At 36.4% G+C, this 71,719-nt stretch overlaps 6 protein-coding genes and 1 long non-coding RNA gene across 10 annotated transcripts; 4 read left to right on the plus strand and 3 right to left on the minus strand.

Annotated features, from left to right (window-relative positions):
• Window positions 1–9,047: 9,047 nt before the first annotated feature.
• On the plus strand, window positions 9,048–9,729 carry LOC121809311. Its single transcript, XR_006052246.1, has 3 exons — window positions 9,048–9,170; window positions 9,272–9,500; window positions 9,594–9,729. It is a non-coding gene; the product is annotated as an uncharacterized LOC121809311 (long non-coding RNA).
• On the minus strand, window positions 9,297–12,052 carry LOC121809310 (serine/threonine receptor-like kinase NFP). Its single transcript, XM_042209872.1, has 2 exons — window positions 10,067–12,052; window positions 9,297–9,847 (listed from the first exon to the last, which is right to left on the minus strand). The coding sequence occupies exons 1-2, from the start codon at window positions 11,355–11,357 to the stop codon at window positions 9,297–9,299; spliced, it is 1,842 nt and encodes a 613-aa protein (XP_042065806.1). The 5' UTR covers window positions 11,358–12,052.
• LOC121809309 (pentatricopeptide repeat-containing protein At5g66631-like) lies at window positions 11,100–14,434 on the minus strand. 2 transcript variants are annotated; one of them, XM_042209870.1, is made up of 2 exons: window positions 12,059–14,434; window positions 11,100–11,236 (listed from the first exon to the last, which is right to left on the minus strand). In XM_042209870.1, the coding sequence occupies exon 1, from the start codon at window positions 14,089–14,091 to the stop codon at window positions 12,088–12,090; it is 2,004 nt and encodes a 667-aa protein (XP_042065804.1). In that variant the 5' UTR covers window positions 14,092–14,434; the 3' UTR covers window positions 11,100–11,236; window positions 12,059–12,087. The 2 variants fall into 2 exon arrangements, with proteins under 2 accessions (XP_042065804.1, XP_042065805.1); XM_042209871.1 differs by having other exon boundaries at window positions 11,122–11,247.
• A 255-nt stretch (window positions 14,435–14,689) lies between these two features.
• On the plus strand, window positions 14,690–17,390 carry LOC121809750 (50S ribosomal protein L25-like). The gene is made up of 3 exons (XM_042210525.1): window positions 14,690–15,139; window positions 15,422–15,548; window positions 16,805–17,390. The coding sequence occupies exons 1-3, from the start codon at window positions 14,756–14,758 to the stop codon at window positions 17,029–17,031; spliced, it is 738 nt and encodes a 245-aa protein (XP_042066459.1). The 5' UTR covers window positions 14,690–14,755; the 3' UTR covers window positions 17,032–17,390.
• Window positions 17,391–24,143: 6,753 nt separating this feature from the next.
• Window positions 24,144–27,371, plus strand: LOC121806224 (mitogen-activated protein kinase kinase kinase 5-like). Of its 3 annotated transcripts, none has more exons than XM_042206191.1 (9): window positions 24,144–24,381; window positions 24,569–25,177; window positions 25,257–25,344; window positions 25,882–25,944; window positions 26,037–26,200; window positions 26,605–26,680; window positions 26,811–26,870; window positions 26,956–27,072; window positions 27,144–27,371. In XM_042206191.1, the coding sequence occupies exons 1-9, from the start codon at window positions 24,158–24,160 to the stop codon at window positions 27,324–27,326; spliced, it is 1,584 nt and encodes a 527-aa protein (XP_042062125.1). In that variant the 5' UTR covers window positions 24,144–24,157; the 3' UTR covers window positions 27,327–27,371. The 3 variants fall into 3 exon arrangements, with proteins under 3 accessions (XP_042062125.1, XP_042062127.1, XP_042062126.1); XM_042206193.1 differs by having other exon boundaries at window positions 27,151–27,371; XM_042206192.1 differs by having other exon boundaries at window positions 24,572–25,177.
• A 19,774-nt stretch (window positions 27,372–47,145) lies between these two features.
• LOC121809286 (CDPK-related protein kinase-like) lies at window positions 47,146–51,119 on the plus strand. Its single transcript, XM_042209819.1, has 11 exons — window positions 47,146–47,964; window positions 48,255–48,385; window positions 48,475–48,516; window positions 48,642–48,750; window positions 48,938–49,016; window positions 49,102–49,398; window positions 49,485–49,597; window positions 50,056–50,163; window positions 50,238–50,300; window positions 50,376–50,543; window positions 50,640–51,119. Exons 1-11 carry the CDS (start codon window positions 47,386–47,388, stop codon window positions 50,778–50,780), a joined length of 1,830 nt encoding a protein of 609 aa, XP_042065753.1. The 5' UTR covers window positions 47,146–47,385; the 3' UTR covers window positions 50,781–51,119.
• A 1,633-nt stretch (window positions 51,120–52,752) lies between these two features.
• Window positions 52,753–58,266, minus strand: LOC121809284. Its single transcript, XM_042209818.1, has 3 exons — window positions 58,172–58,266; window positions 55,735–57,562; window positions 52,753–54,845 (listed from the first exon to the last, which is right to left on the minus strand). The coding sequence occupies exons 1-3, from the start codon at window positions 58,216–58,218 to the stop codon at window positions 52,773–52,775; spliced, it is 3,948 nt and encodes a 1,315-aa protein (XP_042065752.1). The 5' UTR covers window positions 58,219–58,266; the 3' UTR covers window positions 52,753–52,772.
• Window positions 58,267–71,719: the final 13,453 nt, after the last annotated feature.

Consider the following 71,719-nt stretch of genomic DNA (forward strand, 5'->3'; position numbering starts at 1 on the left):
ACACCGCAGATTGTCAGTTTCTGCTCCAACTTTCATGAAATAGTGCATGGATTTCCCCGGATGCTTGGCAGCGTCGATTGCATGCATTGGCAATGGAAGAATGACCCTGTGGCGTGGAGGGGATCATACACGAGCGGCCACAAAGGCACCCACCCAACCGTTATACTTGAGGCCGTTGCCGACTATCGGCTATGGATTTGACATGCGTTTTTCGGGGTCCCCGGATCGAACAATCCGACCTCTTCAACGATGTTTTGAATGGTAAAGCGCCGGCCATCAATTTCACCGCTAACAATTGCCAGTATAAAATGGGGTACTATCTTGCCGAAGACATCTATCCGAAGTGGCCAAACTTCGTGAAGACGATCAACAAGCCGATAAACGAAAAACAGGCTCTCTTTGCGCAGAAGCAAGAGGCTGCTCGCAAGGATGTGGAGAGAGCGTTCGGGGTTCTACAAGCTCGATTCCACATTATCAAATCTCCGGCTCGTACGTGGTTTATGGAGAATATGGTTGACATCATGTATACATGCATAATCTTGCACAACATGATTGTCACCAACGAAGGACCTGGAGTGGAAAATTGGTTCGACCTTGAAACCCAGGGAGGCTCTACCGCAAGTAGCCCGCCTCGCAGTGGAGTGCATCCTTCTTTGCAAGACCGAATGTGTGTTCGGACAAGGACAAGTGATTCTATCGCCTACGCCCAACTCAAGGAGGATCTAATGGAGCACATTTGGGCAAAATTTGGCAACCGTTAGACGATCACCGCATCACTTTCCATGATTATGTGGATTTCAATAAATTGTAGTATTAGGATTTCAATTATGTATTTTTTCGTATTTTCGGATGTTGTAATTTTCGTGGTTTTTAATGATTTTGTGAATGAATAGTATTAATTTAATATTTCAATGAAATATTAATTGAATGTGTTGGAAATAAAAAATTGAAATTGAATGAATAGTTAAAGTGTGAGATGGTTAAGAGATGGAGGGTTGTAAGTACTGTCTCTTAGTTAAGAGATAAGGTAAAAAGTGCAGTGGACCATGAATAGTTAAGGGATGAGATGGTATTGAGACAGAGAGGTGGATTGCCTAAAGCGCGTAAATTCACTATTAAATTTCATGGGATTCCAATTCCAGAGTAAAATAATTAGTTGGAAGTACTTATGTAAATCAAAATAGTCGGAATATATAAAGCATAAAAAATAATAATTTCAGATAATAACTTTAAAGGTTTTGAAAAAAACCAAAAGTATTTATTTCAAAAGACTAATATTTCAGAAGTTCTTATTTGGTCTTTAAATTAACGTCTACACGAGTTAATGAGAATTATAAATATTCATCTTCATTTATAATTCTAATCAAATACTCCCCATATATTATAAATATTGGGATTAAAAAAATAAATCAAAACAAATCCTAATAACTATGGAAAATAAATAGAATCCTAAAGCCAGCTAAGTATTAATACAGAGATTATGAGTTCACTTCCAGAACAAAATAAATGTATATGTCCATCAATCACTCTATCACTGTGAATATCCATATTATTTCAAACCAAATTCATATTGAATTATTTCACTGTGGGTACAGATCATGACCTGGAAATGCTTCAAGTGTCTGCAGTCATCTACTTAACTTGTGAAATTAAAGATCAAATAAAGAGTGGTGGGATTAAGTCATCTTAAGATGACTAAGGGTTGTTCTGTTTGCAAGATCGTATCCCGGGTCATGAGATTAAATACCACAACTCAATCCTAAATGGATAATCATAGGATAACTAGTCATAATTAACCCATAACTCAATCTAGATTATATATAGATACTATTATTTTATCTTGGAAACTGAAATTGAGCTAAACTTACCTGATAGATTGCAACTCTTGTCGGTTTGATCGAGAGAGAATCATCTGCTCAACTTATTTCAAGAGAGCGGTGAGGCAAAAGCATTGGTTGCTATGGGATTACTAAATTGTTTTAAATACTCTTAATGAAATAAATTACTCGTAAATTACAATAATCGAGTTTATACGTTAATGGAGCATTGGAGTGGTGAAGAAAAGCAGCGAATATGCGGCGCTGTGCTGACAATAGAGGGTTTCGGCATTTACATTTTTGGTATTTTTGATTTTGGAGTTAAGAGTGTCCACAATGGGGGAGCCGCGGCCCGCGGCTCGGTGCGCGGCCCCCCATTGCAGAGAGCCGAGAGCCGGGGAGCAGGGCCGAGAGCCGAGGGTGAGCCGCGGCCCTCCACTGCAGCGGGCAGCGGATTTTTTTTTTTTAAATTTTCGAAAATTATTTTATAAAACACTACACTTCCATTCCATTTTTCCAACTCCATTTTACTTCCATTTTCCTCCAATCTTTCCTTCCAATTTCAATTCAACCTTGGAACTATGGATTCCGACGATGAACAATTCCAACAAGCGGTAGATCTGGAGTTCCAAAACCTTGTTGCAGCGGTGCAACGTGAAGCCGACGAGGCAGAAGATGCGGCGGAGGCGGCGGTGGCAGTCCCTCGGCAGAGTGATGAATACTTGATCCAGCGGTACACCGATATGCGGAGCCAAATATCGCATTCATCACTGCAGGCTGATATGGTTGAAGAGGTCTGGAACCGTAGAAGGAGCGCCGCAGAGTGATTTGGGTTTTGGGTTTCCGGGTTGTTTTTTTAAACTAGGTCACTTTCGTTGTATAATTTTCCTACTTTAATATAATACAACGAAATTATTGTTACATTTTTTTAGGTTGTGAATTTTTTTTGTTTACAATTCAAATTATTTTATTTTAATTAAATTTATAAATATCATAAATTTAAAGACTAATAAAATTTATTAGACATAAATTAAAAATATTATTAAAAAAACAAACAAATTAATTTTGTTTTTTGGAGAGGGCCATATTTCGTGGCGCTATTGTTTTTATTCATTTTACCATTGTAAAGGCCACAAGAGAGCCACAAATGGTGGCCGGGCCATATTTGGTGGCCTTCAAGGGCCACCATTGTGGACACTCTAAGGATGAGGTTGTTATTATTATAAAGCCCAATATAGTTCACGATTTAAAATCTTTATTGGGCTGTTATTGGTTTACGTTGATTTTTTTTTTTTGATAATTTTGTTTGAGTTAATATGCCCAGTATAGTTCACGATTTAAGATCTTTATTTGGCTGTTATTAGCTATGGGTTACGTTAAATTTTTTGTTATTTGGATCATTTTTGTTTATGTGTTAATAAGTACTACTCCCTCCTTCTCCCAGGGACGGAACCACCAGCGGCCAAGCCACCGCTCCAGCGGGGGCTTGGCTGCAGTGACGAAGCTAGGATTTCTACGTTGGGGGGCCCAAATCGCCGTTAATAGTTGTAGGGTATTCAAGTCATTTTAACATATGTGGGATATTTTCTCGTCGGTGCACAATGATTATCGTTAAAAGTGACTACGATATCGGTAGATCACACTAAAATTCAATGTATATGACAAGAAATTGAATCAATGTAAAATGAACTTGCACAGTAAGAGTGTGTATAATAATAGAATAGATTTTTGTGAGTGTTTATGTGAAAAAACTTAATTAAAATGACATAGAAAATAGATAACAAGATAAAGCGCGTACTTTTTTGGAGCGAGATCATTTGTGATAAGGAAACAATTTTGAAATAACTAAAAAGTACTAGTACTAAACTTGACTATATAATTAAATTGAAATGAAGAAAATCGCATGATTTTTGAACGAAGACAACTTGGAATAAGGAAGTAAAACAAATAAAAGAATCAGCACATATTTTTTAGAGTAAGATAATTTATGATGAGAAAACAATTCTTAAATAATTATCAAGAACTATACTAAACTAAGATGAAATGGAGAAAAAATGCATGTCTTTTTGTACTAAGACAATTTGGAATTAACAAGTAAAACAGAAAATATTAAAAAGAACTAAACTAAAGTGAAATAAAAGTAAATTAACTAAATTAGAAGAACATGATGCATTTCAAAACAAAATGGGAGAGCCAAGGAATCAATCCTAGAGCTATTAGAGTGTAGAAATTGATGCAACAATACTTAGTGGAAAAATGAAATGGGAGAGCCAGGTTCGATCCAAGAACTACTGGAGGGTAGACCACCACACCAACCATCTAAGCTAGATAACTGGATATTAATGTATACAACATATATATAGTAATAGTTAGAATAGCTGAGGGGCCCATGGGCCCCCAGGCCCCAATGTGGCTTCGTCCCTGCTTGGCTGGTCCCGGAAACTTCCCACCCATGGTCTCCCTCTGCGCTGGCGCCCCGTCGCCGTTGCACTGAATCCAAAATGTTTACGGTTAGACGCTGCGGCGCACAAAAATTTGGGAAAGAAGATGATTATAATTGGGCTTCTAGTATTAGTAGTTCTGTTGGGCCTTAACTTTTATTGTGTTTGCTAGACTAGTATTAAATTTTGAACAAGCCCAAGTGTAAACAATTACACCGTTGTCGAGCCGAGAAATTCTTTTTCACCAATTTTGCTCTATTCTTTTAATTTACTTACTACTTTTTTTTCATCCCTTTTTTTCATTTTTTCCATGAAGAGTGGGACACTTGTCACCAAATCGTCCAAATTATAAGTCCTAAAAAAATATAAAGTTTGCAAGCACAATAATTTCAATCTCCTCATCTTAAAATTAATATTTCATGGATAAATTATTTCAAGTACAATACTATAGTTAGTTTGCACACAATCTTCATTAATTCATCGATTTCATAGATTTCATTATTTAAAATTATTTTTCATTATTTTAAAAAACACAGAATCAATTAAAAGATAAATAACTAATTTACAACAGTTATATTAGTTTTGATTCTAATACATATTTTTATAGATGTATTTTGATATTGATACATCATTTAACTTGATTTATTTCTCTATATCCATGCTCACTTGTTTTCAAATTTTAAATATAATATTAGTTCTTCTAAATTTGATTGATATATTATTTTAATTTTTCGTTCGGTTCGACTTTAAATAATTGAACGAAACAACAAATCGAATTATATATATTAATTATTTTTAAATCTTACTATTATTATTTTAAATAATTTAATAATACTATTATTTTATTACATTTCAGCACCGACTAATTTGTATTTCTGGTTCCATCCCTGCCTCTCCCTCCATCCATAAAATGTTATCCACCTTAGACTCAAGGTGGCTTTTAAGAAATGTAGAAAAAAAGTTAGTGGAAAAAGTTAATGGAATGTGACTTCCATATTTATATACTCCCTCCGTCCCATAAAAATATTTGTACTTTCCATTTTCGTTCGTCCTACAAAAATATGTGCATTCCATTTTTAGAAAGTTATATCAATTTAATAATGTAAGTCCAACTATTCACTGCCACTATTTTAACTACTCCTACCATTCACCTCATCTCTCTTGCTTTACCAATTTTTTCTTAATTCTCGTGCCATACATATTGCCCATATTTTTATGGGACGCATGGAGTATTAGTTTTATGATATAATGTGAGTGTACTGAGTTATGGAAAGTGAGCTCCATTCACAAAAAAAAAAAGAAAGTAAAATGGACAACATTTCAAGGAAAGACCGAAATGACAAAAGTGGACAACATTTCACGTTCGAAAGGAGTACTATTTTTGGTTGGTAATATGTCGTATTTGGTTGATTTATAATCACAGATTCAGGGAATCAAATTGTAGAAGATTAGAGCATCCGCAACGGTGCTCTTGCGGAAGAGCAGGCGTCGTGCCGACAGCGCGGCGAGTACCCTGCTCGCCGCTGTGCCCTTGTCGACAGCACAACCCTGCTCGATAGCAAGAGTACCACCGGGCCAAAAAGCAGGGTGACGTGGTGCTTTCTGATTCGCCAACGGTTCCAGACCGTCTTTTCATAAAATTCAATTAAAAACTGATTCATTTTCGGTCTTAATCCTTAAATCCGGCCAAGTAGGATTAATCAGTCCTAAAAAAGTAAAAGATTAAAATAATTTACCCTTAATGTAGTGACACTTTCTTTTGCGTTCAAATGATGATTATTTTGAAAATTTTCAAATGAGTTTCAATATGCTCTTAAAAGATATACTAGTAAATTTTTTGTATTGCGGTCGTTGTCCTAAAAGTATGTCGCACTAATATATATTGACATAGAAAATATAAATAAAGCAACCAACCATTAAATATTGGCAAAACATACTTAAAAGTTAAAACGGTTTTCGTACTCTGATTTTTAATTTTGTTTAAATAACATTGTCGTTATATTACGTCTTTATAGTTCGATATGTATCATTTTTTAATTGAGATATAGAGAAATGATATGCTACATGCCTTATGTTAGCTCCTTATGTGAGTGTCATTCTCGTTTAATGCAGGTTTAGCATTGTTTGTATCAATTTATATATTTAGTTTAATTCTAATACATTAAAAATATTATTACAATTTTTAATTACACAAAATTCATAAAAATCAAGCTCAATTTTTAATTACACAAAAATCAATTTATATATCCGCCTAACCATTGATTCTCTATGTCAACAATTTTTATAGTTGGCAGATGGGTTTGAATGCTTGAACAACTGCATACAGTTGGAGAAGAGTTAGAAATTAATTATGTTATGTGGCATATAAACTAGCTAAAATCTCTATAGAACTCAGCCTCAACTAGACATTGTGTTTGGATGTAAACCCATTAGAAAAAATTTATTTTATTAATTCATTATTTTTTGCGTTGAGAAACACAAATGTTCAAATTAATTTCATTCGCTTCAACTTACTAATATTATTATGGTATCGACACTTTGCAGTTAAATTGAGGTTCCGCACCCATGGCCATGATTGGAAGTATATTGAGTCATAGTTGCGTAAAATCAAATTCAGTTCGCTTGATATATGCATATTATTCTCTGCCCACTTCACTTCGCCTTCTTTTCTTTTTATGATATTCTTTTTTTTAATTCTCCATCCTCGCCTTTTTCTTCGGAAATTCATTTTAAAAATTCCCCACCTTCCCAAATTCTCACCATTTTCTGTTAAGTCCAACACAGAGTTAATATTAGTAATATTTGATGATGTGGAATCTATATAGTTTATGAAAAGTTTAACATATTTTATATATTCATTCAAAAAAGGATACATTAAAGTATACAATGGAGGATGATGAATCCGCGAATTTTTGATGTTAGTAAAAACTGGTAGAGAATGAAAACTACAACACACAGAATTTACGTGGTTCGATTTACTGAGGTAAATCTACGTCCACGGGGAGAAATGGGGGCAGGTTTGTATTGCTTGATCTGCGAATTACAGCTTACAACACAGACTTGCTATATGATTATTTCTCTAGAGGGATTCTAACTTCTTTCTATCAGATCTAAGTTCTATTTATACATTGAACTAAGATCGTGGCTTACATCATCACTCTAGGTCGTGGAGGTCGTGTAGGTCATGGCCTAAGATCGTGGCCTGAGTTGACGCCACGTGGTAGTGGGTGTGTTGGAAGTTGTGGAAATCCTGCATGGGTCCACTAACTCCTTGTTCGGTCGAAAACTGAGACCGAACTGCTTTGGTTGCCGATCTGAGAGTAGAGCTTGATGCCGACCTGAGAGCAGAGCTTGGTTGGCTTTTACCGAGCTGTAGGCTGAGGCCGAACTCTTTGGTAATGCCGAACTCGCAGAGCTTGATTGGTCGGCTTTTACCGAGCTGTAGGCTGAGGCCGAACTCTTTGGTAATGCCGAACTCATACTGAATTTTTGATGTTAGTAAAAACTGGTAGAGAATGAAAACTACAACACACAGAATTTACGTGGTTCGATTTACTGAGGTAAATCTACGTCCACGGGGAGAAATGGGGGCAGGTTTGTATTGCTTGATCTGCGAATTACAGCTTACAACACAGACTTGCTATATGATTATTTCTCTAGAGGGATTCTAACTTCTTTCTATCAGATCTAAGTTCTATTTATACATTGAACTAAGATCGTGGCTTACATCATCACTCTAGGTCGTGGAGGTCGTGTAGGTCATGGCCTAAGATCGTGGCCTGAGTTGACGCCACGTGGTAGTGGGTGTGTTGGAAGTTGTGGAAATCCTGCATGGGTCCACTAACTCCTTGTTCGGTCGAAAACTGAGACCGAACTGCTTTGGTTGCCGATCTGAGAGTAGAGCTTGATGCCGACCTGAGAGCAGAGCTTGGTTGGCTTTTACCGAGCTGTAGGCTGAGGCCGAACTCTTTGGTAATGCCGAACTCGCAGAGCTTGATTGGTCGGCTTTTACCGAGCTGTAGGCTGAGGCCGAACTCTTTGGTAATGCCGAACTCATACTCTTCCTTGGGCTTTGGGCTGATGGGCCGTCATTGCTGTCGGGCTTGTTTAGTACGCACCCCATCAGAGGACCCAAAGAAATGAGAGATTTTAGAAAAAAGGGTCTTAATTCGCAGGTCTTTCGAAATTTAGGATTAAATTCGCTGACATTTCGAAAAATGGGATCGTGACATGCGAATTTTTCGGAATAAGAGATTTTCAATTTTTTTATGTATTTTGTTTTCTTTTTCTTTTTATTAATGCTCTCACAATATTTATGAATGGTCTAAATTATCCCTAATATTTCACCACAATTTTAATTTTTACTCCAATTTTATTTTCACCAAAGTGTGCAGATCACAGCTAATCACCACTGCCTCCACCCTCATTCTCCTCCTTTCTTAGCTACCGTCTACCCCTTTCTCTCCCACTTCCGATCCATCTCAAATAATCAATTACAAAAACTCAAATTCGCCCACCCTCTTAACGCGATTGTGTCCTCTATCTAGCATACTAGATTCTCAACCTCCTTCTCTTGTCTTTTCCCTCTCGATCTCCTCTCTCAAAGGAAGATCTCGCCGCCTCTTCTTCTTCGCTACGGGTCACCTGGCAGCTGCTATTGCTAGACGCGGTCAAACTGTCGTCATCGAAGGTCAGCAGTCAGTTACAGTACCAAATCATCATATCTACTTCATTAGGAACACCAACTCTCATTTTCTCGTTTTCTTATTTTTGCAAATGTCTGTTTTAGACAAGTTTATATCTGTTGACTTACAATGCTTTTTTGCTTGCAATTGACGGAGGGTGTTCTCATAGATCAGACATGAAATCAAAATGTACAGAATAAGGTCAACTTCAAACGAAAATTTTCTTGGTAGCAATGATTTGTTCTTCATAGTAATAATAACACATAAAGAAGAGGCATCAGCCTTGATTCTGATAAGACTACTGCACCTATACACATAATAATGACAGGGAACCTTAAACCAACTTACAACTTTCAACGAGCTTTGACTGGAGTGACAACAGGGGAGACTTCCTCAGTTTCGAACTTGGATACCCAAGATTTTTCACTCATGTGAGGAGATGATTGACTGAGTACACTGAGGTTGAAGACAACCTCCCCCATCGTTGGTCTCTCCAAGGAATTCTCCGACGTACAAGCTGTAGCCAACATTGTCAAGCTTAGAGCGTCATCAATGGGGTAGGAGCTTTCCAAATTCGGATCCATCCATCTCCTTACCCTCTCTTTCCTTTGATCTTCAATATCCAATATTCCATTCACTTCTTTCCACAGCATCACAACTTCACCATCATCCTTCGTCTCCATGACTTTCTTTCCTGAGAGCAACTCCAGGAGCACGACTCCAAAAGAGAACACATCAATGTTTAACATGACAGATGAAGTAGCTGGTCTTGCTGCAGATAAATTTGCTATCTTTGCTCTAAAGTTGGAATCGAGGAGTATGTTGCTCGTCCTGATATCCTTGTGAACGATGCTTGGTTGAGTATGCTCATGCATGTAGTGAAGACCATTGGCAACATCCAGTGGCGGATCCAGGATCCGGAAATGGAGGGGGCGGAATATATAGTATTAGCTTGGTTTAGTGCGGACATGGCTATTTTTTTTATTGTTCGGGGCGACGCCGGAGGCAAACGGAGGGGGCGGACATGGTAAATTTACATCCCGATAAGGGAAAAATAGTCGCACGGAGGGGGCGACCGCCCCCTCCTGCCCCCCCCTAGATCCGCCACTGGCAACATCTAGAGCTATAACCAGCCGTTGACTCCAAACGAGGGATTTAACTGCGGAAGAAGAAGCTGAAACCTTCGGGGAGAGCCAATTGTCCAACGATCCGTTCTCGACATATTCATAGGCTATGAAGAAGTTACCATCATTATCAGAGGAGACTCCCATCAACTTCACCAAATTTGCATGATTCACTCTCTGTAGTATTTGGACTTCTTCCGTTGCATCACGTGTTGTCTTCACAGCAAGAACCTGGTCATTGATTGTGGCCTTGTAGACCGACCCTCCAATTCTGTACCGTTCACTCAGGTTCATAGTTTCCTTCAGAATCACATTTAGATCATATACTATCGGCTTGCCAAGGTAGCCCGATACTCCTGGAAGCAGCTTGTCCTGTATCGTCTTCACCTCTAATTTCCTGTCGTTAGAGGCTTTATACATTGCAAAAAGATCAGATGCATCCAGAGAAGAACCATTTCGGTCCAACAACTTCTTTTTCTTGCATGAGAGAAAGAAGAACGCCAGAAACCCTGACAAAACAATCAAAGCCAGAGCACTCGAACTAGCTATTAGAATCGATTGAAATTTGGATTTACCACGTGAGGCTGAAGATGGAAAAAACTGAACAAGAATCGGCGTCTTCTCTGGAATCAACACAGGAAGACAAACTGCAGCAGTGAAATTCCGGTAGTTGTTCGCCACCTCAATATCTGAAGCCGTCGTCTGGAACATAGCACTCACAAGCTCTGCGTTGTCTTCCGGCAGCCATACATAAGTAGTGAGGAACTGAATTCCCTTTTCTTTGTACGACTCTCCAGGGCACTTGCAGAACACCGGAAAGATGACTTCCTCCCCTATCGTCAAATTGAGAGGATCCAACACTGGGTTCATGTCTTCAATCACATGATAGTCGGTCATATTCTGGAAAACCTTCACTTGAACTGAGTATAAGTTGTCATCCTTCTTTATCTTATATGTAGCATTGGAGAAATAGTGTGTCCCGTTTGAAGTACAGGTGATTGGCACCAGCAATAGCTGATTCGGAATCAGTGGAGCATCCTCCGATGTTAGATTAGTGGCTGTTGCTATCTCTGCTCTGCTTTTTCCAAACAGATCAGATATACTTCCAAGGTCAGTATAAGGTGACCTAACACGATATGTAACATAAGCCTCACAGGATGACGGCGAGTCTGCAGATGATCTGAAGTCAGTGATAGCAGTATTATTAACAAATTCAGAAGCAGCAGGGGAAATCACAAAGATCAGAAACAGTGAAAAGATTATCAAAATTATATCAAAAGAGGTTGCCATCTCTTGAAGGGTAAGATTAACAGATGGCTAATAGGAGTAGTATACAATCGTATATGCTGTCTGTGCAGAATGAAACTTTTTACGATGTCATCATAGGTTCATATAAAAGCTGAAAAGGATCACTGGGATTGATGCACATAACTTAATTACTATAATAATCGGGTATTCCTTGATTTGTATATATTCAAATTTCAGAAATTTATTGTGGTAAAGGCAAATCAACTCGACAAGAATAAGGTTGCCCACCTTCTAATATTCTACGACAATATGTTGTTTCATATGTTGTCATCTCAAGATTTCAGGAATTGTTTAAAAAAGAAATCAAGTAAAGACGGCACTAACGCGTGTTTCTTCTGAATCTCAAAAACAAGACAGCAACTATAAGATTAAAAGAAAGGAGTTGATGGCTACGGTAACTATATTTTTTATATTGATTCTAAAGACTGTCAGCCTTGAGAAATAATTATTGTTTTTAAACATAGATGCAAACAACTATGTCAACTACATAGTAAATAGAAAAATTAGGTCTCCATCAATTTTGTCCTCTTGCAAGAGGATCTATAAGAACAGACAACTACATATTCCCTTGATTAAACTTCTATTTAAAGTTCATATATTCAAACAACAGTAAAAACGTTGCAAGCGATTAAAAGAGCTAAATCAAGAGGAGTAATAAACAAGATCCCACTGACTTAACAAACCTTTAAGTTGGTTCGCGAGACCCAGCATGTCATGCTGACACAACTGATTCTGTCTCACGAATTTCTTTTCCGGGACACTCTGTAAAACAACCGGAATATAATCTGTACACCATTATAAGATCTGCATTGCTAACAGTGTACAAGTGTCCGGGCAAAGCAAGTGGCAAGTTGTCCACGGCTTCCTCAGTCATCTCTTCCACTCGAGCTGCCTCTCGGATCTTACCTTCCTTCCACAAACTCTTCACAAGTGTTTGTTTAGTAGCAGCATCAGGCATCAATTGCGAGTTCCTCATATCCTCAAAAATCTTCAGGGCAAGAGAAGCTCTTTCACACTTGCAATAAGCACAGATGAGAATCTTGTACATGTAAGCATCCGGCTCCAAATCACACTGTCTCACCATGGCAAAGATTCTCTGCACAGTTTTGATATCTCCTTGAAGCGCATAATGATGCATCAACCCAGAAAATGTCTGTACATCTGGGCAAACACCGCGCAGCATCATCTCCTCGAGTATATCAAAGGCTTCACCATTCATCTGGCACTTTGCTAATGTCCTCAAGAGCGAAGAATACAGAATAAGCTGACTATTTTGTGACAGTGGACCACAAATTGTTCTGACATTTTGGAAAATCTCTAAAGCTGCATCACCCCTCCTCGAGAATCCATAAGAGTCAATAATCAATCTAATGGTGCTGAATGACAATAGCATGCCTTCTCGATTTATCTTAAACAGCAGCTGTTCAACCAGCTGCACGCATCCAAGGCGAGCCAACTTGGCAATCATCCTCGACACTGAGTAAATATCATGAACGAATCCAGGCTGATGAGCCACCCAGCAGAAGAACTCCCATGCAGTTTCAGGTGATTTGAAGTTCCTAATTAATTTGCAAACCAGGCGGCTTGTCCACATAATGTTTGCAGCTTCTAGCACAACCACTTCTTCATCTTCCCAATGTTTCAATGCACTCGCCAAAGCAGCTGGATCCAACCATGGTTTCAACTGTACTTCATCCTTGTCGACACCACAAAGACCAGAAGCTCCCTCATCCTCGTCATCAACATCATCCTCGTTGCTGACTAAGGAATAGCATATACTTTTTATCCTCTCATCAGGCATCATTTCCTTAATCAGTTCATCGGCCTCTTCGCCATAGCCAGCCTCTTTCATCACCTTTAGCGACATCAGCATTGCTCGACCGGGCAATATCCCATCAGCTCGCATCTCATTGAGCAAGATTTTCACAACTTCCAACTTGTTAGCACTAGTAAAAGCTTCAACCAACATAGAATACTGCATCGACGTACGCCTGATTCTCATAAGAGGCAGCATTTTAAAGAGTTTCAAGGCTGAATCTAGTTTCTCAAACTTCACGAGGTGCTGAATGATCACTGTATACGTTCTGCAGTTCGGAAGGGCACCTTCCTCAACCATCCTACAAAACACCTTGACAGCCTCTGCATCCATGCCCTTCTCCACAAAGAGCTTCATCACAACGTTGTATGACTCGGTGCAAGGATGCTTGTCCAACGTTCTTCGCCACTCATGCCAGACGCCACTGACTTCAGTCAGATCACCTGCAGCTGCATACCACCGCATTCTATCCATGAAACTTGCATAGGCCACGTTTGTGAACTTTCCAGTATTGATGGCGTCAATCAACGCTCCGAGTTTCCTCGTCTGTCCAGATTTAGCAAGAATCTTGGCCAATGCGTGAAGGGTCTCTTGCGTGTGAGAAAAAGTTTCGATCTTTTTAAGATTTTCGATCAAATGCAGAGCGGAAAGAGGCGAGGGAGCCGACCGGAGAGCATTGGCGACGACAAACGAGTCCAGAGAAGGACTCCTCAATATGGTAATGAGAGACGAATCCGGAGCATTGGAACGGAGACAGAGTCTTATCGAATCAATGAGTTTTGCCCTTTGGAGATATAGAGACATTTTGCTCATGTTTCTGGCGCCCCACGAAAAATAGCATGCTTGTAGAGTGAAATTCTTGCAGAAGGCTGATGCAGTGTATATTGAGGTGGAATACATTGGTAGATAATAGAAAGATTAAAAAATAAAAGAAAAAGTAATTAGGTCTAGAAACAGATAAACACGAGAATGGGGACACTAGTTCTCTGACCAGAAATGAGAGGAAAATGGAAACACTATTGTAGGACAAATATCAAGCAGCTGGCGTGCATAAATTTTGAGAAAGTGCAAACTGACTCGGGATAAACATCAACATAACGAAGTCTTCCACGATTACGATTCATTTCTGGAAGCTGTAAATATCTCAACACAATAGGTTTAAAGTAGAAAAAGAAAACCAATTGCTATGGCAGCGTAAACTCAGACAGAAAGGAGAGAATCAGAGAATTCGGGACGAGGAGGAAGAAAGCAGAAATTATTATTATTATTATTATTATTATTATTATTATTATTATTATTATTATTATTATTATTATTATTATTATTATTATTATTATTATTATTATTATCATCATCATCATCATCATCATCATCATCATCATCATCATCATCATCATCATCATCATCATCATCATCAAAATAAAAAACAAGAACTGGGCTTTGAAGTGTTGGGCCTAGGAATAATTTAGAGCCCAATATTTTAGAAGCGTTATACCCTGAAAACTGAGAACCTCTGCTTTTCATTTCTCCTCCACCTCTCCTCACCTATTTTCCGATCAATCAAATGTCCAAGTGTTGGCGCGCCGCCGCTGGCGTTCTCAGAAACGCCAATCAGACACCTGCACACCGCTCCTACCACACGATTCAAGCCGTTCCCAGAGAGCTCTCCGGCCACCGGATCTCCGCCCGCGAACGTGCTCAGGGACGCATCCCCGCCGTCGTTTTCTCCCAAAAATACGTCCAGAAGAACCCTAGTGACCCCACCTCCTTCGTCGCCTCCACCTCTGTCTCCCAGAAACTGCTCCTAACCACCGAGCGCAAGCAGATTAAGTCCATTCTCAAGGACATTGAGCTGCCCTTTTTCTGCTCCACCGCTTTCCCTCTCCAGATCCGCGCCGGTTCAGGTTCTTCCACCATACTTCAGAATGGAAAGGTTCTTCCCATCAAGGTTTGCTCATTTCTGCTCTCTCGATTAATTTATAGCCTGCTTTGATTCGCATGATTGCTTCAAGGAAAATGCTATTGGATTGAACATATTTTTATTAATAATCAAATGAGTTGGCGCTAATCAATAGAGTCGTTGTTGTTGTTATGGTTTGGAAGATTGGAACTATTATTGTTCTATCCAATCATCCAAATCTTCAATTTAGCTCCGCTCTTTAGTAGTACCATTGTGTAGTCTGAAGTTGTTTGCTTTTACATGATTATCGATGTCTTTTTGGTACCTAAGATACATAGGGATTATGATGGGAACATACTGAATTTGGTGTTTGCATGGGCGGAGCATGGTTCGGAGCTTAAGGTTGAGGTTCCGATTGTTTATACAGGAGAGGATGCTTGTCCCGGTGTGAAGAAAGGTTTGTATTCGACTCTCTTTTGTTTTACTGTTTTTTCATTTTGCCTCGAATTAGCTATTGAAGATTATAAGTGTAATTGGTAACAAGTTTATAGAACTCAGCAGCTAATTGTTTTAATTGATCAGTGCTTAGAGGCCTCTCTAATAAGTGTCATAACTTGTAGTGTACTTCAGATTCTGTGAGCTATAGTTCGTAACTATCATAACTAGTTGTGCACATTCCAATCCATGTTTTCTGGGCATCGGTTCTTATTATATGCTTGGGTGGTGATTGAATCATACATTCTCACCTTCTTGGTCTGTAGCAAGAATGTTGTCTAAGTTTCGTTGGATTGTAAACCCCTATGAGATCATTACTGTAAACCTATTTGTAATGCTTGGGTATAAGCAGTGCCGTCGTATTGCAGTCAATGTTATCAAATAGCTGATATGGCGGCGCCATGGCGCTATGGCATGGCGTTCAGTGGTGGAAACGCCATAGCACCATGTCGCCGCCATAGCACCACCATATCCGACATTTGACAACATTGCGTGTGTACTGCATTTAGGAATAGGGCATTATGCAAGAAACATGGTGGTTAGAGTGGCATATTATGCTTTATTAATTGTTTAAAGTGTTTAAGCTGTTATATTTTTAATTTTTGAATTATATATAAATATTATTTTATTTATTTAATTTTTGACCGTCATACTAATACGCCATATCCCTGTGGCGGTTTTTAGGCAAACCGCCATAAGCCGCCATACGAGATTGATAACATTGATTGCAGTACATGATAGCTATCTTTTTATACATTTAAGCTGAGGCATAGGGTTCAATTTTCAGTTAACGGAGTTTGTTGTTCGAATTTCGAAATAACCTAGCGTTCAATTAAATTAGTTATAAATCATGACCCATTTGGCAAAAAAGAGGAATCCATATTATTTCTTCATCAGATGGAGAAAAGGATTTCCTTCTAAATGAACCTTTCTCCCTGTTATTATCGGTATTGAAATGTTAATTTTGCTTCAAATTATTTGCATCATTCAATACCTCCATTGTATCTTTTTTATAAATGCTGGTGGCATTTGAGTTTTTCTTTTTACTGCTGCTGGTGCATTTATGTTCCATTTGATTGATCTTATCTTTTCCACATCAAAATAAGAATGACAGGATGCTTCTTTTAGCTTGTATCATTATTCATTATACAATCTGACGCTTGTTAATTACTGTCAAATTTGATTCTACTAACTTTGCTGGCTTATATAAAAATGCAGGTGGTACTTTAGTTAAGATAAGGAAATCCTTGAAGTACATGTGCCCATCCGAACACATTCCTCAAAAAATTGAAGTTGATGTGAGCAATCTGGACATCGAGGACAGAGTGTCCATACATGACCCGGTGGTTCATCCAAGCCTGAAGCTGTTGAGTAAGAATGAGACAATACCTATTTGTAAGGTCAAGGCAACATACATAGACATAGAAAACACAAAAGAGGCATAAATAAGCACAGACATTGCTGCTTAGGAATGTGCACAACTTTTTGGAGCCCAGTTGACTGGTGTTGTTCAAGCTGGCAGGCCACTCGGTGCTATTTTTCTTTGACACAAAGACAACATTTCAGGTACTGGCTTTTCATTAGTTGGGCCGTGTAATAAGATATGTGAAATTATTTTGTGATTCAAAGTTAGTGGTCTCTATGTATGCAAAGGAGTTTAGTCAACTACTTTAGTGCTATGCTTTCGACCTCATTTTCTTCATATGTATTCCACAAGGATTTTGTGGTATTGGTCTAATGAAAATATTGGGAGATCTGTGCCATCATAATGACGATTGAAGACGACCTGGAAATTTTGTCATGATTGAAGTGTGTTAATTCATTGTTTTGGAGTATAACATAATTTTAGTTATAGCTATAGTATTGTTCAACCAATTGAATATGTTCGATACTATTTTACATCGTGGCTTGGTAAACTGATGTATATTAGAAGTTCAACTAGAAAAGACATTAAGTTAAAATAAAACCATTTCTTTTACGTAGATGTCAATCAATTTCATGTTAAAAAATTTATAATACTTGTAATATTTAATGAAGCACATTCACAATTTCCTAAGCTTGTGTTCAAAAACCAAAGTTTAATTACCATATTCGTAAAAATATAATTATAAATTATTAGTTGTGCATATGTAGAGATATTGTGGAGATCGTTTTCAAAGTTATATGCCATATTAATAGCTAATCAGATGTGTATTATACTATATAGCCAATGGATCTAATGAATGCTATATTTATACTAGTATATAAATTGTGGTGGAGTGGTATAATTCTCTCATTTTTGGTATAAAAATGTTTCATTCTCTGTTCTCATTAAAAATATTTAATACTACTAATTTCTCTTTAATTTAATCATTTAATAACTATCACAAAACTCATGTCGTTATGAATAGGATGAATGGAACATATAACAACATAGTTTTTTGTTTTAAGTTATCATAATTGTTCACAAAACCAAAAGCATAGAGCTAATTTAGCCTACTGTTGAACGGGACGTTTGTTAAAAATTAGGAATTTCGGAAGCATTTTTTTGAGTATAACTTTATTTATATGGAGTATATTAAGGAAGTATTTAATCCACTTTAATGAAAATGGAGTATATTTTGGAAAGTTTATAAAATGAAGGAAAAACTATTGTCGGCGTCGCGGAGTATTATTTTCATGTAAAATTCATCGATGTTCTCAAACAACCTTCCATCACATTTTGAGGGATTATAAAATCATAATTTATTTGATTTTAGTAATTTAATTTATTGAATACTAGTAGCACATAACTCATGCTCGACTCATGTTCTGACTTCCGAGTCTTCTGATGTACTAAATTGTTATGAATTCCTTTAAATAAATTGGGAAACTACTTAGAAGCTCAAAAATTATATAACGTTGACTTGGTAATTGAAAAACGACTTCCGTGTACTGGTAAGTTACATAGCATGGACTTTTTTTTATATTATAAAGTCAAGTCGATTATGTGTTTTGGCAATATTGTGTGTGTGTGTGTGTGTGTGTGTGTGTGACTGTGTGTTACATATGAGTCCAGCAGCCCTAACAATTCGCATTCACATTACTCACATCTCGATTTGGTCATGCAACCTCATTTGACTTTTAACTCATTCTTGCTTACTAAAATAATTAGATGTATAACAAGTTCTTTGAATATTTAGTTCTAGGAACGAGTCTTTTTAGGGGAAAGATGACCACAGAACATACATAATTGGGTATTAAGATGTAGGATAATATTCAACAAAAGACTACATTTCAAATCACAATAAGAATAAATAATACTTGTTGATTTAAGGGTATGGTAATATTTTATAATTAATTGAAATACAAAATATATGATAGTCCATTATAACTAAAGTAAGGTATATCCTAAAATGTAAAATTACTCCAGGGTTTCAACTATAGTATAGTTAAAGGAAAAATATGATAGTCCATTAAAGCTAAAGTATGGTACCATCTAGACTATAAGTATGAAAATTGATTATTAACTACTAATATTGGAATAAAATATACTCCCTATGTCCCTTTGTAGTAGATGAGTTTCTTTTCAGCACATGATTTAAGAAAAGTTATGTTGAGTGAGTTATGTAATGAATAATAAAGTAGAAAAGGAAAAAGATAGAGAGATGAATGGAGAATAAAGTAAGAAAGTGTAAATGAGGAGAGAAGAAAAATCGTTGCTTTTTGCCAAAAAAAGAAACGACTAAGTTATAGTGGGACAACCCAAAAAGGAATATGATTGAGCTACAGAGAGACGGACGGAGTACTATAAATTAAAAAAAAACAAATAAATACTGAAGATGAGCAGAAGAATGTTAAGAGTAATGATTCTATCATCTCTTTTGCCATTATATATTAGTTCAATGTTCATTCGACTCAAATTATGCTAAGATGATCACTAATATAGCCTTGACATCCTCTTGGAATACCTAGACCATTGGTTACTCACTAGAACTAATATCAATGGCTAATTACTAGCACGCAACTCATAAAAATTCCTAAGATCTTTGTCCTTGTATTTAATCTCAACTTCTCTTTGCTATAATAACTAAACCTGATAATTATTCACATCATGTATCAATACTCCTCTTAAATCTTGTATCAACACATAAATACATCAATAAAAGTCATAATCAATCACTATTTAAAAGCACATGAATAATTAAAGCAAAACAAGTTCTGAACATTAAATAATAATAATAATACTAGTAAAAAGAAACATATGAGTCAATTATTTTCAATCCCCAACTTCCTAAAAATTTAACTATCCATAGATAGATAAACTAAATTAATAAAAACAAAGTGAAACATGTTCAATCTAATTTTTTTATAAACCCGGGGGAAATAATCTTGGCTCAGCTTGATCTCCCTTGAATTCTCTATTCTATGATTTCCTTCATCAGGAGTTAAATTACAAAATACCAGTACTTATAAAGCTATTCTATGTGGACAAAAATTGATTTTTCGATTTCCAAATGTAAACTCTCAAAATCCGACAAAGGCTGGAAATCCCACATGTGAGCATTGGACGGCCAAAGGCTGGAAAGTACATCCCTTGTTATGCAGGGTGCCTCAGTATCAACGCACGACTCACGCGGGAAGTTAGTGTCTTCGCGTGAGTCGTGCGGCCCCCAATGCCATTGCTCCTTCTCGTGTATGCTGCATAGGTCACGCAACACTACTTACTGCACGCTACTTGTTCGATCCTCTTGACCTTTTCCGAACTCAAATTTCACGTCTTTTCATCTTTTATCATTTTTAAGTCATTTTTACTTAAATCAACAATCTCGACGGCTTACTTAAATTATACTCCCTCCATCTCACAAGAATATACGCTTTCTAATTTTAGAAAGTCTTTTCTGGTGAGATTCATTCTTCACTAACAATATTTTTCTTACTTCTCTCTTACTTTACCAATTTTGTATTAAAACAAGTGTCGAACTTAAAAGTGCATATTCTTTGGGGACGGAGGGAGTAGTTCCAATACTCCAATAAAAATGTCTGGCGATAAAAGGGATAATTTAGTATGTTGGCGAGATTAAAACTTGTACTAATAACAATCCAAAGTCCAACAACTTTAACATGGAATTAGAGCTGTGTACTATTCACATATAAATGATAATCGTTCTCAAATATGAAACTTTGACACAACAATCCAAAGTCCAACTAGTTTTATCAAGTTAGTTAAGTGTGTAAATCAGTGGGAAAAAGTGCTAATATTTTATTTTGTGGTAATGTAATTTATTGCAGAAAATTTGGAGTCATACTTTATTTTTTAAAATAAATTGATATGGTGATGGAAAAAATATAAGTTGTTGCTGGCAAAGTAATTTATAAAAATAGAAAATGTGCAATGTTAAGAATGAATTAAAATGATAAAATAAGTACATTTATAAAAATGGAAAATTGCCAAAAAAATCTTGAAGATTAATTAAATTTAATTTGTTTGGATTTTTTTCTCAAAGTATCCCATGATGGTTTTTCGGAGAAATTGTATTTAACTTGGAAGCTGAAAAATCAAACATGGACATTATGGCTGATGAATTAAAACAATGTTGTCGGTTTAAAAAAAATGATACTCCCTTATACTATATGTAAACAATATACTGTACATATTTTACTTCAATTTTCACATCAGAATACTTGATTACAAATCAAAACTTCATCATTTTAAAGTCCGATTTTAAAATTATGGAACAAATCAAAATTTAACTAAATTTTAGTATGATTTTTTTGACAATTTAGCCCTTATAAAAACGGAAATGAAGGCATTAGTTTATAAGTTATGGGTTTAGATTTATGGCAATGTATTGTCAAATTATGCGACCACCGGAAATGGAGGAATATATTAGTCCTAGTTTATAAATTACGCCTTCAGATTCATGACAATATATTGTCAAATTATGCGACAACTGGCTAACCGATCAATCGTGCAATATTCATGGGTCCAAGTTGGAAGAAATGAAACATTTCGACAAAAGAAATAGATTTATTATATCCTTGTATTTTGGTTAGATTTTATTCTTGTATGTGTTGTTATAAGTCACAGGTAACAGATAAATTAGATGTGAAGTTTTAGTAAGGATGGAAATTGTATATAGTCTTACTCATTGGATCATTCCGCTTTGTGTTTACTATTACTCCCTCCCCTCCGTCACTTGGTTCCAAACCAAAATTGGAATATTAGCTTTTAACATCACGAATTTTTTTAAATATTTGTTTTTAGCTCATAAAATTTTAACTTAACATATAATATACAATTTTTTTTAGTTTTTCCCACTAAAAACAAAATCCGGCTACATTTCATTGTTACATGCATATAAGATATGATTATCACTTTAAAATGATAGGATGTGAATATAAAGTTTTTAGACCATCCATAATGGATGTCCTACTGGAAACCTTAGTGGGAGCCCAGTGGTTGCTACATCATCACGTCCCTTCTTTGAACAATGGTTTGGCCCTAGTGGGGTGTCCTATCAATTAAACTCAATTTCCTTTTAATTTTTAATATTATAATTTTTATTTTTATATTTAAGTAATAAAATACCAAAATATATTATATTAAACACTACAAATTTGAAAAAATAACTACATTACTTAATTAAAAAAAACTACATCATACTTAGCAAAAAAACATTACTAAACTAAATTACTTAAAAAAAAACTTTTTAAAAAAACTACATTGCTAAATTAATAAAAACCTAACTAGTCATCTAAGTTCAACTTCTGGCTCAGGTTCTTGATCATCCTCTCAGTCCTCCGTCGGGCATCCGGATCGGATTTGGTATGAAGGTTGTTTTGTGCGTCAAGTATAAACCTATACTCAACCACCTCGCGAAAACCACCGAACTCCTCGATCGCTGAGGACACGAGCTGAGTAGACGGAAGAGGTGCAGCCTGCGGGGGAGCTGATCCAGACGCGGCCACCTTTCCCTTCCTTTTAGCTTGGGCATTGGCAGTGATAGTGCCAATGGGAAGTCTAACAGTAGACGTAGGCGTGCTAGAACTCCCTTCCGGCTCAGCGTTCAGATCCACAGGAGATGGGCCGCTACTCGTGTAACCGCCAGTGGCGGTCTTCTTCGTCCGCTTCGCAACTGATGAGGATCCAACCAGTATCCCTCCGTTGAACTTCGCCTTGTCCTTCAAGATCAGCCAAACATTGTACAACTTGAACTGCCCGTACTCCGAATGGTACTCGACCATCGACTTCCGGATGACATCCTCCATGCTCTCACCGTTGGCCCTTGTGTCTCTGTTCCTGTTGTAGATATAGGAAAAGTTGTTGACGTGGAGCTTGATCCGATCCCAACACTTGCACAGCTGAACCTTGTAACGTTTGTACGTCCAACTCGGTTTCACCGCGTTGTATCTGATCTCAATGCGATCCCACGTCCTGGCCGAAGTCTGGTTGTTGGAGCATATCGAATCCTCTGATATATCGACCCAACACTGAGCCACCTTCACGTACTCCTCCAACTCGTAGTTAGTACGCCCTGTTGCGTACTCTTCGTTGGGCTCGTTGGATGGTATTGGGACGGATGACGCATTTTCCTTCCGCGCCATCTTCTTCTTCCGCCTCGGCGGCTCAGGGGCAGGAGGTTGCCCACAACTAGGCTCTATGTCCTCAACCCGATACGCGTCGGTGTCGAAGAACGGATCGAACTCAGAGTCCGAAATAAAAGTGGACCCTACAGATCCAGGCGTCTCGACCCGGTAGGATTCGTGGCTGGGCCACCGGACGCCGCCGCCAAACATCTGCATATCGTCGTCGACACCATGGAGGTTTGGGAACTGACTCGGATCCATTCTTGAAAGTGTGAAAATGAGAAAAGAGAACAGAATGTGAGAGGAGTAGAGAGTATTGGTGTGTGAAAAGTGAATGCTGATTGAGTATTTTATAGTGGTTTAATTAGGGTTTAAAGAATTTTAAAAAATTAAATAAAAAAAGCAAAAAAAACGCCCAATCGGGCTCGGGCGCCGCTGTAGTGGATGCCCGATCGGGCGCCCGATGGATCTGGCGTGAGATCGGGACAACCGATCTTTCGGTCGCGCCCGACGTCTGCAGTGGATGCCCGACGACGCCCGTGCCCGATCTCGGGCGATCGGGCGTGAGATCAGGCATCCATTGTGGATGCTCTCAGAAGTCAAATATGGTCATCCATGTAGTTAGATTTTGTCGTCGATAGAAAAAGTTTAACAACTACTCATTTAAATGCGTGATTTTATATGTCAAGTTTAAAGTTAATGCGAAAAAACAAATTTTTGAAAAAAAAGTTTTGTGATATTAAATCCCAATATTCCTAAATTTTAAAACTTTTTTCAATGTGTCCATAAAAATAGTTTTTCTATTTTTTGGTATCATCCTTCTTTGCTCTCTTTATTATATTTTCGTTCTATATCTTTCTTAAAATTCATGAAATTCCAAATATCTGTATTTTCGAGAGTGTATTATTAAAAAAATAAAAAGTGAGATACTGTAATTGAACGACAAGGACGTTTGACATAAGTAAGTCACGCCATACACATTATTTATATGTCCCCGATAATTATTCAACGGACCATCCAATCATGCATTGGTGGCAGCTGCCATTTTCGTCTTCCACCGTCGCCAAATTGCGGCAAAACGACGTCGATGCGAATAGCTGCTCTCAGCCGTTGCCCCTGCCAGAACTGCTGCCGCCTGAGCCTAAACTACTCCCCTCCGCCTCCCAGTCCCACAACGTTCCCCTTCCGTCGCCGCCCGATTGTCGGAGCCTCAGCCTCAATGAGGAGACAGATCACCACCTAAAAAGGTAACAATACTACTTCTTAATCCATCTAATTACAAAACTAATACAGTATTTACTAAAATCTGTCTACAATTTAGATCATAGCTAACCACAATGTATATAATAGCCAAGATTTGATTATTTGAATTTAGCTGTTGATGCATACATTAACCCTAGTGGAATGCTGATTCCCCTTTGTATCCTGAATCAGCAGATCAAGTGTAGAACAGCCTGAATTTCGGCTATCTAGAAAGTCAGCTGTTAAACAAGAGAGCCGTCGCAGTATTTTCATGAGTGCTCCAACTAGTCCTGTATGCAGTCCCTCGCCATCCTATCACAGGGTACCCCCTGCTATTTTCCGTGCTCGGTCCGAGCCAAGGAATCCCCATTGCAATGGAAATACAGGACTAAGTTGTAGTTATCAAATGCCTTTGGATAAAATTTCTGGTGCAAGTGCTGAGGATCCCCCTCTTATAACTCAAACAGTGAGTTCTCACTCCCATGTCGAAAGTGCACCCGGGGCCGGATTGCCAGAACCTTTCAAGATAACGTTGGACTGGAGGGAAAGTTTTTCTCATGCCAATGTACATACTCTGCCTCTCCCTCCAGGGGCTGACATGCCCACTCCACTCTCCTCAAGCTCTTCTACATCTCATCTTTCGGGAGCTACCAACTTCTTTTCGCCTGCTACAATTCCCACTCTTGTCGCAAGGTCTGAACATCCCGGAGCTAAACAGTCCTCTCCTATTAGATCTCAATGGCAGAAAGGGAAGCTCATTGGGAGGGGTACATTTGGAAGTGTGTATGTTGGTTCCAACAGGTATGCATGCTGAATATGTTTGCTGATTTTTCAATCACACGTTTTTAACTAACTAACTTTCTTTCTTTTGTGTAAATAGGGAGACTGGAGCTTTATGTGCAATGAAGGAGGTTGAGATTTTACCAGAGGATGTAAAATCTCAAGAAAGCATCAGGCAGCTAGAGCAGGTTATTTCCAATTTAGCTGCTTCTTTATTCTCAGCATACTTAAATCTTTGGTTTGAGTAAAATAAATCTGAATTATCTTTCACCTCCCTTGTTTATGGTCTGGAAATTTTTAATAATTTGATTTTCTGGAAATGAACTTGTTTAGCTAGAACAAGAGTTTAAGTGGTGGAAACTATAAAGGAGTGTCACAGTCACATTTTACAGTTTATGGATGGCCACCATGGCTTGAAAATGACATATTATATGAGAGAGTGGTGGTAAGATTTGAACTTTAGGACATTTTCTTCGGTGTAAATTTGATAGCGTATCAAATGAATACCTCATCTTAGAGTTTAGTTGGTAAAGAAGAGTATAATTTTTCATTTTATCAATATCATGAACAATATTTAGTTCATCGCAACTAAATTTTCAGTGGTTTATATGGATATTAGGCTTTCACTCTTCTGTTACTCCTCTCAAAAGCTTCCCTTGATACTTTTTGTGGCTATTTATGAACAAAAATTAGAACCTTTGGCTGATGTTTCTTTATCTATTCAGGAAATTAAGGTTCTTAGCAAGCTAAAGCATCCAAACATTGTGCAGTATTATGGCAGTGAAATTGTACGTACTTTTCCTTCACGAAGCTCTACTGTGAGCTTGACACCTTTCTTCATGGAGGGCCATTTGGAATCTCACTTTCTCTGATCATGCAGGTTGGAGACAAGTTCTATATATACCTGGAATATGTTCATCCTGGCTCAATCAATAAATTCATCTATGACCATAGTGCAGCTATTACGGAGTCTGTAGTTCGTAATTTCACACGTCATATTCTATGTGGATTGGCTTATTTGCATAGCACAAAAACCATACACAGGTAATCTTTTTAGTTAGAAATGTCAAAGCCTAATCTTTTTTAGATCCCAAATGCATCCCTCTTTCACTGACTTTTTGTTAAGGTGTTTCTTACTTATTGTTGTACATATGTGATTCTTTGTTCAGCTAGATACTATATTACTAAGATTGTTTTTCTTCTATTTTAAAGGACAATGACGAAACCATTCTCGAACTTGTATCATATTTCTCTTAATATGTCCTTGGGATGACCTAGAATGACCACAGCCTGTGTAGATGTAGGAAGTTTTGCTCATGTAGAAATTTTTATCATGGATGAATTGTTGCCTGGAGCCAAGAAACAATGGTATCCATACATGATAGAATATCTTTCAAACTCAACGATTTGGAGTGTAAAATTGGTCTAATGATGATCGATTTTTCTAGGGACATCAAGGGTGCAAATTTACTTGTAGATGCACATGGTGTTGTCAAGCTTGCTGACTTTGGGATGGCTAAACATGTGAGTTTTTCTTTTTTCCAATTCACACAAATATATGTGGGAAAGAAAGGTACTCTAAATAAAATGTTTAGCATAGGCTTATATCAAACATGAGACGCTGTAAATGATTATAATGGGCTATTAATTGCAGATAAACGGGGAAGCAGTAAATCTATCGTTGAAGGGTAGTCCATATTGGCTGGCTCCAGAGGTGCATGCAAGCTGAGTTTAATACTAGTATACTAGTAGGAAACTGTGGCCTTAATATACTAACATCACTGTGTTCCTTCATGCAGCTTTTGCAGTGTGTGGTGCCAAGTTCTGATATTGGTTTAGCAATAGATATATGGAGTTTGGGGTGCACCATAATTCAAATGATCAACGGAAAGCCCCCATGGAGCGGCTACGAAGGGGTGAGTAACATTTTGTGGGGTTCTAGTTTAGTGTGATGAACTGATTTGTGAAACTGAATTGTGTATTTAAGGCTGCAGCATTGTTCAAGGTGTTGAAGGAGAGTCCACCCATACCTGAAACGCTGTCGCCAGAGGGCAAGGATTTCTTGCAGTGCTGCTTCCGTCGAAATCCTGCTGATAGACCTACAGCTAGCAAATTACTAGAGCATCCATTTGTGGATTGTAGCCGCATCAGTTCGACTCACCTAAACTGATAAAATTAATGGTATTATGCAATGTCCAATCTCTTTTGATGATCATGCTTCTCTTTCTCTACAATTCAAAATACTGCAGTCATGTTAGAGCCGTCTTGCTAACTTAAAAGTTGAAAACATTTTCTTAGCTATGTCAGTTTGGTATTCCTCTAAATGTAAATCCATTTAATTTGCAGCGTATAGTCTAGTGTGAATGATGTAAACTCATTATAACGTATTTAGACATTTTTTGGTGGTGCTTCCCATCGTTGGAAACTTGGAATTTTGTAGTATAATCCAATTACATGCTTTTCTTGTACATGTGTTATTATTTTTGGAATAATGCTTATTTATATAGTACCCCAATTTTCAGAATGATTACAACCCAAAAGTAGCCCATTTAGTTTTCAATCAAGAGCCCGAATCTCCTCTAAATGGCAATGCATTTTGGAGCTGGTCCATATCTTCGGATCCAGATCTATATTTCTAGAAATGAATAAAAAGTCCAGACTGTAGCCCATGTAGGTTGTCCACAAAATAAAACAATAATGTCACCAAAATTAATAAAGTTGTTTGGCACTGTTGAATATAAATCTTCTCCTTTCGCAAGTTCAATCTATTGAAAAGAATCCAATCCTGCCATGGAAGACGACCAAGATAAAGAAGCTATTGACCAGTGGTAACCACTTTTCTCTATACAGCACTATCTTTCTTCGAAATTTAGCGCTAATATATTAATTACTACTAATTTTGAGATTTGCGATTGCTTTGCACTTTGCACTTGCTCTTGCTTTGACTACTTATTCTGTGACCTCTGCTACAACAAGACTACATCAATGAGTTTTCAATTTCCATTTTCTCCATTAACCTCTATTCTTGTTTCATTTTCTATCACATTTCATCTTCCCTTTTTTAGGTCTTATCTAGTTCAACGATCATGTCTATGTTTATGAATCATAGGCTCATAAAATTAGGAACCAATTTCACCCCTCTATGCTAAATCATGCCAGTTATGTAATGAATCATAGGCTCAAACCACCCTTGTTGGTGGCCTCTCATTGGGCCTGTTTCCATGTCTTTAGACAAATTATTGATTGACTTAGTATATATTAATCAAAGATATAGTCCTAAGTAACAGCCAAGGAAAAAGATATAAGTCGATTATATCCTATCTTATGCTGCATTTTTTGTTGACTGGGCGCATCGCATCATCAGTGGCAGATCCATAACATAATTGTTTTCTAATAAGTCACCGCCGATCATGCTGTTTCCAGCTACTATGTCAAAGTAATATGCAATTCTTTCATATGTTCCATCTAGACATCTACCTCTTCTGATATATGTAGTATTTTTCTACTTGTTTAATACCAAGAAAAAAGAAAAACTTGATTCTTGGATTCAAGAACTGCAACATTTGTTAATATTTTTTAAGGTATTTAGTAGTATAGTTCTTTGAGTCTTAGTCTTGCCCCTCACTTGGTTTTACACACGGCTCAATTTTTATAGTTCGATATTTGTGTTTTTAGGGGGCCCTCCAGGCTTGGAGTGCCCGACCCCAACTTGAATTGCCCCAAGGTGGATAGGGCGATCGATAATCAAGAGGCAATTGTGAGGCGGCGGCATTCGATTCGTGGGTTGTGCGCCTCATCGTCCCGTGCGCCCCAATTTTTTTACCTTATCGTTGCAATGTGCCTCACACCCATAACAATGTTCTACATATGATACTCCCTCCGTCCCATGTTACTTGCACTGTTGCTTTTCGGCTCGTCACAAACTCCTAACACTATTTCTAGTTGAAGTTAGAATTAATGTATTTAATTAATATGTTAGATTAAGTTAAGAGGCCCTTTATTAAGTGGTGTCTCGTTACACTTCAAATTCTACTTTAATTACATAAAAAAACCAATCCCAAATTTACTGCCTAAAATGAAAATTGCAAGTAACATGGAACGGGACGGAGGGAGTACATTGGACGGAAGAAATGGGTGATATCATTTTATATACATGAATGTATTGAGATTAGGAATTTAATACTACTATTAATTATAATGAATGATAGCTGTGGCTGGAAAATATATGGTCGGCTAGCTACAATTGAAACAATTCTACTTTGGTCGAGTCTTCCTTTAATATGAGAGGAATGTTTTGTTGGCATATAAATCATTCTATCATGATTCAGTTAGGATGCCCAAATATTGCAAGTTGCAACTCCCTTCTTGCAATTGATCAGTTTTAGAGCATCCACAACCGTGCTCTTGCCAGCGGCACGGTTGTGGGCCCGGGCGGTACTATTCATGCCTGCTCTCTGGCAAAAGCACAACACCCACAACTGTGCTCTTCCGCAAGGACGAGCACAATTAATATAAAATTCAATTACACAACAACATTTTCATAATACTAAAATTCATTAAAAAAACCACAATAAAAATTACAAATTACAAATAAAATAAAAAGACATAATTAAAATCCTAAAAATTAAAAATTACATAATTAAAATACTAAAAATTAAAAATTACATAATTAAACTCCTAAAAATTAAAAATTACATAATTATTGGCTAATATAACCCGAGGAAGACTACGCATCCGGCGGCACCAACCCCAATTGTTTTTGGAGACCCAATATCATGGACTCGTGCGTTTGAAGTTGCGTGGGGGTCATAGTTGACCTATCGGCCATATTGAGTTGGGCCAAAAGGGCCCACAACGAGTTGTTCGGGGGTGGAGGTGGAACATAGGGTGCGGGTTCGGGAGCAGGGGCAGATGGAGTCGCGGCGCGACGTCGTTCGGCCGCCGCCTTCTTCCTACCTTGCGGTCGGCGTCGGGAACCGCTTGGTCCGGCATCGGGGCTACCCAAGTTAGCTCCGGCGAGTTGGCTAGCCACTTCTTCCGAGCCGGAGTCGGATAGTGCTACCGACCGTGAGCGTTTGGAGGAGCCGCTAGAGGAGGATGTTATGCCTCCCTTATACTTCGGGTGCGTCCGCGTCTCCTGCCAAACGTTAAGATATTTGAACGACTTACCGTTCATGGATTGGTAGGTGCTCAGCGAGGCGGTGATGATGTCGACCTCGCTTTGGCCGCTCCCGGCATTCCGGGACTCCTGGATGAAATAGCCGTTGAACTTGCCAATTTCTTCGTTGGCTCGGCCGATGCAGTTGCGCACCATACTCTCGTTGCGCTCGATCGTTCCCGGCGGCCGGTGTGCATTGTACCGGCTAGAGACGCGCCACCAAAAGTGATCGCCGGATTGGTTCGTTCCAACCACCGCATCTTCTGAGATTTCCAAGTACGCCTTGAACAATCTTTCCATCTCCGCCGGTGAGTACGGTGTGCGGACACCGGCGCGAGATGGAGGATTCGGCATTTGGGAAGGGGCGCGAGGCCTAGGCTCCGGTGTCCACCCGTAGCGCCCATCGGAGGCACCTTGATCGTCGATTGGGTATGGCCGGTAGCCACTCGGAACGCCCGAATCTTGGGTGAGAGGAGGGGCCGAATATTCCGTTTCCGGACTAGGAAACGGTTGCGAACCGAACCATTCGGGGTTCCAACCGTGAGAGCCGCTTGGGTTGTCGTCGTTACCGGACATAGTGGTGTTGTAGGGTGTGAGAGGAAGATGAAAATGGATATGAGAGATTGAAGATGAGAATGGAGATGAGAGAATGATGATGAGAATTGTGTAGTGAAAGTGTGAATTTTTGGGAGTGAAATTGGGGGTATTTATAGATGAAAGTGTGTATTTTTGGGGTAAAAAAAATAAAAAAAAAATTAAAAAGTGGGGAAAAACGGTTATAAACGGATATAATTTTTTGGGGAAGTGAAATTTTTTTTTTTTATTTTTTATCGGTTTTTTTAATAAAAAACCGATTTTTTTTAAAAAAAAATAAAAAATTGTTTGAAACCAACGGCTATGCCGTTGGCGAATGGGAGAGTGACACGTGTGCGTCCGCTGGCACGGACGTGCTCGATACATCGAGCAGCGCCGTGCCAGCGGCGCGGTTGCAGCGGCGGCGGTTCTTCGCCTTGCCGCTGGCACGGACGGCGGTGGCGCCAACCGCCACCGCTGCGGATGCTCTTAGTATTTGCATGCCTTGCAAGAATAATCTTTGGTATTTCAGTTCTTGAGGCTTAGCATTGATATTTCTAGAAAATCTGTTTTATCTCTCAACCTTAGGATTGTTCACATGGAAATGAAACATATATAAATAATAAACTGTCTGATATACGTAAACTCTCTCACTTTCCTAAGTATAATTCGCGTGCAAGTACCATTAGACAATATGGAATTGGAGAATATTTAAAAAGGGATTAGATAACAATATTAAGTTGTAGTAATATTATGATTTGTTGTTTGAGTGAAATGCAGATACGGCATCTGAAAAAAATAGTTGTAGTTTAGTTAAATCTTGAAATGAGGTTGTGTTATCGATGGTCTAACAGAAGTAAAGCTAGTGTGGATAACACATCTAATTCTATTTTTCATTGTATCCTAATTCCTAAGTGACAAATATTTGTGTTACCTCTACTATACTGTTAAGGAGAAAGTTATTAATTTGGTATTAAGATATTATTATGTTAAAAGTTATTGTTTTTATGATAAAAATAATTTTATAAAAAGTAAATAATGTTATGATTAACAATAATTATTTTTATAAATAAAAGTTATGGGAAATTCCAAATAAAAAATGACATTTGTCATAATTATTAGTTATTATTACAAGAATAATAATTATAGTAAATAATAATATTATAATGTATAAAAAATAGTAGTACTACTAGGAGTAGTTTTTAGTGAGATAAATGCGGCCCATTCTTGATTAAAAACATATGGCATTGGATTGCTAACTTAAAATGGGTAAAAAGTAAAAACTGCCTAGCACAGGCTTAAAATGGGTCAGCCCAATATAATTTTATTTACTCCTATATAGTATGGAGTATATCTATTTTTATTAACGTGTACTTTTTCAACCTTAATATATCAACTTGTTTTTAATAATAGTTGTTAATTTGTTCTATTGCTATTCAATAGATTTTAATGAAATTGAATTGAATAAATTTAGTTTGCCATTTTCATTTCACATCATTACATAAGCTTTTAGACTTGTTTCAAATTTAACAGTAATTGAATGAATATATAACAATATAAAATGGCGTGGACTGCCAAGTGCTTATATTTGGAAAATCTCGTGTTGCACAATATTTATCTAATTGGAATAACTGCTTTATTACCATTCGTATTAATTCTTAATTGGCTCATATTTTTTTCTCAATAGTTTATTTGTATAGTGTATTTTAGTTTAGTGCACGCCAATTTTTAGAGAAAGTAGTAGTAATTATATATTTTCAAATTGTGAACGAAGCATCTCTCTTTTCATTTATCCAAAAACGAATATGTTGAGTGTAATGGATCGTTGTTGTAAGCATGCATGAAATGTATGTTTGTATGATTCTTGAGATTTGAGGCAACCTCTAAGTTGAGTTTCGTGTTTATTATGTCACAAGTATTACACTAATGTGGTCCTACCTCACCAACTTCAATTTTTCAATTTCACCCTCTCTTTTTTTACTCAAGATAACGACTGCACATGTCTACACTAAATAATTAAACCACCCAAAAATTGCATCATTGTGTTCATTTTACACCACAGTTAATTGAACAACTAAATTATACTTTTCCCTTTGCCAATAATGGGTTTACCGCTAGCCTACAACATGTCTGTGGGAGATGCAGTTAGTGATTGAGAGTGTGCACGGCCAACTATAATGTTTTCTAGGTGACAATGGAGATTCGAATAATTGCTTTTGAAGCTATAAAAAAAATAATCTTTTTATATGGAAGACATGAATCTAACAGTAATTGGTAAAGCATGGGAGAAAAAATAAAATAAATAGAAGCGAGAAACAAACAGAGAAAAAAATTATACTAATATAGTTTCCATAACTAGAACGAACTAAAAGAAAGTATAAAACTAATTTTGGTAGACGGAAGACGCAGTCTTGGCATCTAATGATCTTGATGGCAGAAAAAGTACAATCAGATATATTTTTACTTACGGTGATATAACTATATTTCATGGACTTCTATGTTGCAGAAGACTATCGCTTGTCTACTACAGAGGCTGAATATGTAGTTTGCAAAGAGATAATATTTCTTAGATGAGCTTAGGAAGGAGAACATAAATAACATACTTTTCACAAGGACAACCCGAGTGTTACTTTTTTTTTGGCAAAAAAGCCAAAATTTCATTTTAAACAAAGCATGTGTAGTTTAAATATCATTACATTCGACACCTGTTGGAGACGAAAATCCTGCAACTTGATAAGATATTTGGAGGTGAAAAATCTAACAAACAGGTTTACTAAGTTAGTGACCCAAGGGAAATTGAAGCTACGCATAACTTTCTTCAATTGGTCTTAGAATTTGAAGAAAATGTTAGGCGATACTTAACAGATGCAGTAAGGAGAATAGGAGATCATGAAGATATCGCTTTTTGGAAGTTGTCAGTATCCAAGCATAAGATTGTTAAATACTCCCTCCGTCCGTCATTAGGAGTCTCATTCCTTGGCGGCACGGGTTTTAAGAAAAGTGGGTAGAAAAGAGTTAGTAGAATATGAGTCACACTTATATATATTAGTTTTAAATGAAATGTGAGTGGAATGAGTTAATGGAATGCGGGACCCTATTACCATTTATGGTAAAAGTGAACCGAGACTCCTATTCATGAACGGACTAAAATGTAAAAACGAGACTCTTATTTGCGGACGGAGAGAGCATGTGGCATGAAGGAAGTAAGTCAGACCTAATATGTTTTCTACCATGCTTACGATTTGTTTTTCATGATATTATAGGATTTCTTTTTTTGTTATATCATTGTAAACTGCATCCAAAATTATAGAGTGGAATATCTAACTCTGAAAATTTTGACACAAACATAAAGAGTTCCCACCCTAATTATAGGCTTAAAATTTGGGCCGCATAGGGTAAAGTTAATGTCACGCGTATCAAATTGGGCCCGCCAACATTAATGGTACCACCGTTTAGGGTAGGTAGTTTTTGTTGGTCCACGACGAACTCACATTTTTATGTTTATTCTTTGTCTCCTCTTTTATTTACAACTATTTAATACTCATAGTTAAATCTTATGTGTATACCACTATTTTATATGGAAAAGGAGAAGGACGAACCCAATTTCCTAGGATTGTTTCTGTCCCATTACTGGATATTTGTAGGTGAAACGATTGAAAGATGTCTCTTTGTCGAATCACACGAAATTAATTACTCCCTCCATAGCAAGAATTGTATTTAGTTTTATACTAATAAAATGTGAATGGGTTAAGATGATTGAAAATGTGGGACCTACTTACCATTTATAATAAAAATAAAATATGACTATTATTGTGGGACAGACCGAAATGGAAAAACTAAATTCTTATTGTGGGACGGAGGTATAGTCAAATGATTTCGCTTCGAATTTTATCACCTAGACAGAAATTAATTCACAAATGCATCCAAATCAGGCAGATTCAATATATTAAATTATCAATTCAAAAATATATATTTTTCAGTAATTAAAATTATAACTGTTTCTTCATAATCATATGATCATATTCATGAATCAGGCATGTATTCATAATCAATTCATGGACTACTCCATTTGAACCACTAAAAACTGATCAAGGACTAACCCATCTCGATTTTATTGCTTTTCTTTAGTCGAATAAAGAAGTAAAGATGTTGGTAGTTTCATCTTCATGTAAATTTAAGGAGACACAAGGATAGATAAAAGAGATCTAGAGAGATTACATTGCACTATTGCATATAAAAAAAGATTAAAAGGTATAATGGGTGAGGGGTCCATGCTTTTGACTTTGAATTGCAACAAATCATTCTTCATCATTGTCACTCTCTCTTTTTTTGAAGTCAACACCAATATATATAAGACAGATTACCCTTCGGAGAATCTAAATAAGGTGAAGGAAATGGATTGATTAAGGATCTTTCTTTTTAATATATAGAGTACAATTATAAATAATACTATCATTTGCATTATTATTTTAATTGACTTTTTGACAAAGTTGAATGCATGTACAGAGCTCAATAGGTTTGATTGTTAAAGTTTTCTAGAATATCTTAATGAGGGAAGATTATTATTATTATTATTTCTTTAAATATATAGTGCATGATTTCCTCCTTGTAGGAATGCTTTCCACAGTGAAACACGGTATATACATACTTTATTTACACGGCACAATTTATTTTCAGTAATTAATTAGTGCATATAATCAAATCCATGCGTATATTTATTTAATTAATAGTAGTTTTTAATTGACATATGCTGATATATTAGCGTGTGTAACTATCACGGATAAACATTCAAGTTCATATAAATGTGCCGTGCTTCTATCTTAATTAATTAGTACTAATTTTTTAATGAGAGATTAATTAATACATTATAACTAAAAGATAAATAAATTCTAAGTATTTAATTAACTCTAATTTGGAATTTATAATCCCTAACCAAAAAACTAAATAATTCCTAACTAAATTTATAATTAGTTGCAACAATTGCACGAGAGTTTTTAGTGATCTCTCATTATGTGCCGGTTATACATTAAAACTCGAATTTTATAATACATAGATTATTGGCAGTGGACAAAGGGATTACAAGATTAATTAGTTATAGAAGACTCCATGCATAATTTTCATATTATTTTTCTCATACGTGCAGGGAATAAAGTCACGCGTCTTTATTTTCTAGACTATCCAGAGGAAAAAAAATGTTCAAACAAAAAACTAAGTAATTACTAATATAGCATCGTATTCATACCCTTGGCGTTTGAAAATCAAAAGGAGCATTTAATCTTATTTATTGTTAAGTAGACGTGAATTAATTTCGTGGCAATTAAGACAAAGAAAGTGGTGGTCAAGATTACCATTTTGGCACGCTTTTTTTTTATATATTTATTATAATAGGAAAAACATATGGTTAGAAGCCCTTTTCATAATCAACGACTGAAGCAAGTTTTTCCATGAAGTTGGGTTGGTGAAGTTGTTGAAAGTAATTTGAGTTGGGTATCATGCATATCTCATTACACGTACAAATGTCACCCCCAAATCAATACTAGTAATTCTATTTTTAGGGTGATAAAATTAATGTGAAATCTTAGTTATTCGCTCACCAAATATGAATGAATATGTGTTAGTGTAGATGATATGCCGGTATGAAATGAACCTAACAATTGTTAAAAAAATGTTGCATTGGTGTTCATATAGTGTGGTCGATTAGGGGGTAATAGAGATAGTAATTAGGATTAATATATTTGGTATAATTAAAAGAGGTATACATGTAAATAAGTGATTCAAGGAAGGGAGAAGTGATGGTGAAAGAAAAATGAGAGAAAAGGTTTCAAGATTGAATTGATGAGGTTTGCCACTTTAGAAGCGAAGCAGTTATTGCAAGTTGCAGACATGGTTATCACAATTAACACAAAAATGGGGTCAAATATTTATGGGACAAGGATTATGTGCCTGTCATATCTACCTTAAATATTATTCATCTACTATTTTTCTTTATTTTTATTTGTTTCTGGTGGGCGTGGATGTTTCACTCCTGTTTGGATTGTAGTGCAATTTGATTTGTCCAAGATGCTGTTGGTGATTCTCAATTGCTTTCTTTTTCTACTTTTCGTAAACAAAATAGTACTATCGGTAACGTAACTCACTTCATAAAAAAGTATGGATTGGGAGCTAGATAATGTAGTTGTCGAGTAGTATTATACAAGTAATAAATACTAGCATGTTAATTTGAATCTCTTATGTCGTATTTGGTATTATATAATCTGATTTGCATGTTAATTTGAATCTCTTATGTCGTATTTGGTATTATATAATCTGATTTGCAAGGCCAATAAGAGCATCCCCATCGCCACTCTCTGGGGCAGACGGCGTCCGTGCCAGCGGCGCGACACAGCTATGTCTGCCGCTATGCTCCCGCCAACGGCACGGTCCTGCTCGATAATAAGAGCATCCGCAGCGGTGGCGAAAGACGCCACCGCCGTCCGCGCCGTTGGCAAGGCGCAGGACCGCCGCCGCTGGCACGGCGCTGCTCGATGTATCGAGCACGTCCGTGCCAGCGGACGCACACGTGGCGCGCTCCCATTCGTCAACGGCATAGCCGTTGTGTTTAAACTTTTTTTTATTTTTTTTTTAAAAATCGGTATTTAATTATAAATAATGCTAAAAAATAAAAAAAAAATATTTTCCAAATCCCAAAAATATGGCCGTTTTTTCCCGTTTTTTCTGAAATTTTTTGATTTTTTTTTATTTTTTTTTCCCCAAAATCATCTATAAATACACACATTCATCATCCATTTATCACATCAAATCATCTCTCATTCATCTCTCATTCATAATTCTCATACAAACTATCAACACATTCATCACCCACTCAAAATCTCAAATGGATTTCACCCATATTATGGCGGAAGCGGAACGCGAAGAACAAGAATACTACGAACAACATCGTGCCGCTTACGAAGCATATGTCACGGCGAATACCCCTGCTCCTCCTCCTCAACGAACCAGATCAAATCGACGGTACATCCATCGTGACCGGGAGGGAGCCCACGAAAGGCTCGTTGCCGACTACTTTGCCGACCAGCCGCGGTTTCCGGCAGATTACTTCAGGCGCCGTTTTCGCATGTCAAAGCGCTTGTTCATGCGAATTGTCAACACATTGTCCGCACGTGTTGAATACTTTCAAACAGGTGTAGATGCAGCCGGCCGGCAAAGTATCACGGCGTTGCAGAAGTGTACGTGTGCCATCCGACAACTCGCTACTGGGCAAACGGCCGACATGTTCGACGAGTATTTGCATATCGGTGAGTCCACTGGAATCCTATGTTTAAAGAATTTTTGCGAGGGCGTTCGTTCTGCTTTTGGGGATGAATTCCTTCGAGCACCCACCACTGATGATTGCCAACGGTTGCTTCGTCTTCATGAATCAGTCCATGGCTTTCCCGGAATGCTTGGCAGCATTGACTGCATGCATTGGAGGTGGAAGAATTGTCCGACTGCTTGGAGGGGGCAACACTTGAGCGGTCACAAAGGCGGCGGCCCAACGCTTATCCTTGAGGCGGTCGCCGACTACCGCCTATGGATTTGGCATGCATATTTCGGCGTTGCTGGATCCAACAACGACTTGAATGTGCTATATTCGTCACCACTCTTCAATGATGTGATGAATGGTGTAGCACCGGCGATCGACTTCACCATCAACGGAAATATATACCCGCATGGGTTACTATCTCGCCGATGGTATCTACCCAAGGTGGTCGACGTTCGTGAAGACGCTCCACAACCCGCACGACCCGAGACGGGTTCTTTTTGCGCAGCGTCAAGAGTCAGCGCGGAAAGATGTCGAAAGAGCCTTCGGGGTCCTTCAAGCTCGATTCAACATTGTGAAGGCCCCGGCTCGGCTGTGGTACGTGAATAATATCGCCGACATCATGTTCACGTGTATTATATTACACAACATGATTATAGCCGACGAAGGGCCGAGGGCGGCTAGCTTCTACGACGAGGACGAAGCCGGAAGCTCAACAGCGAGGTCTCCCCTACGCCGAGGCGAGCATACGACGGTTGGCCAGAGGATCGAGACAAGACACACAATGCGCGATACTCGAATCCACAATCAACTACAAGAAGACCTAATCAACCACATGTGGGCGAAATTCGGCAACGAGTAGTGTCATTTTTAATTTTTAGGATTTTAATTATGTAATTTTTAATTTTTAGGATTTTAATTATGTAATTTTTAATTTTTAGGATTTTAATTATGCAATGTTTAATTTTATTTGTCATTTGTAATATTTATTGTGGGTTTTAAATGAATTTTAATATTATGGAAATGTTTTTGTGTAATTGAATTTTATATTAATTGTGCTCGTCCTTGCGGAAGAGCACAGTTGTGGGTGTTGTGCTCTTGCCAGAGAGCAGGCATGAATAGTACCGCCCGGGCCCACAACCGTGCCGCTGGCAAGAGCACGGTTGTGGATGCTCTAAGAGCACGTCCGTGCCGCTGAGCATGGCGACGTGGCAGCGTGCGATTGGCCGTTGTAATTTCATTTTTTTTAAACCAATCGAAAATAATACCAAATATTAAAAAAAATATTTTCGGATTCCCAAAAAATATAGCGGTTTATTACCGTTTTTTTGAATATTTTTTTTAATTTTTTTATTATGGAATTTTTAATTTTTAGGATTTGAATTATGTAATTTGTAATTTTTTAGTAATTTGTAATAGTATTCTGGATATTTTTAATGCATTCTAATATTGTGGAAATATTTTTATTTAAATTGAATAATAGAATGGTGGAACTCTTGAGCATGTCCTTACGGAAGAGTATGGATGTGGGTGTGTGTTGTGCTCTTAGGGAAGAGCATGTAGTAAAAAATGAATAAAAGTGGGTCCGGGCACACTTCCATATTCTTGCCTAAGAGCATGGACGTGGATGCTCTAGTAGTGATTGGTAAAATCCATTTCTAGTGATTGATATTCATTTATATTGAATATAATAGTTCTCCTACGACTTATTAAATAGCACATGAGTTTTCATAATTGTAGCAACGTGAAGTAAGTAATTAATGACCTGACCTAAAATTCATTGTTGGCTTTGAATTATTTTTTTAGGAAATTTTATTTTCAATTGTCTTTAACTATGTAATCCTACTATTGACTTTATTATCCGAAAATGATATTTCATGCAACAGGAATAAGTATGAATTATCTCAAAATTGATCAATTTTTTTTCGTGCAATTTTTCCAATTAGAATCACAATTGTATCAAAAATTGCTCCAAATATTTGGTGGTTTATCGAGTACGGTACTTGGCAATTCAACGACAAAACATTGCTTGGTACATACTTTGAAATTTTCGATACGATCTAAGCTTTCAATGTTACTTGCAAAATGCCCGATAAAGTTTTTGTTGCTCGATGTCCACTAGCAATGTGCTCGTAAATTATCAAATAAAGTTGTTAGTCTGTAAAATTTACTCAGGCTTTTTTTAGCGGTTACATAACACTTCCTGAATTTACGCGTATAACTTTTTAAGGTTAACATATTAATTTCTAATTTTTTTAATAACTTTCCTAACCCAATATTACAACTTCCCTACGTATAATTTTGCTTACCCTATTTTCCTTTGAAAAGATAGATACATGATTATGAGACTATTTGCATATACCTTAGTACATTGAATATCACGGACATGATTTAGGTAACTAATGAGGTTGGCTGCCTCTCTATCTCTATCACCAGAGAGCTAACAAAATGCAAATAAATTATATAAAGTGAATATAAGTATATAAATATCATCCCAATATGCCTCAATTATATTTGTACAAATTCTATGTTAAATTTGAAACTCCATTGGCTAACGAAACTGTTCGCCACTATCATTGAAACTCCCAAAGTTCCAATATAAAAGAATTGTTTTATTACAAATAATATTGACACTTTTTTTAATTAGATCAGACAATTTTTTTAATGGATATATAAATTTAAATTTAAATTTAAATTTAAAGGTCGTATTATGGAGGACTGAACTTGAGACCTGACTATAAACATTAACATCTTTATCGCAGGACCAACTCACACACATATCAACACCTTTTGTTGAAGGAAAATGATTACTACTTTTTATTTTGTGGCTATATATTCAACTAAAATTATATTGGAAGTTCAAACTTTAGATCCTACTATGAGTTATGGCGAACACAATATATATTCAGGCATGAACTTCAATATATTCAAACTATTCACACCCATGCAGATCGAGATATGCAGTAATACAATTCAAACACTGGATATCTTTTCAATTATTATTATTATTATTATTATTATTATTATTATTATTATAATAGTATCCAATTTTCGTTAAATTGAAAATTTACCAATTTTATTCTATTATTTCGAGCAAAAATATGTAAAAATAATTTAAGAGTTATATTTTGTTCGGTCGATTTAAAAAGGAATTACATATTCAATAAAGCAACTTAAATCTTTAGTTTTCAGTGATTATATTATTGTATAGTTTCATTCATTCACATATTTGAAAAAATCGTATATCTTATTATGTTATTCAAATTGTATTCGATTGAACTATTCTTAATGATTTGGCATCATGATTATTCAACTAAATTTATGTGTGAAATCATGATATAAAAAGGGCAACATTAATTTACAACAATGTGCGGATACAATCAAATATTATGCACAAGATAAATATAAAATAACCGCGTATTTAATAGTAGTAGTATTAAATAGCAAAATTGTAGACTTGAATAACTCGAAAGTCGAAACATTATGGAACATTGATTTTGTAAAATCATAGTCAAGCTTTTTAAAAAAGAATCGATTAAAGTTTCTATCACGATTTTTCCATTTTTTTTAAAATTTAGCAACTTTTGTAAAATATTAGTTACATATATGAGCTTTTAAAACATTACTCCAATCTATTATTGAATTAAATTTTAGGCGCCTGACAGGCTAGTTAATAGAGTTGTCAACTGGGCCGGGCTAGCCCAGCCCGGCCCAGTCCGGCGAGGCCCGAGGGTATTGAGGCCCAGCTCGGCCCAGGACCAGGGTCTAAAACGAGTTGTGCCGGGCCGGGCTTATTTTCATATATCTCAACCCAGCCCAGACCCACTTGGTCAGTGGGCCGAGCTGGGCCGGGCAGGGCTGAACTGGGCCGGGCTTTGACAATTTAATAATAATCAACATAAACAAAAAAATTCTTAAATGTAAATACTTCAATTGTAATTTTACAAAAAATATTACATGTTCGAAGAGTTAGTCCGGATAATTTTGCCAATCAAAAGTAAAGTTTGGATGGGTCATTAGTACTTGAATAGTAATAATCCATTATTGGAAAATAAAATCTCTCGATATCCGGCTCTTGATCTTCTTGTGCATTAATTACCAAATCCGGTTCGCCGTCTTCATCTTCTTGACCTTCTTTTATCATTTTTTACATTCTATATCTTTCAAGCCTCTTCAACTTGTTCAATCGAAATTCTTCATCCATCCAATTCTTCAAAAGCATGCAAAATTTGATAGATTTTGGCGTCAATCGAGTTCTTCTATCTGTCACTGTTCTTGCACCTGCACTAAAAGCACTTTCGGATGCTACACTAGACATTTGACATGTTAGTAGATCACGTGCAATCATAGATAAAATAGGATAATTATTTTGTTCCATTTTCTAGCAATGTAGAATATCAAAATCCTCAAGTTTTCCACTAAATCTAAGCTTAAATAATGTTTAAGCTCATTTGTTGATCTAGTACCAGAATCACTTTTTCTCTTTTTTATTTTATCTAGAAGTGCATAACTAGATGAACAACCACTGTTGTTTTTGTTGGAAGAAGATGGAATAGCAGTTGTAATGTATTTTTAAAACAAGAGGTATATGAACCAACTAACAAATTCAAACAATCCTCCATTTGATCATTTGTTATAGGATTTTCAATACCAAGACACGAGTAATATTCTTCAAGATAAACTTCACAACCATCCTTTTTGCATCTTGGATAAAAAAATATAAGAAAAATAGCACAAAAAGGAACATTTTGATAATACTTTTTCCATTTAATCTCCATCTTTCCAATATTGTCTTTCACATTTTCCATATTTCTATGCTCATCAAAATTTTTAACAATGTTAACCATTTCACGCAACATAATATTGGAAGTAGGATAACAACTACCGGACATAACATTAGTCATATCACTAAACGTTTGTAAAAGAGGTATTAATATCTCAACAATCTCCCAATTCTTCTCACTAATAACACTAATGATAGATTTTTCTTCTTCTTTCATATAGCGTATTATTATTGCAGAATAGGGTTTAGCTTCCATTAACATTCTATAAGTTGAAGACCACCTCGTTTTTACATCAATAGAAGGAATTTTAAATTTCATTTTCGTACTTTTAACCATCCTCCTATACTTTTGCTACCTAACCGAAGATGATGTAATGAATAACAAACAATCTCGTATAAGATCAATATGAGGTCTAATACTTTTCATTCCATCACATACACATAGATGTAGGACATGACAAACACAACGAACGTGAAAAAAAATCTCATCAAAATTTGGCTTCAAAAATTCAATAAAATACTCAATAGCTTTGCCATTATTTGATGCATTGTCTAATGTAATAGACATAATTTTATCACTTATTTCCCAATAATTCAAACAAGACATAACAACTTGATATATAGATATACCATCATGTGGATGCTCAAGTAAGGAAAAATCAATTATTCTTTTTTCCAACATGAAATTTTCATTTATCCAATGGGCTGTAACACATGAATAATGCAAACCTTTTCTACCAAGCCATAAGTCGGTAGTTAAAGAAATTTTAGAATTTAATTTAGAAAACAATGTTTTCAAAGCAATAATTTCAAATTCATATATTTTGTAACCATCTTTGTAAAATATAGAGTTTCCACAAAATTAAAAGGAAGTTCAACTCCTATAACAAGTTTAGCAAGTTCAATTCTCACTTCATCTTGTTTATATGCACAATTTATAACAGCACCACTAGATGAAATATCTAAATTTTGCTGTCTACTATCATCTAACAAGTCATTATCTTCCCAATTCTTGTGATGATTATTCAAATGTCTAGTTAAAGTACCAGTGCCATAATTAACTTTAAAAGCAAATTTGACCCTACAGAGCTTACAAGCTGCTTTTTCATCATTCAAGGTAAAATAATTCCACACTTTACTAGTCTTAGATCTAACTGGTGGTTTTTTAACTGCAATAGAAGTTTGAGTTTCAACAACAGTGGTTTGTTCCTCCTCTAACTTTACATGCTGTGGTTGTGATGCAGATTCTGAAAAAAGAGGAACAAACTCATTTTGTGGTGTTCTAGAAGATGAACTATGAGACATTCCCATAAATCTTTTCATTTTATGATATAAAATAGCCAAGAAATAAACAGGCAATGAAGCTATAACAAAATTAAACAAATAAATCACAACTGGAGCAAAATTAGCTATATAAAAAATCAACAGTAACAAATATTAAACCAGAACAGTTATATAAATCAAAAATTAAAACAAACCACGTGATTATTGGCAGTTCAGCAACACCAAATCAGACAAATGATACTTCGATTGGATGATTTTCGACAACACCAAATCCACCAGATGAACAGTTGGATGAAGATGGATGATTCTCGACAACAATGACTGAGGATACAGAGAATAAGAGTAAGAGAATTGGAGTAGGGATGAAGATGGAATGGAGAATACAATTACATGTATTTATAGGAAAATTAGAGAAGAACAATTAAGATTATACCGTTGAAAACTTGGAATTGGAGAATCGAAAATAGTGAAAGTTAACTCCTCTCCCCTCCATAACTGATTAAATAAGAATTTTGGGAAGAAGGATCGATTGAGATATAATTGTTCCTGAATTGTTACTCGTGTAGAGAGAGGTATAATATTAAAGCAAAGAGAGAGAAGAAGACCGATGGAATAAAAATTGAGAATGAAGGTTGGATCTGGAACGCCTCTTATATTTACTAATCATCAATCTCTTTTTAATTAAGCGGCTGGCACGCCACTTTTATTACTTATAAACTAGTAATTTATTAATAGTGCATTGCCATTTAATATATTAGTTTTAATTAAATCATAAACCTAACCATATTTAATTAAGTGAGTGGGTTGAAGCTAGGCTGGGCTGAGCTGGGCCTGGGCCAAGCTTGGATTGGGCTTGGGTTTACAAATAGGCCCAAATGGAGCCCGTTACACTAAAAAAGCCCAGCCCTAGCCCGATCCATTTCTCTGACGAGCCGGGCCTGGGCCAGCCCGACTCAGTTGACAACTCTACTAGTTAACATGGTGAAGGAGTATGTGTAAATTCTTTCAGCCCAGCCAGGCCCAGTTGACAACTCTACTAGTTAACATGGTGAAGGAGTATGTGTAAATTCTTTAGAAACGTAATCCGTTTCGAATATGATTAAACGTGTTATTTAACAAATAAAATTTGACCTCTTTTCTTTACTATCCCACCAATTTAAGCTTCTTTCTTTTTGTGTTCAAACATGAATAAATAATTACGCGAGTCAAAAAAGTTGTATAGAAGACATTACAAAAAATTAGCATATAAAATGAAAAAAAATAAGAGAACATTATTGGGCACAAATAGTTGGCTCGAAGACATTGAAGAAAAGGAGCATAAAAATAACAACGAGAATAAAAAGTAAGTGAAAAAGCAGAATAAGTTAAATTTGAATTGATTGATCCTTGCGGCACAACACCAAGACAAAGGATTTTTCGATTCCGCTATTCTTACTTCAAATTATTTGTCTTATTAAAACGGCGTCTCAATAAATTATAGGAGTATTTTCATAGGTTTTAGTATATGTTTGTTTATTTCTATTTTCTTCCTTTCCAAAGTAAGAGTATATCTAGAATTCCGGTACCGGAATTGAATATTTTGCATCACTTTTTGGCGTGCCGTTTGCGTACAAATTACAATTATCAAAGTTTACAATATTAGATTACACTTCTTTAGTTTTATTAATAAAATCGAGTTTCATATTTTAAAATGCAAAACAGTGAGAATTTACTCTCATATCATGTTCGTTTGATTTTTAATTTTTTACCATGTGCATTAGGTATTTCTTTCACAAATAAGTAGATGATGCCATGTTGGTACCTTATTTTTTAATTCTAGCATGTTTATTTGCAAAAAATATAATTTATAACATTTCGACGCAATCATTATAGTTGCAACCTCATTTTACAATTTCCGAAATGGCAGAAAATACAAAACTTGAATATCTTATAATAATAGAATGGACACTTTTTACGTTACTATAGTTATTATACTCAAATATTTTTATTAAGGAAAAATTTACTATCACTATTATTTATTCATTTTACTTAAATTTGACCTATAAAATATTAGTGTTCCTGTATTGTTCTATTCTACTTAATGTAACTTCTTGAATTGTTGAAATGGTTAATCATTATTGCTCATGGCATTCCAATCCATTTTAAAATAAAATTTTAATATTTTACACTTGATTACTGAATTAAAACTGGATGAAACCTTCTTATAAATGTAATACATGACCGAATTGTAAGTCGCACATATTGGTATGAATATAACACAAAAGTTGGAAATAATTTTTTTAGTAGAATAAAATTTTAAAAATAAAACTATTGACAAATACAATTGATATGGTGTACGGACGTAATCCCTACTATCAAACTATTGACAAATACAATTAAAAGTAGTTATTTATTTTACCTTTTTAGTTACCTTTTTATTTATTTTAAGGGCACCAAGATTTGTAGATTGAAGCTAATCTAAAAGTTCAAGAAACTTGTCTTAACTTCTGCTTGATTAACTATCAAGAATTCAACTAATCCTCTTTGGCATTTGGGGGTTGCAAAGCATTGCAGACAAACATACGCAGTAAAAAACAAAAAGAAATATCTTGACAATCAAAAGAAAACAAATTAGATAACTTAATCAAGAAATTCCTTGGTCACCCATCCCAAAATATTACTGTATTAATAAACCTCACTAGTTTCCAAAGAGAAAAACAAATTCTTATTCTCACTTGTTAATCAAGATTAAAACCTACCACGTCATGCCACGTGGACCTCAACTGTACACCCTGGACCACAGTCGTTACATTCATTATCTTTAATTATAATTCCTCATTACTGTTATTTTATTTTTTAAAATTATTTTAATTAAGCCTAAAACCCATTATTTTGAGTTTGGTTTTTCCTTTTTTATTACAAAGCACCCATCGTCGTTTACTTTTTATCACCTTCTACGCAGATCCCTCTCTCTCACCTCCACTTTCTTCTTTCACAGAGATTCAAAGCTGAAGTCCCTCTATAAAAATGTGTTCAAATCTTTGAAATTTTTGGGTTTTTCCTCGCTTCCTTTTTTGTATTGAAACAAGGTTTTCAGCTGCTGCGGAGCAATACAAGAAAAAGAAACAGAGATTTTGTGTGTTTAAACGGAAATGGGAGTTTGCACTTCTAAACCCAAACCCTGTCAAGAGCTCAATTTCCATTCATCAGATGAAATCAGCGATAATTATGCTCCGGGGCAGAATAACGATGAACAGCCAGTTCCGGCGAAGAATAGCGGCGAGAATGCGGGAAGTCCTGGAAACCTCGAGAAGAAAAAGGGCGAAGAAGCGGGAAAAAAGTCTCCGTTCTTCCCCTTCTACAGCCCGAGCCCAGCTCATTATCTCTTCTCCAAGAAGTCTCCGGCGAGATCTCCGGCGCCCGGGAGTGGGACGCCGAGGAGGTTTTTCAAGAGGCCGTTTCCGCCGCCGTCTCCGGCAAAGCACATCAAGGCGGTGCTGGCGCGGCGGCACGGCTCGGTGAAGCCGAATGAGGCGGCGATACCCGAGGGGAAGGAGGTGGAAGGGGCGGGTTTGGAAAAAAGCTTCGGCTTTTCGAAGAATTTCTATAGCAAATATGAGGTTGGGGAAGAAGTTGGGCGAGGGCATTTTGGGTTCACTTGTAAGGCCAAGTTCAAGAAGGGGGAGCTCAAGGGCCAGGAAGTTGCTGTTAAGGTCATACCTAAAGCCAAGGTGAGATTTTGTTTTGGTGATCTGGTGTTTTTTTAAATCTTGATGGGATTTTGTTTTGTGGAGATCTGTTGAATTCAGAAAGGGGTTATATTTTGTGAAAGAGGTTATGTTATGGAAGATGGTTGAAATAAATTAATTTTAATATTGGATGATGAGGTCTGGAAATAGTTTTATGGAGATGAAAGATAAATGTCCGGATCTTGCATGCCATTTTTCAAACTGTTTGAGATCCTAATGACAGTGTTTATTGACGAATTTGTCTGATGTTGGTTGCTGGTTTGTGTTTCTAGATGACCACAGCTATAGCTATAGAAGATGTGAGAAAGGAAGTGAAGATATTGAGAGCTTTGACAGGGCACATCAATCTCATCCAATTTTTTGATGCTTATGAAGATCATGACAATGTTTATGTAGTCATGGAGTAAGTTATGCTTGCCTTTGTGTTTGATTATTCTCTTATTTGCTTATAATGTGTAGAAGCATGATTTCGAGTTTTACTTAATTTCTCAGGTTATGCGAAGGAGGTGAACTTTTAGATAAAATACTTTCAAGGTATCAATTTGTACGAACTTATTTTGTTTTGAGAGGGCAATCTACTGTAACTCTGGCTGTTTTGAGCTTGAATATTCATGTGAGATGGCATCACCTATAATAGGTTATGTTTCCTATTGGTTCAGGGGTGGCAAGTATACCGAAGATGATGCAAAGTTGGTGATGATACAAATACTGAATGTTGTTTCGTTCTGCCATCTCCAGGGAGTGGTACATCGGGATCTTAAACCTGAGGTAGGAGCTTCAACCGTGTGTCTTGAGTTACAAATGGTTTATTGGAAGCCTAGATTGCCTTCTCGTGTTATTATAGTGTCTCAACAAACAGTTGGAGCTGAATGTTCTTTTTTAGCATGTTTGACTTACTAATGAAATACTACTATTTATAGTATTCTCTAACTGGTCCACCATGCCTCTTGACCAGAATTTCTTGTTTACATCTAAAGAAGAAGACTCAACATTGAAGGCCATTGATTTTGGATTATCAGATTTTGTGAAACCAGGTTTGTCCGAATTGTTCTTCTCATAAAATTTGTGGTGGAAGTGATGATTGACACGTTAGATTGACATTGATTCATTTCTTTATAGATGAAAGGCTTAATGATATCGTTGGCAGTGCATACTATGTAGCTCCTGAAGTTTTACATAGGGCATACAGTACTGAGGCTGATGTTTGGAGCATTGGTGTTATTGCTTATATATTGTTATGTGGGAGCCGGCCATTTTGGGCTCGAACTGAATCTGGCATCTTTCGTGCTGTTGTTAAAGCTGAACCAACTTATGAGGAACAACCTTGGCCAACTTTGTCCTCTGAGGCAACAGATTTTGTCAAACGTTTGCTTAATAAGGATCCGAGGAAACGAATGAGTGCAGCTCAAGCCATGTGTGAGTGTCCAATGCTAGTAATGAATAACCCTGCCCCCAACAAAATAAACCAATTTACTAACTTACGAAAATATCTGCTGCTTCAGGTCATCCGTGGCTCAGAAATACCAGTGACGTGAAAGCGCCATTGGATATATTGATATTTAAGCTCATGAAAACATATATGCGATCATCGCCCCTTAGAAAAGCTGCATTACAGGTGGGTAAAGTATATTCCTTCAGTTTCTTTTGTGCATTGCATTGAAAGACATCAAATGTATTTCGGCTTGAACTTGAATCTGCTATGGTGATGGAGTCTGGATGTGTAGATTATCTCTCCACTTGAAAGATCATAAATATTCTTCGGTTTCAGTGATTAGGTAATAGGCGCACACTGGATAGAGTAACCAACTTTAACTATGTTATTTCTTACTCTAAGGTAGATATCCTAAAATGGGCATTCCCTTCAGAGATATTGGATTGGAAGAGATGTCTAACATTAGGGTGCACTTCTCTACTGATATGGGTTCATAATTTGTTAGGAATACGCATGCGTAAGTGTCCGGTCATAGGGCCTAATGTGAGAGCTATCTCGTGACTATATGATTTGCTACCCGGTCATTTTAAACTTCTAATCTGCTGTTGTGATTCCAAAATTTCCTTCATCGATCTCTGCAGGCTTTATCGAAAACACTGACAGCGGACGAACTTTTCTACTTGAGGGAGCAGTTTGCCCTGCTCGAGCCAAATAAAAACGGCACCATATGTATAAACAATATTAAAACGGTTGGTAGTCGTCACATTGTTTTTGCTATTGTTTGTATCAAAACTTGGTCTAACAGTCCCTCTACTTTGGCCAGGCCTTGAAGAAAAATGCAACAGACGCAATGAATGAATCCCGCATCTTTGATTTTCTTGCTTCGGTGAGGCTTTGGATCAAATGTGTTATGAATTTGTCAGTCAACTGTGACTTACTCTGTCTTTTCTCCACACAACAGCTGAATGCACTACAATATAGAAGAATGGATTTTGAAGAATTCTGTGCTGCTGCTTTGAGTGTGTATCAGTTGGAAGCTCTCGATAGATGGGAGCAACATGCTCGTTGCGCCTATGAGCTCTTCGACAAGGATGGCAACAGGACTATCATGATCGAGGAACTAGCTTCGGTAACACATGCTACAATTTTCTTAGTCCTTATTTCATGTTAAGGTTCGATGAAAACGTGGAAACTTAAAGAATGTGGATGGAATTTTATGTTTCAGGAACTAGGCCTTAGCCCTTCTGTTCCTGTTCATGCTGTTCTACATGACTGGATCAGACACACTGATGGGAAGCTCAGTTTCCTTGGATTTGTGAAGCTATTGCACGGAGTCTCCAGCCGGGCTCTCGCCAAACCTCATTAGGATGCTACTCAGCTTGTTTTCGTTGTTGTTTTATAGAGCAATTCACCGCCAGATTCAAGATTCCGGTAGCCTACCGTCTTCTGAAGATTGAGACACGAGATTAAGGATTGCTGGAATTCAACAAAAGCAGTTCTGCAGCCACTGTAAAGCCATAGTTAACTTTGTCCCTCTTTTTTCTTTTCTTTTTTTAATTTATATTTTGATTGCAGCTGAGAGCATTTCTCAGCAGGTTGAAGTGGACATTTATACCCTCTCTTCTGACATACGATGCTGACTTAGTAACCTTCCTTGTATCTTTCACTCCATCTAATATATTCAATCTCTTTTTTTTCTTTTTAATTTGACGCATACAGTTGAATATATTGTAAATTACTACTAAAAATTAATAGCATATAAAAAGAAATCCAAAATCTAGGAAGTTTAGAGTCCCTAATCTTATGTACCAAACCAAGCAAAGTTGACATTGCCAAATGAAATCAAAACTAGAAGAGTATGCAATCAAGATTTCCATGACTGTCTCCTCTTGTTATGGACAACAACAGACCATGGTCTGTGTCACCAAGAGTGCAGAGCCCCAGGGACCGGAATCCCTTAACAAGTGCCCATAACCACAAATCGAGCACCCTTGCACCAATCTCCGATTATAACATGATTGTAGCAGAATCCCCAGTCATAAACGGACAACGTGAATAGCTGTTGTAGCAAGAATTCAAACATTGCACCTAACAAATCAGCTAATTTGCAAGGATCTTGATTATTGACCTCTAATAACTATGACTGTTCAGGACAACTACCTGGATCATTATCAGCTTCAACTTCACTTGGCCTCGACACAAACATCGGATCATTAACGTGTAGCCAATGAGAAGAGACACAACAGTAACAGACATTCTAATATATGTAGTAGGAGTAATATATAGGAAAAACTCTGAATGGTCGTCAAGCATTCATGATATCAAACATATACAAAATAAAGTTTTCTTTTCCCTGTTCAAGCACAAAAGATAAGATTTTGATGAGACTTGTATGCATAATTTTCATGGTTTCAAAAGGCAACACTTTATTCATATTACAGAAGTAGTTTGTGGTGGAAGCACATGAGATTAATTCAACTAAGCACATGAGGTAGGCATCTTATGGCTAAAAGAGACCATTTTCTGCATACAGTAAAAGAATTGCAAGGTCATCACCTGCAACTTTGATGCTTCAAGCAGAACCGCACCCCACAAAATCAGCAGAGGAAGCATATTACTGAAGAGAATACTATATATCATGCGAGTAAAAGAAGATTTCCGAAAACTGAAATTTTTCCTCAGAACTGAAGAATCTTGAGAACTTCCAGGTAGACTGATAGAGTGAATTGGCATGCTCATCTAATGTGAAGCAGATTTGGATCTAAATACTAGTAATAATAACTACAAAAAATTAGAAATAAGCAGATACAAAACAGTCAAGAGAGTACTTCCAGGGCCAGTTCGGAGCTAGGATGGAGGCATGGAGCTAGCTCAAAACAGGGACTAAAAATTGGATAACAGCAATTCAATTCTGAGTATGTCCAAATCTAAATTTTTACTTATATCCAGAATGAAATTTAATCAAACATATTTTTGTGTTTAATTCTGCTGCACTAAAATTGTCAAACAAAAATTCATGAGCTCTACTTGGTTAAAATAATGGAAACATTAGTATGACCTAAGCAAAAATCACATAAACACAAATCGAGTCTAATCAGTTTCTTCAAAGGTCCCAATGTCCAAAGAGAAACTGGTGATGCAGTTCTGAACTTCCCAAGGAATTAAGATTCATCTGGTGAATGAGGGCAACAATGACGAAACCAAACTAATTACTGTACACCTACCAACATTTTATCCATATGCCTGGAGAGAATGTTAAATTTATGTCTAACTTCATTAAGCAGAAACCAAATAACCTAAACAAAAAATCAACGACAAAGTAGAAACCAACAAACAAGTTTCAGATAGAAATATTCATTTATTTATTACCCTCCATGTCCAAACTTACAGGTTTTAGTAGAGAGTTTGTCATGAGGGTTTGTGGACCCTTCACAAAAAAGCTCTCAGAATTGTTTTCAGGAGGATGGAATGGCACATTTGAGGCCTGGTTCAACTGGTTAGCCACAGGAAGTCGAAAGATGTGATCACCCCATATGTCATAAGTAAATTTCTCCTCCACAGCAATCATAGCCCCTGGTTCACTAATTTTATGGTTATTCAGTTTGGTCCCAGGAGCTCGTGCCTGAGGAGAAATTGTCGATGTCGAAGCTAAAAATGGAGAATGACATTCCCAGGAAGGTGAAGGCCTCCCAGCACTAGGAAAAGTGGCAGAAGGTAACAGAATGGCTCTACCAGCAACTTTTCTAGTTGAATCTAGTTTCTCTCCAGCAGAGCAGCACCAGTTGCTCACATGCTCAGGTGAAGCCTCATTTTTCAACAGGTGGACCTTAGGAGGTTCAGAGTGCTCTCTTTTATCATGTTGCTGATCGGATGGCTCAGAGAAAGGGTTTCTAACTTCCACAGGTTGATTTATATCAAGAGAAACCAGCCATGAACGCTTAGGTGTTAAAGATGTTGCAGGTGATAAAGGTGATGTTGGGGTAGAATTGCTACTCTGACTACTTGATACTTCGAAAAATCCAGGTACCCTCATGCCAGAAGTCTTCTTCTTCCTCCGCCTTCTTCCCTTTTCTTTTCCAATTCTAACAGTAAGACACCGTGAATCCGATTCAGCTTGAATTTCGGAGTTCCCAACTGGTGAAAAGTTTGACACATGAGAGGATGCTAATCTGTTTTCTGGTGGATGATCATCTGTTAAAGAGTTCTCATGCTTCTGATGTTCAGAAGCATTTACATGTCCCTCTCCAGAGGCACAACCAACCAGACCTCCAGCAGCAGATCCCAAGAGCAATGCTTCTTCTCCTACTATTGATCCTTCATAACCATTCATGTTGGGAGGCATGGCAGCATTGGTTTTCTTTTTCAACCGCATACTCAAATAATTGACTACACTCCCTGCATATGATTTTTTCCCATTTTTCATGTTATGATATGTGAAGGCAGTTGAACGTGGAATCAAGAGATGCAATAGTAGAAACAACAATGATGCGGCAAAAAAGATTAGAACCATAATCTTCTTCAACCTCATCCAGAAAGTTGATCTTTTGCAGAAGTTAAGCAAGAGCATTGGTAAGCTTGCTCTCATGGGTATCACAAGGACGCCAGCTGCAAGCGACAGTTCAAGGTCCCTCTGTATGGTAGCCATGGAGAAATCACTTTGATAAAATATCTGAAGCATTACAGATTCTCCAGGTGTTAAAGTAAAACCTTTACAATTAAGCACGAGAAACCCATCTAAACCACAATCCGACCCTGAAACTCCAATGCGTACGACCTCCAGAGGAAAATCTCCCATATTCTTGGCGTACACTTCTTTAATCAAGGGATAAGAACACATTGACTTCTTACCCTCTGTGGGGTGCAAAGTTTCCGGGGAAGAAAAATTTAGTTGAGATGGGAAATTCATCTTAAATTCTAAACTTCGCACAGAATCAGACCCCTCTAGCAACACCAAGGAAACTGATCCTCCAAATCCTCGGAGAGGCAACCACTCCACCCCAGAGAGATTATTCCTGATGAGAGCCGAACTCCTCCATTCACAGCGAACAGAAGGTTGGAAGAGGACGGGACCAAAAGATGCGCTACCATAAGGATGAATCAGAGCTTCAGTCAGCCCATCCTTAGCTATCGAGAAACCATACTTTGTTGGAGCAATTGATTTATTACCCACTATAATGCTGGACGAAGATGGCTGTAAATGCATCTCATCTGTTCGGCAATTATCTATGACTTCTCCAGAATTTAGAATAAGCTGCACCAAAATTGGTTGATTACTCGGGTTTTTAACAGCTATCCACTCGGAACAATGATTTCCAACCTCAACCGTTGGGAACAGAAATTCATCATCATCAAGAACAGACATGAAACTTGCACTGGCCTGAGATTTCCAAATACTGAGCACCAAGTCATCTGCTTGTCTTCTATCCACTGCCTTCAGATAATAATTGACAGTCATTATTTTCATAAATTTGAACTTCTGACTTTGCAAATACATAAAAAGAATCTACAAGGATAGAAACTATATGGTTCACGGAAAAATATAGACTAACTACCAACTCTATACGCATGCTATTATCCACTATCGAGTATTTCCTGTTTAACCTCTACTGATCTTAGACTAAAGCTTAATGCCTAATCTAGCTTCAACAATGAATTAACGAACAGAAGCAGCTGCATTTCTTGACACCGACGCCATCAGTATATATTATGTACTATGACTTCATGATATGAGTCAATTTGTACAATTAGGGTTATGTTCTCTTTGATTGTAAATTTATCACAGGAAAAACAGGGAAACCAAAATTCTCTCTCTTTAAATCCCTCTATTCTTTTACATCCTTATCAATACATAAAAAGACATCACCTATTTTTATTCCTCTTACTCCAATGAGGTAAAATATTATGTACAGGTATGAGAATATTCTCATATTAGGGTGAAAAGGATGAACAACAAATGCTGAAATTCTTTTTATAGATAAAACTGAAAAAGAAAGGAGGGATTTAAAGGCAAGAAACTTTCTTTTATCCTTTTTTTCATGATAAATTTACAATCACAGAGACCACAGCCTAAATAGTGCAATCATTGCAAGAATCCAACTCTGGATGTTGAAAACTATAAATAAAAGCCCTTAAAAAATTTCTTGCTAGCATTGTTACAAATTCAGTTATAGTTTGAACTCAGCATGGTATAAGTCAAGGAACTTTTAGGACCCAAGTAAGTTATAGGCTTCAATATTTACAAAGTGAAGAACTTGCATACAAACACTTAACTAATCCAAGAGAATTAAATTGTATAAAGAAAATGAATCAGGGATGTATACCTTGACACCAGTAGGTAGATGCACGTCATTGTCAAAAGACTTTTTTCTGCCTTTGACACCAACAACATTAGTCATCTCCCGGGCATATATAGTAGTGGAATCCAACTTTTGTCCTGCAAAAACGTTGATTACATCTATGCAAGATATTTCAATCTGAGAACTTCTTGTGTCATTTATCTGTACAAGCAAATTACATGTCATGTGACTCATGTCTACTTCATGAATAGCCCGATAGCTTATGACAGCTACTTGTGTGACACACTTAGGAAAAAGTACAAGTCCTTCTACAAACTTAACTTGAAAATTGTCAGCACTGTCTCCTACTTCTCTGACCTTGATAACCCTCAAAACATGAGGACCATCATTTCTCACCGAGAGAGCAACAACAGGTGCACTTGTATCCGATGGAACGAATGCCTCTAGAGATACTGAAATATAGTCTGTATCTAAAGCTGGACTCAACATAAACTCCGCTTCAAAAGGTACTACAACAGTTTCAATCTCACTGGCTGAAGATTTCACCAACTGTAGACAGAAAGCACCAACAATTTTCCCCTCAAAAAGATCTGAAATCTCTAATTCCATAATGGACTCTGTTATCTGAGAAGGAACCTCCCAATTTTTGTGAGGCCTTATGGAAATTTCAGGTAGACGACTATCAGTGCTTCCAACATCCAACCACTCTTTACGTCTTAATATCCCTTGCTCACTGGAACCCAACATACTGCGTGCACTGCAAACAGCTTTTGACAAGCAGGAATTATTTCCTGAGGAAATGGATATCCAAGCAGTTATCTCTTCCACATAAAGAGCTTCACCGTAAGGATTGAACAGAGACAAGTTCTTCCTCCACCTTCCATTAGAAGAAATATTGAAACCATCGAGAGGCTTTACAAAATAAGGTGAATCAACAGCAAAGCCTTTAGCCTGAATCACAAACCCCCCGAAACTAGTCTGTAAAACAATTTGAGCTGTGGATTGGCCCAAATTTCTAGGGAAAAAAGTGAAACATATTGATTCAATTTCTCCAGGAGCCAAGAACATTTCATTAAAATTACATGGATAAAACTGTGAATTGCTGCTGTAAGGATAATGGACAGTTAGAACACTATCACTGTGTACATTCTTCACCATTAAAAAGGCTACAGAAGGATAATACAAATTCTTTTGTCCCCAATCAAGCAGAAAGGGTCTGACTTCCACAGGGGGTCTAGAAACACTATCCCAAATGACCGAGTTAACTCCCTCCGCATTGTCCCCTGATTTTGACATGTGAGTTCCATGGTCAAATAATGTGCTCATACAAGATGAAACATCCATGTTTTGGCCATTGTTGGTGCTATCCTCAGACTGGGATCCATGAAAATCATCTGGCTCATTCAACGAACACAAAATAACTCTACCAGCAAAAGTCTTGAAGATACTGTGCTTGGATGGCCAGCTGAGATTGCTCCTCTCTTGCTTCAGTCCAGGCAGAAAGCCTTCCGACTTAACATCATAAGCTTCATCTATTGCATCTTTTTCAATAGCAACTTCGTCAAACGAAGAGCCAGACAATGTTGAGAGGAAACAGAATGAATTTGGATCCGGACATATATTTTCAAGACTCTGTTGCTCAACAGCATTTCTAGATGCTAACGAACTAAAATCGCCATCAAAAATCCCAAGAAAACTTGTATGAGAATTGGCAGTATAGGGCTTGCACCTATCAATCTCTATCTGGCGTTCTGCTTCATTTAACGAGCATCTGTCGCACGAAGCCAGAAAGAAAGTAGCACACAAAAGAACCACCAGCACGTGCAAATCCTTGGCACAACCACAAAGCCCCCTAAAAACATGCACCAAACAGCTTCTATCACCAAGAGAATGCATGCAAAAACATTCAAACAACCACCACAACAAAATGGGAGCTTCAATGGGATAATCCAAATTAATTAAAGCCCTTATTTCATCATATTTAAATTCTAAAACATTAAAAAAACCACAGACCAATAATAACGCCATCGAATAAGTAACATACAACAAAAAAGTTACTATCTTTCTGAAAAATATAAAAGCGGGCGGCCATTTACAAAATTAACAAGAAGATATGTTTAAAGGAAAGGAAACCCAAAAATTTCCTTGCATAAACAGAATACTATAAAGTTACACAACTCTCTCTAACTCTCTATCCATCCATCACCACAAAAGCATCTGCGGAAACAAACCCAGAAAAGGAAACACCATAAAACAGTATATACCAGCTATAACTTCAAAAACAAAATTTTCCATTTCAAACTGGAACTGTCTCAAAAAACCGGAATAAAGCTTTTCAACTCTTATGTTGAAGAAGTACGAATAGATGCAACAAAAGGATTGAAAACATTTGAATAAGGAAACAGGAAGAAAAAAGAAAAGATTTTGAGGATAAAACGAGGAAGGTTGATGGAGTTATTACCGAAGATAGAACATGGAGGAAAGCTGCTGTCTGCGAGCTTCGATCATCAGGGCTTGCGAGACGATTTCTCGCAGCAGAAATATCTCATCACATATAGGAATAAATTTTTTTTCCTTTTTCCCTTTAAATTCTCTGGTTTTAATTTTCTTTTAGGCCATCCGCAATGGGCGGACGATGGCACGCCCGATGGCGCGCATCGTCCGCGCCATCGATCGTCCGCGCCCATTGCGGATACGGACGATAGGTCGCGGACGATCGTCGCGGCCGATACTAAGGGCGCGGAGGATGGCGCGCCCGATGCCTATCGTCCGCGCCATCGTCCGCCCCATTGTGGCGTACACGGACGATGGCTGCGGACGATAGGCATCGGGCGCGCCATCGTCCTCCCCATTGTGGCGTACACGGACGATAGGTCGCGGACGATGGCACGCGGTTTGGTTGTTTTATAAATAGAGTTCATTCGTTTTACATTTCATTTCACAATTTCACTTTCGAAACTTACATTTACATAATTACTACGAAATGGCTTCAAGTCCAAATAGTCCTATGTTTAGTGGAGATGCGCGTTGGCCGGGTACAGAACCCGGCCAATATCGTTCGTTCGACACCAACGCCCAATACGATCCCGATTTCAGTACGGACTCGTATGGGTTGTCGGACATGGAGCCGTCTCCAACCCGACCAGTCGCCCCCTCCCGACGTGACGCCGCAGCGGCCGATCCCGACCCCGCCGCGACCGCTTCCGCCCCAGCCAAAAAGAAGCGGAACCGGCAGCGGGCGCAGAAGTTGCCGCCTCCCGGTGATTGCGATGAGTACGCCCCCGGTCGTACAAACTACACCGACGAGGAAACTCTCATTTTGGCCCGGTGTTGGGTAGATATATCGGAAGATCCGATATTCGCGAACAACCAGAGGCAGTTCGCGTACTGGGAGCGCATCGCCGACCTCTACAATGCGGCCAAGCCGCCGAACGCGTACAAGCGCAAGCGTGAGCAACTCCGCAAGCACTGGGATCAAGTGAAGAAGCAAGTGAACTTGTACGCGGCGGAGTTCGAGAAGTGCGCGCGGGCACAGGGGAGCGGCGAGAGCTGGGAAGACGTGCGTGCTAAAGCGATATTGTCGTACCGGTCGATGTTCGGCGAGTTCAAGCACGAGGCCATCTGGACGCTTTTGAGGGACAAGCAGAAATTCCAAGGTGGAATTCTGCACACTAGTGCGCCAAAGAGGATGAAGACCACCGAAGTTGGTGGTTACACGAGCAGCGGCAGCGGCAATCAACCGGTTGACCTCAACCGGTTGTACGTGGACGACAGCGGTTCCGGCACACCGATGTCCTCCCGACGTCCTCCCGGAAATGCTCCCGCCCCAGGCAGCCGAAGTGTATTCGTCGTTGGCGACAGCGTCGATGGCGAGGACGTTGTTGGAGACGCACAAGGCCCTCAAGAAGTGTACCGACCCCGACGAAGCCGAATACCTCCGGGCATTGATAGATGAACTGCGTCGGAAGTTGGGAATTGCACCGACTTAGTTTTTTTTTTTGTAAGTTGAACGGTGTAACTTCTTTTTTTATTAATGTGTCCCCGTTTGTTATTTCGACCTTTTTATTTACTCGTTATTAATTGTTAGTTGAAAACATTTAAATCAATTAAACAAATAAATAAAATGATGATGTGGCGCGCCATAGGGCGCGCCTTAGGGCGCGCCTTAGGGCGCCCCACTGCAGGTGGGGAGGTAGGAGGATAAAACTGCTGACGTGGCGCGCCATAGGGCGCGCCTTAGGGCGCCCCATTGCTAATGCCCTTAAAAACTTACGACTTTTGGATTTCGGCAGAGCAGATATCGAAATACACGCACAACACACAATGAGACAATGAATGGCCTCGGAGAGCGTTTTCAATTAAAAGAAGAGAGAGTGAGATGGGGAATATACCATTTTGCCCCTTGGCAGATGTCGTATTTTGACTATTTTGGTTAATACCGATTGATGATGTAATAGCAAATTAATTAAGCATCTTTATTTAAGATGTGACAGAGCATTGAACAAAACAATAGCCTGAATCCTGGTGTAGAATTTTAAGTGTAGTGGAGTAGTTCTTATTAACTTGTGGTATAACTATTTTTATTTTTTACAGTGCGAGTAAAAGTTCAAGAATTCTTATATTAGTAATATAGAATGGATTATGAATAAATTATTTCATCGATAATTCTACGAGTTTGCACAATTGGTAAGCATGGTTGGGATAATAGTAGTAGTAAATTTTGTTAGAATTATTAATTGTATTTAAATATTAGTAATTCATTACTAAATCATAAATAAATTATTAAATGATTATTGACTTTTATAAAGACAATACAGGTCAATGCTGCTAGAATTAGTTAATTTTATCATAAACGCGGATTAGGTAATTTTTAAATAGATTTATTAAGAGCATTATCAATTCTAAAGCAGACAGGTCACTGCAAAGGAGCAAGCTACTGGCTCGGGCCGCAACCGTGGCTCTTGAGCCAAAATTGTTGCCACTCGCGATTGCAATAGTAGCGTGAGTGCAATGCATGCACTAGACTCGTGATTGGTGGAATTTGAGGCAATTTAAATTTATTTTAACATATTAAACTGAAAACTCAATTTTATTTAAAAAAAAGTTTTATACACTCAAATTTAATAATTATTTAAGAAAATATGAATTTCACTTCCCTTTTTTAACATCAAATCAAACTAATTTCTTTTATAATTTTAAACTAGATTGAACGATCGTATACTTTTTTTATGTGGAATGACCCAAATGGACATTAAATTGATATCAATTAATGTATCAACTAGCACAAAAAAGCTTGAGACCTAGTAATATACTGTAAGAGATTATTTGCATAATTTTGACCTTGGTTCAAAACAAACTTTTTCCAATATTATTATTTTGTCGTTTTCTATTCTTCTTTTCACTTTTTAGGTTTTTTGTGTTTTTCCAAAGTTTCTCGTGTTAATAATTTTAAGATAAAAATCATTAATGATAATAATTGATTTTTATTTAATTTATCTTTTAATCAAGTACTTAGAATTTTTAATTATGTACTACAGTAGTTTTATAAATTTAAGTGAGTGCCGGATTTTAGTTAAGTAATTACATTTATATGAAATAACAAAGAATAAAAATAAATAAGAAATGAAAATTTCAAAGGAAGACTCAAGGTTCAATCTTTATTGTGCATGGTGGAAAAAATTTAAGGGAAAAGCTTATGCGAGGTTCATGAATCTTAGTATAAGAGAAAAATGAGGTCATGGCTTTGTTTTTGTATTGCTTTTATACACCAATGCGGTCATGGTTTGCTTTGACAAATGAAATGAAGAATGGTTATATATAACTAATTAAATGGATTTCTAAAATTATGAACTCTAGCTTAAATTGATATGTTTATATAAAATTGAAGTGTTTAAAGATTGACAATTATCATTGAAAGTGACATGTGACATTAAAGATACGAAAACTCTATAACATTATATAACACTACACCAAGTTCATTATATATACATTACATTTACGATATTATAAAAATGTATTTACAACATCGTCGATTGTTCCATAACTACAAAAAGAATGATTTTCTAATCTACTGTTATTGCATAAAATAAATCTAGCAGATCTACCATTTAGTGTAATTTAAGCGATTGATCAATCTATTCTAAAAATATATAATTTTTAGTTTCAATATATAAGATTAATATTACAATATTCAAGCCCGACCTGTTATCAAACTAGTATGATAGGTTATAACCATAAATTGATTTTTTGTTATAAAATCATTATATATACCGGTCATATTTTAATACATTGATCTGAATCAAATGTTGGCTGCCTCGTGCCTAAATCTAAAGGCTCTTTAAATCAATAAATAGTGAGGATTATAGGTAGTTGTGATTCAGCAAAATAAGCATTAGTTACTATACTTTCGAATGCAGTAGCAGAGTACAAGTCAAATTAAGATTGCAATATAGATATAGTATAATTGACCTCAAAATTTGAGGCGCTCAAGATGGATCGATTTTATTGGTGCTTTGCTTTATTTATGTTTGTGTGATTGTTCTTGAGTTCGAAGTCTCATCTCATGTTTAACGGATTAACCTAATATTTGTGTGTGATTTCTGCGATTTAACAATCTATTCAATATTTATTTACAGTAACCCCTCTTGAAAAATAACGCACATATTATTCATTTGTATTTGTGGATAGTGTGATCACTCGGTCAGAAATCAGAATATGAAGTTGAAATATCACAAGTTTATTACTATAATTAGGTTGATTATATAAAGTCAAATTGTTAATTTGAATTGAGACTATTGAAAGCATGAAATATATATATATATATATAGGGGAGCGTTATTCTCCTTTTCACATCTTAGATCCTTTTTCCTTCTTAATATTACGCGTTAAATCTAAGGCATCAACGGATCAGATTGATTCTATAAAACTGGTTCCGTGTTGCATTATAGAAGGTGGTTGTATGCATTACAGGGTTATTATTGACATTTGACGGAAAAGTAACTGCCACATTTTGGTATCTGCGAATAATGCACCACATGGTCACGAGTAATGCATATAATTGACTATATAATGCACAATATGTGAACTGCAATGCATACGAATAAGATGTACCATGTTATGATGTTTGGACACACGTTTCTTGTTTCCCCTAAGGGTTTAATAAGCTTAGGGGCTAGGGTATACTACGTAGACACGTATGTAATCTTCACATGGTAACGAGTAATGGATATAATTGACTATATAATGCACAATTTGTGAACTGCAATGCATACGAACAAGATGTGCTGTGTTATGATGTTTGACACACGTTTCTTGTTTCCCCTAAGGGTTTAATAAGCTTAGGGGCTAGGGTATAGTACGTACGCATTAATAACAAATTATAAAATGATACGAATAATTCACCAAATTGTCACGAGTAATGGATGTTATTAACTATATAATGCACAATATGTGAACTGCAATGCATACGAATAAGATGTACCATGTTATGATGTTTGACACACGTTTCTTGTTTCCCCTATGGGTTTAATAAGCTTAGGGACTAGGGTATAGTACGTAGACATTTCTAACAAATTGTTGTTATTGGAATATACGTATGTGCATTATTTGGTTTAGGTAGTGCATTATGTAGCTGTTAATTGTCATTATCTCAGTATATTATGCATTATTAGAGGTATTGTGTATATGGGTTCAACGGATTGAAGATTACATACGTGCATTTAGTAATGTCTACGTACTATACCCTAGCCCCTAAGCTTATTAAACCCTTAGGGGGAACAAGAAACATGTGTCAAACATCATAACATGGTACATCTTATTCGTATGCATTGCAGTTCACATATTGTGCATTATATAGTTAATAACATCCATTACTCGTGACAATTTGGTGAATTATTCGTATCGTTTTATAATTTGTTATTAATGCGTACGTACTATACCCTAGCTCCTAAGCTTATTAAACCCTTAGGGGAAACAAGAAACGTGTGTCAAACATCATAACACAGCACATCTTGTTCATATGCATTGCAGTTAACAAATTGTGCATTATATAGTCAATTATATCCATTACTCGTTACCATGTGAAGATTACATACGTGTCTACGTGTTATACCCTAGCCCCTAAGCTTATTAAACCCTTAGGGAAACAAGAAACGTGTGTCCAAACATCATAACATGGTACATCTTATTCGTATGCATTGCAGTTCACATATTGTGCATTATATAGTCAATTATATGCATTACTCGTGACCATGTGGTGCATTATTCGTAGCGGTTTCCAGCCATTATTAGATTACTATTGTACCCTCATAATGCACAAAATAGGACAAATAATGCAACACGGGATTAATTACCCAAAGTTGATCTTGACCGTCCATTTCTCTAATCTAATGGCTGATATTAAGAAGGAAAAATGAGGAAATATAGGAAAAGGAAATGAATACATCCCTATATATATATATATATATATATATATATAGAGTAGTGATCTATGGCAAACACCTCTTAACCATATAACTAGAGAACAAATAATAGCCACAAGATCAAAAAAATCAAGGGCTAATATTAATTTTCGAATTTAATGAGATATTAGCTCCCTCAATCACAAATTTACTCCATAATAACAAGTCAGGGGTATTATTGTCATTGCACAAAAAAATTAGATTATGTAAATTTTTACTTCATTTGAAGGTTAACTTCACGGACATGAAGCGAGTGGATCTGATCAAGGAGATCGCGGCGGAGTTCGAGCTGATCGCGAACCGGCTGTCGGAGACGGAGGTGGCGACAGTGGCGTCGGTGGTGGAGCTGGAGCCGCAGCATCTGGCGGAGATCGCGAAGCGCGCGCAGAAGCTGACCGGGCCGAAGAATGTGAAGCTGAAGACGGTGATCGACAAGTCGCTGCTCGCCGGAATCATCATCCGGTATGGGAATTCCGGCTCGAAATTGAGTTTAATTACTCTTAGGTTGCTGAATGATGTATGTGAATTCAAGAATTATTGAAGAATTCGGAGCTCTGTTCATCAAAGCTAGAATTTGCCCGAGCAAAGGCGGCGATCGGTTTCAGCTATAAATACGACGAATTGAGCTACGGAAATTCTTGTAATAATAGTAATTGAAGTTCATCCTCTTCTAATTCGGCTAAATTTTCATTCTTAATTATTTATTTCATCAGAGAGAAATTTGTAAATGCTGATGCTAGAAGGTGTTTGATCAATTGACTAGCTGGATTTTACGCAGATGATAAGAGTGAAGTAAAATCAGAATAAGAGTGATGTGTTTTGTGAACAAGAGTGAAGTAAAATCAGAATAAGAGTGATGTGTTTTGTAAACAAGAGTGAAGTAAAATCATGCCTAAGAGTGATGTATTTTGTAAACAAGAGTGAAGTAAAATCATGCCTAAGAGTGAAGTAAAATCATGCCTAAGAGTGAAGTAAAATCATGCCAAAAGTGATGTGTTTTGTAAACAAGAGTGAAGTAAAATCATGCCTAAGAGTGATGTGTTTTGTAAACAAGAGTGAAGTAAAATCATGCCTAAGAGTGATGTATTTTGTAAACAAGAGTGAAGTAAAATCATGCCTAAGAGTGAAGTAAAATCATGCCAAGAGTGATGTGTTTTGTAAACAAGAGTGAAGTAAAATCATGCCTAAGAGTGATGTGTTTTGTAAACAAGAGTGAAGTAAAATCATGCCTAAGAGTGATGTGTTTTGTAAACGAGAGTGAAGTAAAATAATGCTTTTGTGGGGCAGAAAAATGAATTTAAAAAAATGAAAAATGAGTAAACGACAACAGCTTTTCATCAAAACGGCATCTTCGCCAATTCCTCCACATCATTTCCGAGTACACTTCACTCTTGTTCAGAAAACACTTCACTCTTGTTCACAAAACACATCACTCTTATTCTGATTTTACTTCACTCTTGTTCACAAAACACATCACTCTTATTCTGATTTTTACTTCACTCTTGTTTAGAAAACGCTTCACTCTTGTTCACAAAACACATCACTCTTATTCTGATTTTACTTCACTCTTGTTCACAAAACACATCACTCTTATTCTGATTTTACTTCACTCTTGTTCACAAAACACATCACTCTTATTCTGATTTTACTTCACTCTTGTTCACAAAACACTTCACTCTTGTTCAGAAAACACTTCACTCTTGTTCACAAAACACATCACTCTTATTCTGATTTTACTTCACTCTTGTTCACAAAACACATCACTCTTATCCTGATTTTACTTCACTCTTGTTCAGAAAACACTTCACTCTTGTTCACAAAACACATCACTCTTATTCTGATTTTACTTCACTCTTGTTCACAAAACACATCACTCTTATTTTGATTTTACTTCACTCTTGTTCAGAAAACACTTCACTCTTGTTCACAAAACACATCACTCTTATTCTGATTTTACTTCACTCTTGTTCAGAAAACACTTCACTCTTGTTCAGAAAACACTTCACTCTTGTTCACAAAACACATCACTCTTATTCTGATTTTACTTCACTCTTGTTCACAAAACACATCACTCTTATTCTGATTTTACTTCACTCTTGTTCAGAAAACGCTTCACTCTTGTTCACAAAACACATCACTCTTATTTTTTGAAAATCTCTTCAAACTAAACAATTTACATTTCATAAAATGAATAATTGATCAAGCTTGGGACCAAGGGCCACCTGCCAATATACATACATGATACATCCCCTTTCATCACCACATTCTCATACCACAAACCTTACTTCCAACAATGCCATCCAAAAAACACAAGCCCAAGAAATCATCCATCACTAACACACCGCAGCCGCTGCCGTATCGCTCTCAACAACAGTGTCCTTGGACGGAGTTTCTCTCAACTAACATCACCGCCGCACACAATCCGTGGCGCACCAACGCAGCTCCGCTCCCGCTGTCACCAAATCACGGCTACCACCACCAACATCAACACGATGCGACGCCCATCACAACCAACCGCCCCAACTCTGCAACGTCGCCAGTGCCTGCATCAGCGCCGCCCCAAATCGAAGGAGATTTGATCGCAGATTTGGAAGGAGAAAGAAAGGAAATCACGTAAATTTGAATTTGATAATGTAATTTCCAAAAATACCCTTGGCCTATTTTATATTATTAAAATAAATAATATTTGTTCCATTAAGATGTGTGGCTGAGATTTGTTCTCTAGTTATACACTTAAGATTAGTTATATCTTGATCACTCCCCTATATATATATATATATATATATATATATATAGGGAGATGATCAAAATAAATATGTGTTTAAATCCAGAAATGCAGACCAAATCTCAGCCCTAGGATTAGATGATCTAATGGTCAATAATTAACCAAAAACACGGAAGGTCATAATTAAGCAATTTTAGGTCATATTATAATATTTGGATTTAATGTCATACTAAGATCGTTTTAGGTCATGCTTTGTTAGCATGACCTACAAATTACCTAATTATGACCTAAAAGTGCCCTAATTATGATATTGTTCTGCGTTTCTGTATTTAAATCCAGTTTTGCATATATCAAAACCCTATATATATATATATATATATATATATATATATATATATATATATATGGTCTTAATCTATCAAAATACGCCCTTAAGTACAAAAATACAGACCAAATCTGGAACGGAGGATCTGATTATGAACCGCCACGATTTAGTCTTGTCAACCATTTTGTTAGGTCATAATAATAACGAATTGAGGCATAAAAGGGTAATATGGGAACTAAAAAGATATAAACTGACGTTCCGTTTTTTCTTCACGGAAATCATGGGATCATTACTCAAAAATATAAACTGATGTTCCGTTTTTACTCATGGAATAACCATACTAGAAACGCCTTTACAATTCAAGCACGACAAAAAAAAACCCAAAAATATAGACATATCTTTGGGTCATACTAATTTATGTTATGTGTCATAATAAAAAAATATGGTAAAATATGGTCAAAATATAATTACATTCAAGTCATAACACAGGGATTATATGGCATAAGAATACTAAAAACACCTTTACAATTCAAGCACGACAAAAAAAATTACCCAAAAATATAGACATATCTTTGGGTCATACTAATTAATGTCATGTGTCATAATAAAAATATGGTAAAATAGGGTCAAAATATAATTACATTCAAGTCATAACACAGGGCTTATATGGCATAACCATACTAAAAACGCCTTTACAATTCAAGCACGACAAAAAAAATTACCCAAAAATATAGACATATCTTTGGGTCATACTACTAATTAATGTTATGTGTCATAATAAAAAACATGGTAAAATAGGGTCAAAATATAATTACATTCAAGTCATAACACATGGATTATGTTTTATACCACAAAAATTTAATTTATTCTAATATGTCATAATAGATGAAAATATAGGTCATGATCATATAAAAGGAACATTAGATGACGGAGCAAAATTATAGGAAATGCTATAACTAACGACATAATGCAATTTACATAATTAACCTTTTAAGATTATAAGTAATTAAAATATTAATATCTACCCAATAAATCTAGCCGTTAATTAATGTAATCTTAAGATTAGATTGGCTAATCCAATGGACAGAAAACCGTCTGCATTTCTTGGTTTAAGCCAATACTTATTTTAATCAAATACCTATATATATATATATATATATAGATGATTTCAGCTTGCATACCAACCCACTTAGGTCGAATTCATATAAATTCTGACAATATCCTATTTATTAAATTGTGTGTAGATAGGTGAAGAAAGCCGCTTACCAAATTGCCTCTTTCATTATGTCACATTCTCAAATTTCTAACAATAATATACTCTATTTGAAAATTTTACAGTGGATTCTGGATGGGGCACCAAAGTTGGAGTTGGATATTTCGAAATGTACTTGATTAATTAATCTAGTCATTATAAAGGTAGTTGACTTAAAGAATTTGATCAAAATAGTAATTCTTTAGTTTTCAATGGTGTAGGTCCTTTTGTTCCATCAAGAAAAATCGGAAATTAATCATGTGTAGATAATACAAACGATATGGGCTATATAGATCAAAATTTGGTAACCACTACCTCGTGTTTGTTTTACAATAGACCATAACCAGCTAAAATTTTATTTAATTTTATTTTTTAACAAGAATAACCACATAAATTTTTTATTTAATAATTTTCAGCTTTTTTGCAAGAATAACACTTTAAATTAGATATCACTTTGCATTATTCAAAATTGTCGAAGAATCTGTATGCGTCAACAGACAGTTCATGTAGTTTATGGAGTTTTCCTATATTAGTACTTAATATTGACGATGCGTGGGATGTGCCAAATTGTCACCAAACATTCTTGAATAATCTATTTATTGATCGAGCAAGATATCGACGTATAAATAATTAAGTACTACTACTACATTATAGTTTTATCATCGAAAATTAAGTTTTCAATTGAACTAAAATAGTACTCCGTATATAATATTATATTTTAATTGTATATTTACTTTAAATAAAATGGCCCTATGTTTTCCGTCTTCATATGAATATGTTAATGTTAATATGTTATGAAGTACTGTAATATAATTATTTTAATTTTTTATCAACATAAATTTATATCTTATAAGTATTTAATAATAATTTCATTTCTTAAATGAAATTTTTAATACTAGAATTCTTTGTATAAAGATTAAAGACCCTAAATGAAATCAATACTGAAAAGAAGTAATATTATGTTAAGGAATTGTCAAACAAGCTAATTAAATATACGAGAATGGAGAGATATGTGATCAAAGTATAACTGATATTAAGTGTATAACTAAAGAATAAATTTAAGCCATTAGATCAAAACGATCTAGTTCACTATATGAGTGTTTTAGTTCACTATACGAGTGTTTTAGTTCAAAATATGAATTTAAATACAAGAAGTGAACCAAAATACATTTATATTGAAGTATTTACTCCGTCAAGGATTTAGTTCAGTGTAACAGCGTTTTGGTTCACTCATTTGTGTAGGGGTGTTAGGTTTGCAAGATTGTATCCAAGATTAAATTTGTAGTGTGTTTTGTTCATGAGATTCATTCCCACGACTATATCATAGATGGATAATCATGAGATAATTAGTTATAGCTAACCTCCTATGACTAAAATAATCTCACAACTCAATCTTAGATTATATCTTGGTATTATTTTATCTTGGAAACCGAACACCACCGTAGTGAACTAAATCATCCTTATAGTGAACTAAATTCGTGTTCTTTAGTTATGCATTTAAGCAGTAGTTTCCCTAGATCACTACTCGAATATATATAATTTTATTATTATTATTATTACCGTATTATATTTTAGATATTATGGTTTTATAAGAAAAATTAAATCCAAGATGATGTGAAAAATGGTTATTCATCATGCTTCGAGGATAAGCGTTCCGGAGTGTGGACGGATTGATCATACATGTCTCATTCATTCGTTATCAAGTAAAATGTTTACGATAAAATATTTCTTTAATTTTTTAAAGAGTCGGAATTATTATGCGCCTTTAATTTGTTATTCGGACTTCAATAATTTATTACTAGATATTGTATGTGCATAACAAATTTGAAAATAATGTTGGGAAAACACATTTTTTTCTAAATTGTGAGGACCTAATTAAATAATCTGAATATATATTCCATATACACCAACTTTATCCGCATAATTGGTCAGGGATGGAATATAATCAGTACTTGAAGTCACCAAATCTTATTTAGAGTATATTGCCAAAATTCTTAGATTATTAATTATTAAAAATTAGTACTAGTAGTATTAATTTACTAATATACAACTCGGTTTCCCAGCCGAGTAAATTAATAATAATTATTTGGCAAATGATGGTGATTGTAACATAATTAAACACGCATTAATTAATTTGACTTCGACAATATTGATTCAAAAAGATTCCAGTTGCACAATTAAATAATATGGCGGATTCCATTTCAAATAATTCAAGATTCACGCATTTTTACTTTTTATGTCCAAGTCGAATAATTCGACATTTTGGATTGATATTTTTTAAGGTCAGCTGTAGACTGCATAGGTGGAAAAGGGAAACATTATTTGCATTTGTTGCCATCGTCGATTCCGAATACAAGACATAAAAATTATTACTTGTGTTGTTGAATCACGTACTACTATATAAATAATGCCAGTACATTTTCAATAAAAGTATTGTGTAAGTTCGTATTAATTACTATAGTTTGATCTTTGAAAGGAGCTGAGAGAGAAACAATCCAATTTCTATATTTGTTAAAATGTTCAGAAAATATAATTTTTAAAAGGATTAAAATATTTTGTTTCCAACTTAAAATTAGGGCTGGATAATTGTGTGGGTTGGATAATTTTTGTTATCATGTCAACCCGATATCGACCCAACCCAATAAGGCAAACTAACACAATCCAAAATTATCGGGTTCTTAATTGGTCACAACCCATTAACTTTTTGTGTGTTATTGTCAGATTTTCATGTCGTGTCTAAAATTGTCAACCCTTATGTTAACGTTAGTATGTTACGATACAATTTAGCTTGACAGAACACGATAACGACATGAACATAATATTACATGATTAAAACATGATATCACACAATTAAAACCTATTATAACATGATAAAAACTTTATCATGATTTAAATCTAAATAATAAAATTAAAGTATAATACTATTTTTTAATAATAAAAAAGAATTAAAATAATAATTTTGATTTCCAAACCTAATTCAAAACCATGTAGCTTTTATTGGGTCAACTCGATAAGGACTGAAACACATTAACTACGTGCATGACCATGTCAGTATAGAAAATTGACAATATTTTGTTTCTCAAAATACTGAAAATTGATTATATTTTGTTTCTCAAAAAGAATTTATACAAGTTGTAACTGAAAGAAGAATTTCCGTCTTACAAATGAAAATTATGGGACAAAATGTAATCCGGCCCATTCTCAGTAGTGTTTTCCTATGCCAACCCATGTCCAAATTTTATATATGC

Source organism: Salvia splendens, chromosome 6 (genome assembly GCF_004379255.2).
Source record: "Salvia splendens isolate huo1 chromosome 6, SspV2, whole genome shotgun sequence".
Classification (NCBI taxonomy): domain Eukaryota; kingdom Viridiplantae; phylum Streptophyta; class Magnoliopsida; order Lamiales; family Lamiaceae; genus Salvia; species Salvia splendens.

What these genes read in the sequence shown, in the direction of transcription:
- LOC121809310 (XM_042209872.1), bottom strand. Translation starts at nt 11,357, where the DNA reads ATGGCAACCTCTTTTGATATAATTTTGATAATCTTTTCACTGTTTCTG. An exon ending in GAGTCAACGGCTGGTTATAG is followed by an intron (nt 9,848 to 10,066) that starts CTCTAGATGTTG and finishes TCCTGGATCCGC; the next exon opens with CACTGGATGTTGCCAATGGT.
- LOC121809309 (XM_042209870.1), bottom strand. Translation starts at nt 14,091, where the DNA reads ATGTATTCCACCTCAATATACACTGCATCAGCCTTCTGCAAGAATTTC.
- LOC121809750 (XM_042210525.1), top strand. Translation starts at nt 14,756, where the DNA reads ATGTCCAAGTGTTGGCGCGCCGCCGCTGGCGTTCTCAGAAACGCCAAT. An exon ending in GAAAGGTTCTTCCCATCAAG is followed by an intron (nt 15,140 to 15,421) that starts GTTTGCTCATTT and finishes TTGGTACCTAAG; the next exon opens with ATACATAGGGATTATGATGG. An exon ending in TTGTCCCGGTGTGAAGAAAG is followed by an intron (nt 15,549 to 16,804) that starts GTTTGTATTCGA and finishes ATAAAAATGCAG; the next exon opens with GTGGTACTTTAGTTAAGATA.
- LOC121806224 (XM_042206191.1), top strand. Translation starts at nt 24,158, where the DNA reads ATGCATTGGTGGCAGCTGCCATTTTCGTCTTCCACCGTCGCCAAATTG. An exon ending in ACAGATCACCACCTAAAAAG is followed by an intron (nt 24,382 to 24,568) that starts GTAACAATACTA and finishes ATCCTGAATCAG; the next exon opens with CAGATCAAGTGTAGAACAGC. An exon ending in AGCACAAAAACCATACACAG is followed by an intron (nt 26,201 to 26,604) that starts GTAATCTTTTTA and finishes CGATTTTTCTAG; the next exon opens with GGACATCAAGGGTGCAAATT.
- LOC121809286 (XM_042209819.1), top strand. Translation starts at nt 47,386, where the DNA reads ATGGGAGTTTGCACTTCTAAACCCAAACCCTGTCAAGAGCTCAATTTC. An exon ending in ATCAGATTTTGTGAAACCAG is followed by an intron (nt 49,017 to 49,101) that starts GTTTGTCCGAAT and finishes ATTTCTTTATAG; the next exon opens with ATGAAAGGCTTAATGATATC. An exon ending in TGATCGAGGAACTAGCTTCG is followed by an intron (nt 50,544 to 50,639) that starts GTAACACATGCT and finishes TTTATGTTTCAG; the next exon opens with GAACTAGGCCTTAGCCCTTC.
- LOC121809284 (XM_042209818.1), bottom strand. Translation starts at nt 58,218, where the DNA reads ATGATCGAAGCTCGCAGACAGCAGCTTTCCTCCATGTTCTATCTTCG. An exon ending in TCCTCCATGTTCTATCTTCG is followed by an intron (nt 57,563 to 58,171) that starts GTAATAACTCCA and finishes GCATGTTTTTAG; the next exon opens with GGGGCTTTGTGGTTGTGCCA. An exon ending in ATCTACCTACTGGTGTCAAG is followed by an intron (nt 54,846 to 55,734) that starts GTATACATCCCT and finishes TATTATCTGAAG; the next exon opens with GCAGTGGATAGAAGACAAGC.